This window comes from Paroedura picta, chromosome 2, assembly GCF_049243985.1.
Source record: "Paroedura picta isolate Pp20150507F chromosome 2, Ppicta_v3.0, whole genome shotgun sequence".
NCBI lineage: Eukaryota > Metazoa > Chordata > Lepidosauria > Squamata > Gekkonidae > Paroedura > Paroedura picta.
In genome coordinates this window covers 101,009,190-101,081,278 of record NC_135370.1, presented here as the reverse complement: position 1 = coordinate 101,081,278, position 72,089 = coordinate 101,009,190, and positions in this window count along the sequence as shown.

Sequence of the window (72,089 nt, the reverse complement as noted above, 5' to 3'; positions counted from 1 at the left end):
CACTGAAGCAGTTGGTACGAGCTTAAATGGACTCCGGGGAATGGTAGAGGACAGGAAGGCCTGGAGGATCATTGTCCATGGGGTCGCGATGGGTCGGCCACGACTTCGCAACTTACAATAATTTCATTACTGACTTGTTAGAAGGCCAGTTAAGAGGGGGATGGCAAAGCTTACCAGAGGCACTATAAACTCACCAGATATTTTGACCAGTTCCACCTTCTTTTTCAGGGATATATATTTGTTACTTGGGTTTTTAATAAAAGTCTGCCTATTCCTCAGCACGCACACTTAGCAAGGTGCTAGAGGGATGTTGCCTTTTAAAGTATTGAGAGTGATTTCTGAGATAGCCACAACTCGATCATCCGAATCTGAGCAAAGAACTGCTTTCCTCTGTTGTAGTATTTTTAGGAGAGCCAAATCCTTCTTTATCTGTATGGACATGTTGCCATTTGGAGCAGTGGTCCGCAAGCTTCCGCTTGCTGCGGAACGCTGCGGAGTAGTGGGTGGAGAGGGCGGCCCGGGGGCCCACGGACGCGTGGCAGCCCCAGCACAAATGCGCAGGTGCGTTTGCGCCACCGTCATGCCGGTGGCCGCAGCTTCCCCTCCCAGCCCCTCTGGGCCGCGAGCAAACCTCGGCAAGCTTCTCTTCCCTCCCCCCCCCCGAAATGAGAAGCTTGCCGGGCCACGAGCTAATCGGCCGCTTTGGCGGCCGATTTTTTCGTGGCCTGGCGAGCTTCTCGCTTCGGGGGGGGGGAGGGAAGAAGGAGCCACGGCCCGGCGCCAAGGCCTTTGTGGCCCGTGGGTTGGGGACCATTGATTTGGAGGATTCAGGGGAAACCGGATGCTTAGGGGGCTTGTTGCTTCCTTTTGTACTCAGCGGATGTCTGTTTTGTTTTTAAAACATGTGCCACAGGCCACTCGGGTGAGAAAAGTCCAGTTATTAACCTGTAAGAATCTGGTGTGGAGTTATTTAAATCCACAATCCGATATCTTTTTTTTACCTGGAGTACTGTGTGCAGTTCTGGAGGCCTCACTTCAAGAAGGACATCGATAAAATTGAAAGGGTACAGAGGAGAGCGACGAGGATGATCTGGGGCCAAGGGACCAAGCCCAATGAAGATAGGTTGAGGGACTTGGGAATGTTCAGCCTGGAGAAAAGGAGGTTGAGAGGGGACATGATAGCCCTCAGTATTTGAAAGGTTGTCATTTGGAGGAGGGCAGGATGCTGTTGCCATTGACTGCAAAGTACACGCAGTAATGGGTTTAAACTTCAAGTACAACGATATAGGCTAGATATCAGGAAAAAAAATTTCACAGTCAGAGTAGTTCAGCAGCAGAATAGGCTGCATAAGGAGGTGGTGAGCTCCCCCTCACTGGCAGTCTTCAAGCAAAGGTTGGATACACACTTTTCTTGGATGCTTTAGGATGCTTTGGGCTGATCCTGTGTTGAGCAGGGGGTTGGACTAGATGACCTGTATGGCCCCTTCGAACTCTATGATTCTATGATCTGTAAGGCTTTTGTGTGCTGTCCTCAAAAGCCTCCAGAAAGAATTGGGAGTTTCCAGGTTACATTCGGCAGGTCAATGTGGCAATCTGTAATTTGTCCCTGGGGTTTTTAAACAATACCAGACATTTGGTATTTAAGATGATGGTTCTATTGCTTTTTCCATGGAAAAAATATTCTGAGTAATAAATATAATGTTCAGATTCTGATGATGCATGTATTTACCCTCATTACTTTAAAAATCATTTGCTTGTACATATTTCCATTTATCCATTATTAATGTATCTTAAGAAATTACCTAGTGAGGCCTCTGACATTTTTTCTACCTGGATGATCAGAACGTGCTAGGCTATGGAAATGCTAATCCTTTTAAACTCTCTGGCCCCCATTGTGTAGAAAGCTGCCCCATGATTGGCCACTGTTGTCAGGTGATTTGCTGGCACAATGGAAACACCTTGCCCTCCTCACTGCATTCTGCTCCCTCCCTCCCTTCCCTCTCCAGCAATGTGTTCCAAGAGCTGCATGGCCTGCTTCTGGATGTTTTGGTAAGTGCTTTATTTTTTATTTTTAAATATCTATAACATGGGCTTATAAATTTTTTAAAAAATGTACTGTGTTTTTAAAATGGTTCCTTTATTTACAGTTTATTATTTACAGACAGTAAAAGAAGTTACAATCTCTTCTCCATGAATTACAACAATGTCACACTGTTTATTTTCCATGGTGAATTACAAAACTATTATAATGTTTATCTTCAATACAGTCTTGCACAAACTGTAACATTCTCTTATCAGACTTTTTCAAAATTCTTTCAAGAGGCTTTTGTGAGTCCACAACATCCCCAACATCCCCAACAGTACTTAGAAGGTTAAAAATCTGATCTATGTTTTCTTGTGTGAAAGCAAGGCATTTTAGACTGAAAGGCCCCTGCCCCCCCCCTCAGAATTCCACCAACATGCTCTGGACCTGTTTGTATTGTTGCATTGTTGTATTGTTTACATTATTTATACCATTACATTGTTATACGGTTACAACCATTAGTTATTATTGTAAAGTTATTCACATGTTTATAGGCGGCGGGACTTACCCGAGCTGCCCGTTGGGAAGGGCGGGCAGGGGAAGAGCGGCTCGTCCCGGTGGCTCCCGGCTCGGCTGCGCGCTGGGAGCATCGGCAGAGCATGCGGCGTGGGTGGCGTGAGGGGCGGGGCCGGCAGAACTGGGCTTGTGCACTGCCCGGCTTCCCGCCACTCGCGTCCTGGGCAGGCAAGCGACCCTCCCTCCCTGTATTTAGGTTTTGTGTTTATGTTAATTTCGTCACAGCGGGAAGGCATATGGGAATGAGCCTGTTAAGGGGAGCCGGTGTGCGATCGGCCTCCCCGAAGGGTTCGGGGCCTCAGTAAAGGGGGCGGTCAGTAGCAAGCTGGGGCCTGCCCAGCGGGGTAGGCCTTTCGTAGGTTGCAGAATGACCAGGTGGTCCTGGGGGTCACCCAAGGAGGTCCGCGCCCTTTGGGCCCCCCATCAGGGCCATCTCCCGGTGTAGCAGTCCAGCAGAAGGGTCACGTAGTCCCAGCGGGGAAATAGTTGACGGACTCTGATGCGCGTGGACTAAGGGTTGCAGTGTAGCCACTGCCAGGCCAGGCTCATCCCTTATGCTGCGCCAACCCCTTTGTTGGGAGATTGTTTAATAAACGCTGTGGCCTGTTATATGCCAATGGATGGAGTCGCGTATTTCTTACTGCCGCAATGGCCTTTTACCTGCCAATAGATTGTTTTGTGTATTGTTGTTTGTTCTTATGTAAACCGCCCTGAGCCCCCGGGGAGGGCATTATATAAATATAATACATTAATTAATAAATAAATCAGTTATAAGAACTGCAATTTGAGTACAGCATAACTCATTGCATATAAACTTAACTTTTTGATCCATAATATTTTCACACCATGTGAGACAAACATGAATTAGGCATCCTTCACAGGCTTGAAATGAAAATTCAGTGATGCAATGTTTTAAAATGCCATACACAAGGCTCTTACAAGGCTCCGCATGGTCGCTTTATGTCTCTTTGGAGGAATAAAGTCCAAAACTTCATCAATATCCATTTTTAGTACTTCTCTCATGGTGCTAATTCTCTCACTGGGCCTCATGCTCCTGGGCAATGTGGTGGTTGGAGGGTATAAATTAAGTAAACATATAGTAATTAAAGGTCAAGAATGGGAGGCAAATAAAAGAAAGACAGGATGATAAGTGGGAAGGAGAGAAAGAAGCAGAGAAAGGAAAAAATTATATGGACTATCAGGAGAAGAGAAGGATCAAATAATGTGATCCAGGCATAAATTTAAACTTACATGACTGCTTTGACTGAAAATCCTAAGATCTTGTGCTAAATAATAATAAAAACTTATTTATAACATTATAGAATGGACAAAGTGCTTCATATATATTGTCATGGTTCATAAACTGTGATATACAGTGTATGCATTATTATCCATTTAAGATGGCTTTGGTTCGCAAACCTTTAGGGCAAAATAAATTTATTAGCCTTTAAGATGCTACAAAGTTCCTTGCTTGTATCAAATGTAGTTCCATCAAATAAAATAGGGTAGATTGCCACCATATTGCTTTCGGGGAGGAGGTGGAGCTGAGCCCAAGGGTGAATAGTTTAGTAGATTCAGCTCTGAGTTGAAACTTGTGTGAGGACTTCCCAATCCCAGCAGCACAAATCTATGCAGTTGAGAAGCCTATGTTCACTGATTATTTGCAACTGGGTAATACCACATCTTTAAAAAATTACCCTTGTACCCTCCCAGAGATTATATAATTGTATCTAGTTCATTTAGTGAGCAATAAGGCATATATTATACTCATTTTACTATATAGGATGTTTTCTCATGTCAGATTAAATACCACACAAGTTCATTTTTGGACATTGGTACTCACTCTCACTTTTTCCCCAAGGCAACAAGGTTTGCCTATGAAAGATATGGTCAATGTCATTGGTACATAGGAAAAAAACTGTGGCATAAGCTTACTGTTTCTACTTTCTAGGAAACAGGGAGAGTTTTTTGGGAAGTCTACAGAAGACAAAGTTCAAAGAAAAATAGATGTGTTTGAGGATAAACAAAGTAAGGAAACCTCTCAGTGTAAAAGAATCCATACCATCAGTAAGAAAAACCTGTGAAGAATTGAAAGGCATGTAGCTAAGACCTAGAACAGTGGTTCTCAACCTTCCCCTTTAATACAGTTCCTCATGTTGCGATGACTCCCAACCATCAAATTATTCAAGTGTTCTTTCACAGAAATTAAACCGAAACTGACCAATGGCGTGAAGATCCATTGTTCATGGTTATATATAAATTGTTCCCCCCCCCCGGGGTTTCTCAGTTCAATTCTGCCTCTAGTCCCACCTTGCTGATCTCGCTCTTTTCCACTGCTCCAGACAGACGAACGCTCTATCTCAATCTACCCCGCAAGGCTGTTGTGTTGATGGGCTCCCCCTCGGCCAAGCTGCTTGCCCTGCCATGACCCCTATGAAAGGGACCTCCAAAGGAGTCCCGACCACCAGGTTGAGAACCACTGACCTAGAAGCTGTGAAACAACTAATTTGTAAAAAGAAAAGTGATTCCTCCATTCCAACAATCCATTCTTCCTTGTAAAAAACAAAAACTTTTATTACTTTCTTTGGGAAAAAAGCCTCAGTGCCATTCTGATAAAGAGTTTGTTAAGAAATGTGGCTCTATACCTTCCAGAAGCTCCCAGGGCTGAATAAAGCTAAAGAGATCAAACAGTGACTCTGTGGGTCACCTTCATTTTGGAGTGAAAATGTTCCTCACAGTGGGAAAGGGTGTAGAGTTATCCATCATACACCTGCAATCTGGTGGCAGACCTAAAGGCCATCTGGGAAATCAGCTGGCTAAGTCCTCATTCAAATTCTTATGGGACTTGTTTCAGATTTCTGCAATCCAAATTCTATTGCATTATTTATTGGATATGCAAAAAAGGAGGGGAAAAAGGCTTATTTTTGGTTTTGGTCAATTCCATCCATACCTGTTTCAGTATATCTCAAATCCCATTTTTGTTATTCAAATTTTGCTTGATTTGCACTTCAAAGCACTTAAACGGCAATTTAAATGCCCCCAGAGCCCACCTAACAGCTGTTCTACAGAGAGTCATCTCTCCGTGGATTAGCTGTTTGTCGGGCTTTGCGGAGGGGAAAGAGGGTTCAAACCATGCCCCCTAAGCAATCCAAGCTGATCTTGTGGAGAGATTTCTCTGAGTGGATCAACTGTCTGTTGGGCTGTGGGATTATGGTGGCTCAAACTGCCCTATAGCCCACCAAGCAGCTGATATGCAAAGAGAAGTCTCTCTGTAGAATCAACATTGATTCAGGGTTTTCTCTCTAAGTTTTGCTGATCAAAATACATACCCCAAGTCCTGTTGACTGCATTTCCTTTCACTGTGTAATCTGTCTTGAATCTAAGTAAGAAAGGAGGACTAAACAAGGACTAAACAAATCAATATCAGTCACAAGAATATCATAGGGCTTCTTGGATGTCAATATTGGGCTGGAAAATACTTGGGTATTTGAGGGTGGAACCTAGAAAGGGTGAGTGTGTCTGGGAAGATGCTGAAAAAGGATGTGATACAACTGAGTCTACTTTCTGAAGCTACCATTTTCTCCTACAGAATTGATCTCTGTAGTATGGAGATCAGTTGTAAAACTTCAGGACCTCCACCTCTTTGGATGAATTTATACTTCATAGCTTGTTCAAAGTTGTTGTTGTTTTCTACTCTTTTCTATGGTATAAAAATAATAAAGCATATCTTTAAACCGCCCATGGCGCCGCGGGCGCCACGGACTAAATAAATGGGTAAGCGGTTCTAAGGCGGGATGTGTCCATGATGAGGAAGGGCCGGATTGGACCCTTCCTCAGGACAGACAATTGGAGGGACCAATCGGCAGGCGCGAATCCCTCTGATTCCCAGCCCCAGCAACTGCGAGCCACACGCAGCGCGGCTCGCAGTTGCTCCCGGCCTGAGGCGGCGAGAGGCGCGAAGCGCCTCTCGCCGCATCAGGCCGCCACCCGAGGGAGCCCCCGGCACTCGCGCGGAGCGCGGCTGCCGGGGGCTCCCTGCCCGGCGGCCTGATGTGGCGAGAGGCGCAAAGCCCCCGCCGCATCAGGACACCACTGAACAAAGACCGCCGCCCGGGGCAGCCCCCCTGCCTCAGCCCGCCGCCACTGCAAGCCCGCCGCCCGGGGGAGGCCCCGCTGCCCGACGGAGCCCCCGCCGACAGCCCGCCACCACGCTGCGCCCACGACCACGTAAGTGCCTAGCGCCCGCTGTATTAATCATACAGCGGGCTTGATTACTAGTATTATAATAAAAAGGTTGCTCAGGACTTCTGTATGAGGACTATATATTATCTAGGAGTGAAGTCTCTTTAAAAAATGGAATGGAAAAAGTGACAGTTATTAATTGTCAGAACATGCATAATATAAAATTGTCACTTAGCCCTGTAGGATGTGTGTACTGCATTTTCATTGATCTTATGTAGCCTTGCATTGTGTTTTATTTTTGCTGTTGTCTACCTGGATGTTAGCAGTTCTCACTGGCAAGGATTCAGAGCCCCTCTGAAAGGTCACCCAGGAAATAAAGCCTAGGAGAATAGGCTCAGGTTTTCTTTAACTGGTTGCTGAGACATCTGAGAAAGGAGAAGGAGAACCCAATGTGATATATAACCCCCTCTGCTCCCTGTTCTGCTGTCAGTGAGGTTGTCAGCATAGGAACTGCTGGAGCATTTACCAGCCCAGGAATTTGATCCAGTAACTCCATAATTCCAGAACTTTCTGTATGATCTCTTTTCTGGGGCACACTATAGGGTTTCCAGGCCTCCCACTATGGTGGAAGATCTCCTTCCAATCATTTCTGCTGCTTTCTGCCACTTCAAGCAGTAGCAAGAGAAATTTTTTGAAAGCTACCCTCAGCCTCTGCACCAGTATGCTACTTCTGGATACAAACTGAAAGTGACAAGGTGCAGCTCTAGGAACTGCTAGAAATTGTTGAGTTGTACTCAACAATGACGTCGTGATGTCAGTTCCATTGCCAATGTCACATTCCTCCCATATTCCCATCCCACAATGTTCATGTTTTGTTTGTTTACTAGTATTTTATATACCACTCCTCCTTGCAAAGCAGGCTTGGAGCAGTTCACATACAACATTTAAATATAGAAAACCACTTTAAAATTGCATGTAATTGTTAACAATAAGATTGCTAACTCCAGGATGTGAAAGCCCTGGATGGTGTTTTTTTTTGGGGGGGTGTGCGGTGAGGAATATTGAATTTGGGAAAGGGGAAGGAGCTCAGCATGGTATAAAGCCATAAAGTCTATGCCCCAAAGCAGACTCCGTAGTCTGGATATCAGTTGTAATTCCAGGAGCTCTCCAGACCCTACCTGATGGTTGGTAATGTTAATTAACATCCTGAATTTTTGTAGCAAGATTTCCATATCAAAATATGCTTCCTTCTTTTCTTATTTCACATTTATACTTTTGCTTCCTTTGTTTTTCAGTTCATACAGTTTGAGCATACTTTTCATATCAACCTACTCCTCTGTGGCTCATAGAAACACATCTCAATTGAATACCTAGAAGTGGGCAGATAATTATTATATGTCACAACTTCTTGCCTGTGCAAATGTGCTCTATCATATTAATTGCCATGAGTACAATGAATGTAATGGCTTCCTTGTGAGCTAGCATCAACAGTCATCCTTAAAGCTTTTGTAGTATTGTATTTGTGTCATGTGATATTATAAGGTATTGTTTCCCCTTACATTTTTTATGGATCAGCACTCACTGTCTTGTCCCTTCCCACCCATTAGCATTCTAGGGTTGTCACTGGGCTGAATGAATTTAATATTCAGATTTACCACAGCAGATTCAGAAGTTCACTCTGGAAATATGAATGTTCAGAAGTTTTCCATTGTGTTTCTGAGTTGGACTCCTTTTACATAGAATCTGATTCCAAATTAAAAGAAAAACTGTTCATTCAGAGTATACTGTGTGATTTCTCTTCGCGTGTTTAAGGGGAAAACACTACATATTATGTTAGAGTTCTATGTGGAACATCAGGCATAAAATTTGGCTGTAAAAAGCAATGAGGGTGAGCTGTATCACTGGGGAAAGAGGTAGTGGCTGTTTCAGTAATCTGTTTCATCAATCAGAAATGCTTTCATAATTATAGTAGAAACTAGGGGCAAAGCCCATTGTATCCAAGAATAGAACGGGCGTTAGAGCTTGGCAGTGGGAAGAGGAAGGGGAGGAGTTGTCCAGTCTGTAGGACACGGGGTTGAATGTTTGTGTTGTGTGGGAGGTTGTGGTGGCGTGGTGGCAAATGAGGCCATGGGTATGGAGATATGGGTGCCAAGATCCTGTGGTTTGGAATGTTCGTTGAGTGTGGGAGAAGACTGACATTTGGGAAATGTAGCATAGTGGTTACAGATGAGCTTTCCAGAGCTATGTCTTCAGATATGTGAAGGAAAAATCAGACTGGAGACTCTTCTTAGGGGGAGATTACATGGCAACCAATAGCTCCCAGTTCTGTGTCATTTCCCTTCTTGTGTGAATTCGCACCTTCCAATTGGGTCCTCACCTGCCTGGCTAGTCTGTCCTCGTGAGGGCCCAATTGGAAGGTGCTTTGCACCTTCTGATTGGGCCCTCACCTGGACTGGCCCCACCCACTCTCTGCCCACTTAGCCATTTATGTTTATACAGCAACAGCTGTATAAAGATAACAACATTGAATTCCTTGGGTTTCCTCATCCCTGCCTGACCCCCCAATCAGTGTAGGGCACCTTCTGCCATTGTGCCTTCACTCAAACTAGGACTCTAGCTGTCTTCCTTCCAGGTCTGTTTTCTGGAGCTTCCTTTTATACCTCCTTCCCCCTTGATGAGCCTTACTCTCTCTCTTCCATTGGAGGCTACCACTGTCAGTCAGACCCAGGTCACCTCCATTGGCTGAGGGCTGACTCAGGGTGCCTGTTAGGCTCTCCTTTCAGCCCACCACCCCTCACCATCAAGCGTGCTCACCCCACCCATGTCCCAGCTGGTCTTGGATGGGCCAGGCTTGCCTCCATGCTGTTCTGAAGCTGCCTGGCCATTCCCCAGCCCTTTTGACTCCCCTGCTTCTCCCAGGCAATCCCAGGCACCCTCCTTTGCTCCAAAGCTTCCCAACAGGTTCCATGCCACAGTTGCTGCCTTCTCTGGCTCCTCCTCCCCCTACTGCATTAGTCTTCTCTGCCTCAGCCAGGTCTGCAGATCACTCTCAAGGAGTCCAGCCATTGGCACTGGGATTCTGGGTTTAGAGCTTGGGGAGCCTGCAGGCAGCCAGGAGAGTCTGAGCCCTCAGTCATCGCTCCATGCCTGGATACCTCATATATGGCGACCGACCTTTCTCCTTTGAGGTCCTTTGATTTCCAGGACTAAATAGCCAGGATTCAATTTTTTTCATAGTATGGACTGTTGTCAGTTGACAGTAGGATCAGAAATGGACAGTCATATAAATAACCTTTGAAAAAAGGATTAATTCACTGATGTGTTCTAATCTTCATGAACTTATCTTTCGAAATATATCATTTCCCCCTAGATATTACCAGACATAACATGAATGAAGAAATATGGAACAAATCAATTTATAAACAGTAAATATTTATATGTATCCACACATATGTCTTTCTTTGAATATATGGAAGAGTTAATGCCTTAGTTTTTGTTCCAAAAGTCTTAAGAAGAACAGAGAAAGATGCCAACAAATCTCTTCTCCTAACAATAAAGGATGGTACAAATCCAGCAGTCATCACTGAAATTACTCAGAATGTATTTGAGAACATATTGAAAAAAGAATGTTGTAGACACCATCATCAGCTCTTGGAGTGGCATTACACAGCCTTCCACAAAGAGTATTTGAAGAATGTATTTATTTTTATTCTTTATTTATTCTTTTATTTATTCTTTATTTGAAGAATGTATTTATTTATTATTTAATTTATTTCCCACCACTCCCTAAGCGGCTTGTGGCGGGTCACAATGTCTTTAAAACCCTATTAAAATTCCCATTAAAAGACTTAAAATCCATCACAACATGGCAGCAGCAAAAAAAGATCCCCTTCCTACCCCCATTGCTAAGGGGGGGGGGTGGAGAAGAAGGAGGTCAATGATGTGCAAGAAGCCTGGGGGGTTGCCATCAGTGTACCTCGCCAACCCCAGCCTCAACCATGGACCTGGTGGAAGAGCTCCATTTTGCAGGCCCTGTGGAATGCCAAAAGATCCTGCAGGGCCTGCAGCTCACCTGGGAGCTCATTCCACCAGGTGGGGGCCAGGACTGAAAGGGCCCTGACCCTGGTAAAGGCTAGGTGTGCTTCCCTAGGGCTGGGAACGACCATCAAGTTTCCGCCCACAGAATGCAAGGCCCTGTGGGGGGGCATAGGGCAATATGCGGTCCCTCAGGTATGTGGGTCCCAGCCTGCGTGAAGCCTTAAAGGTTAAGACCAAAACCTTGAACCGGATCCGGGCAGCAATAGGCAGCCAATGAAGCTGCCTAAGTACAGGCTGGATATGGGCCCTCCAAGGTGTACCAGTGAGGACCCTAGCAGCTGCATTTTGCACTAGCTGAAGTTTCCGGATCAAGGACAAGGGTAGGCCCACATAGAGCGAGTTACAGAAATCTAGTCTGAAGGTGACCGTTGCATGTATCACAGTGGCCAAGTGTTTGGGGGACAGGTAGGGCACTAGTAGTCGGGCTTGGCAAAGATGGAAAAATGCCTGGCTGGCTACTTTCCTGACCTGTGCTTCCATAGTCAGGGAGGCATCAATAGTCACACCCAAATTCCTGGCCTGGGACACGCTGGCGAGTTGCGCCCTTGCCAGGGTGGGTAAGCACGTTTCCTGGTCCTGCCTCCTACTACCCAGCCACAGGACCTCTGTCTTGGAGGGGTCGAGTATACTGACAGAGAAGGCAAATGATTTGATTAATTGTACTGAAGATAACAAAACTGAAATGTTTTAGCAAAATGGTTCTTCACAACTCAGTCCATGATAGAATGGCAAATTTGATTGGTGTTATCTAGATGTTTTCTCCCCCTTCAAGGATCGCTGCCTTGTTGTGGCAAGGGGGCTTGCGTAGTTCAGTGAAGCTATGAGCTATACCGTGCAGGGCCACCCAAGACGGACAGGTCATAGCTGAGAGCTCTGACAAAAGGTGATCCACTGGAGAAGGAAATGGCAAACCACTCCAGTATCTTTGCCATGAAAACTCTATGGACAGTTCCAATAGGCATAACGATATGACGCTGGAAGATGAGCCCCTCAGGTCGGAAGGTGTCCAATATGCTACTGGGGATGAGCAGACGGCTAGTACGAGTAGTGCCAGAATGAATGAAGCGACTGGGCCAAAGCCAAAAGGACGCTCAGTTGTGGAAGTAACTGGTGGCGAAAAGACAGTCCGATGCTGTAAAGATTTTTATTCCATAGGAACCTGGAACGTCAGATCCATGAATCAAGGTAAGCTGGACGTGGTCAAACAAGAAATGTCAAGACTGAACATCGACATTTTAGGAATCAGTGAACTAAAATGGACAGGAATGGGTGAATTTAATTCAGATGACCATCAGGTATACTACTGTGGACAAGAATCTCGCAGAAGAAATGGAGTAGCCTTCATAATCAATAAGAGAGTAGGAAAAGCAGTCTTGGGATACAATCCCCAAAATGACAGAATGATCTCAGTTCGAATCCAAGGCAAACCATTCAACATCACAGTGATCCAGGTCTATGCCCCAACCACTGCTGCTGAAGAGGATGAAGTTGATCAGTTCTATGAAGCCCTACAACACCTTCTAGAAGCAACACCAAAAAATGATGTGCTTATCATCATGGGGGATTGGAATGCTAAAGTAGGAAGCCAAAAGATAACCGGGATAACAGGCAAGTTTGGCCTTGGAGTACAAAATGAAGCAGGGCACAGGCTGGTAGAATTTTGTCAAGAGAATACAATGGTCATAGCAAACACTCTTTTCCAACAACCCAAGAGACGACTCTACACATGGACATCACCAGACGATCAACACAGAAATCAGATTGACTATGTGCTCTGCAGCCAAAGATGGAAAAGTTCTATCCAGTCAATAAAAACAAGACCAGGAGCTGATTGTGGTTCAGATCATGAGCTTCTTGTTGCAAAATTTAGGCTTAAATTGAAGAAAGTAGGGAAAAGCACTAGGCCACTCAGGTATGAACTAAATCATATCCCCGACGAATACACAGTAGAGGTGACAAATAGATTTAAGGAATTAGATCTGATAGACAGAGTGCCTGAAGAACTATGGACTGAGGTTCGCAACATTGTACAAGAGGTAGCAACTAAAACCATCCCAAAAAAAAGAAATGCAAGAAATCAAAATGGCTGTCTGAGGAAGCTTTACAAATAGCTAAGGAGAGAAGGGAAGTGAAAGGCAAGGGAGAAAGAGAAAGATACACCCAATTGAATGCAGAATTCCAGAGAAAAGCTAGAAGAGATAAGAATGCCTTCTTAAATGAACAGTGCAAACAAATAGAAGAAAACAATAGAATGGGGAGGACCAGAGATCTTTTCAAGAAAATTGGAGATATGAAGAGAACGTTTCATGCAAAGTTGGGTATGATAAGGGACCAAAATGGTAGGGACCTCACAGAAGCAGAAGAGATTAAACAAAGGTGGCAAAATTATACAGAACAACTATACAAGAGCGAGCTTAACATCCCTGATGACCACAGTGGGGTAGTTACTGACCTGGAGCCAGACATCCTGGAATGTGAAGTCAAATGGGCCTTAGGAAGTCTGAGCAACAATAAAGCTAGTGGTGGTGACAGCATTCCAGTTGAACTATTCAAAATCTTAAAAGACGATGCAGTAAAAGTGCTACACTCAATATGCCAGCAAATTTGGAAAACTCAACAATGGCCACAGGATTGGAAAAGGTCAGTTTACATTCCAATCCCAAAGAAGGGCAATGCCAAAGAATGTTCAAACTACCGCACCATTGCACTAATTTCTCATGCTAGCAAAGTTATGCTCAAAATCCTACAAGCTAGGCTCCAGCAATATGTGGACCGAGAACTTCCAGAAGTACAGGCAGGATTTCGAAGAGGCAGAGGAACTAGAGATCAAATTGCCAACATACGCTGGATCATGGAGAAAGCTAGGGAGTACCAGAAGAACGTCTACTTCTGCTTCATTGACTATGCTAAAGCCTTTGATTGTGTGGAGCACAACAAATTGTGGCAAGTTCTTAAAGAGATGGGAATACCAGAGCATCTTATTTGTCTCTTGAGAAATTTATATGCAGGTCAAGAAGCAACAGTGAGAACTGAACATGGAATCACTGACTGGTTCAAAATTGAGAAAGGAGTTCGGCAAGGCTGTATACTGTCGCCTTGCCTATTTAACTTGTATGCAGAGCACATCATGAGAAATGCGGGATTAGAGGAGTCACAAATTGGGATCAAGATTGCAGGGAGAAATATCAACAACCTCAGATATGCAGATGATACCACTCTAATGGCAGAAACTGAAGAGGAACTAAAGAGCCTGTTGATGCGGGTGAAGGAGGAGAGTGCAAAAGTTGGCTTGAAACTCAACATCAAGAAAACAAAGATCATGGCATCCGGCCCTCTCAATTCATGGCAAATAGATGGGGAAGAAATGGAGATAGTGACAGATTTTATTTTCCTGGGCTCCAAGATCACTGCAGATGGGGACTGCAGCAAAGAAATTAAAAGACGCTTGCTCCTGGGGAGGAAAGCTATGGCAAATCTAGACAGCATCCTAAAAAGCAGAGACATCACCCTGCCAACAAAAGTGCGTTTAGTCAAGGCTATGGTATTCCCAGTCGCAATGTATGGCTGCGAAAGTTGGACCATAAGGAAGGCCGAGCGTCAAAGAATTGAGGCTTTTGAACTCTGGTGCTGGAGAAGACTCTTGCGAGTCCCTTGGACTGCAAGGCGAACAAACCGGTCAGTCCTAGAGGAGATCAACCCTGACTGCTCTTTAGAAGGCCAGATCCTGAAGATGAAACTCAAATACTTTGGCCACCTCATGAGAAGGAAGGACTCCCTGGAGAAGAGCCTAATGCTGGGAGCGATCGAGGGCAAAAGAAGAAGGGGACGACAGAGAATGAGGTGGCTGGATGGAGTCACTGAAGCAGTAGGTGCAAACTTAAATGGACTCCGGGGAATGGTGGAGGACAGGAAGGCCTGGAGGATCATTGTCCATGGGGTCGCGATGGGTCGGACACGACTTCGCACATAACAACAACAACAAGATGTTTTCTAGAAAATTTAAGAATTAACCCACCCCCTTTGCTTAGGATGAATACAACAGTTATTCTAAAGAAATTATACAAATATAGTCGATCTGATAGAATTGAAGAACTATACACAAAAATACACAAAAATATTAACTTTGAATACAATTCAAAGCAGGAAAATGAATTCTATTATATGTAGTAAACAGAAATGCTTCTCCCTTCCTTTCCCTGGAATATTGTAATTTTGAGTGCTACCGTTGTAGGAATAGAGAAGTCTTCCTTCTCTCTCCTCTTTGTTGCTTGCAAAGCATTCTAGTACCAGAGAGGCTTGAGAATGTCCTTTTTCCAGGGTATGACATTTTTGTAGGCTCCAAAAATTCTACATGCCAGATGTCTTCTGATAGAAAGTAAAAAATCCAGACTCAACAGAGAAGATTTCTGTTCAGAATTGGACTTTTTTGTTAGAAATGAGTTCTATAATTGAAGGACAGCTCCAAGAACACATCTCTAGGCATAATTTCTGCTGGAAATATATAATGCACTGAAATACATTGTTAAATTGGTGCAGATATCTATGATATTTGTAGGTTCCAGTAAGATCGTAGTGTTCCCAGATGGGGTTAGTCATTTTGCCAATCTAAGTACTATTGATTTCAATGAGACCTGGATGTTGTGACTAATTTTTGCAAATTGAACAGAACAGCCAGCAGTATAACAAGTAAATTGCAGTTGACCACTATTTTGCTTCTGCCATCTCAGTCTTAATGACTGGTTTGGAATCTCATTTGTTCCAATAAATCTAAGAGCTGAGTGACTTCATAAAAGATATGGTGGTTCCAGTTTCTTCCACATGTGTAGCCTGCACAGGATAATTTTTTTTATTCACAAAGATGAGATATACAAGCTGTCCTTGCATTGGGTGATTAGGTATATCACAGCGAAACATATTTCTCTCTGTGTGTCCAAACAGCATGAGGAAATACAGATAAATAGGACTAAGTAAGCATTTGTTTCTTGTTCCCACCAAATTCTGTTGACATCCCAATAATGGTTTAAACACTTCTTTCAAAGATACAGAGGTGCTCAACTTTGAAATATCCCTCCCTCCAAATCTATAACTCCTGTTCCCGTTCGATGTTATAGAAAAGCTACATTTGGTTTAAGTGTCCAAAGGGTAATGAATAACTGGTCTATTCTTTAAAAAGATTTTTTCAGAGGCCAAATCTAGAATCCTAACTCCTGTTTCAAGTTTGCGTTTACCATTGCTGAGTCACAGGATCTTTGTATGCTTGGCAAAGTGCCTCGGATCAGGTATCTGAACTCTGTGCTTGCATTTATAGTCTTGTCTCTATCTTCTCCTTGATCAGATAAATTAATATCAGCTGTTTCAATATCTCATATAATAAATGTGCATTCCCAAGCTCCTCAATCATTTTATAACTCTCTTCTGAATCCTCTTTCTTCCTAAACTGCAAAAGATTACTCTCTTATCTTTGAAGAACAATGGCTGCTGTACTGTTTTAGGCATATGAAGAGATACTGAGCATTCCATTCTGTTTGTAGATATTTTACATGAAAAGCATGCACAAAATGATGAATTACAAATGTTTTATCTTGAAATATACTTTAGTTCAGAGTTTGAATATTAAAAATCCAATTTACTCTATTTTAATTATACATTTTAAATTAAAGGGGGGAAATGTCACTTTGCTGTTTGTACTAGGCATTTTCAGCACTGCCAAGGATTCAGATTTCCAGAAAACGGAGTGGTGAGCCTGTCTCTGTTTTCAACACTGAAGCCACATAGGTCAGTAAGGAAGAAAAATGAGGATGAAAAATTAATTTACTGATCTCAGTTAGTGACTCATTTTTTATTATTATATTATTATTATTATTTTGGCAACTAGGACTGCCAACTAGTTTTCTAGTATTATCTAGAAAGGTGTATCTGTTACGGGAGCCACAAAATAAATGGGTGGGGGAATGGAAAGACTGTGGTTTGGCAAACTCAGCCATAGTCATGCCTGAGTCAGCAATGACATGTGCTTCCCTGCAGGCCACAAAGCCCTGTCGCCACCTCATGACAGGGTTTTGGGGCCCACAGGGAAGCTACCACTGTGAGAGAGCGGGGGGGGGGTTCCAGTCTCCCTGCGGGCCGCAAAGTCATGTCGCCGCTTCAGTGGAAGCTCCCTCGCAAGGCGGCAACAGGGCTTTGTGGCCCGCAGGGAGGCTGGAACACCCCCCCTCCCAGCTCCCTCCCAGCAGGAGCATACCTGCAGGCCACAAAGCCCTGTCACCACCTGTCTCCTCGTGGACAAAAATGGAGGCCACAGCTGCACGGCTGCTAGCAGGCAAGGAGGGAGGGTGGAAGCTGGAGGGGGAGGGCTAATCAGGGTGCGGACAGCGCTATTCCATCTCGGATGGCCAGGATACTCTCTACCCCCAGGGCTGTTTCACAAATATTAAAAGGGAAGAATGGATAAAGATCGTATACAAACAACTTGGCCAATGTAGTTGGCTAAACTTCCAGAAATCATGTTTACTGGCAGAATAAAAGGAAGAACTGGGATATATCTATATTTATATTCCCCACGGAATTGCCCTCTGTGAAATCTTCAGATACATGTTCCATTAAATCCTGGGAAGTACAGCTGAGAAGTTTGAATTCCCAAACTTGCCTTCCCTTTCCTCTCGCTGGGTGACTGCTTGCCATCAATGTAGTATAATGGGATTAAGAACACATTGGCAGGGATCCCTACAACACAAAAGATATAGAGCTCCTACTGGCTGCACCAGAGTATTCTTTATGGCTTAAATATTTGAATTATTATTATGTGCTGTAAGGTTAGGATATCAGCTAAGATACTTCAGTGGCATGCCAATATAAGTGGGTTGCTGGAGAAGCAGGTTCATGTCCATCTTGCCCAGTCCTCGCTATGCCTCTTACAGTGCCAAATTTTACTCCTATACTGTTGAGTGGTACCATGTAACAATATTCCAGAATAACCAGTGTAGAGTCCCAATTATTTTCAAGAGACACCAGTGTAGGATTCCTATAATTCTAGCCAACAGAGTAGAAACACAAATGGACTACAAAGGCGATATAATAATACTAATATATAAGATACAATACTAATGAGATATAATAATAATCATTGAACACCCAAGTATTACAACACAGAATGCTGATCATATAGGAAAGGGCAGCCTCATGGAGTAGGTATTGACAGAACACAGCTACCTTATTGGAATTTGTGACATGTTATAATGAGAATGATGCTATTTTGAAGAAAATGGTTATGACAGTTTGGCATATGTTTGAAATTCCTTAATAAAAAATGGTGCAAGAACACCATTGCATATTTGAAAGTAACAACTGTCTTCCAACCATATCAATTATTTCTAGCATATTGTAATGACATTGTTATAGATCATTAGGTTGAACACACATGAAGTTGCCTTATAATAAATCAGGCCCTTAGTTCATCAAAGTCTAAATTGTCCAATCAGACTGGCAGCACCTCTCCAGGGTCTCAGGCACAGATTTTTCTCAGCATCTATTCCCAGATCCTTTTTTAACTTTAGGGATTGAATTGGGGACCTTCTGCATGATAATATGCTCTACCACTGAGCTACGGCCCTTCTGCAATGTATTCCTTGAATTAGACGTTATGTCTGGGTTTTCTAACAGTTTGTTTGTGAAGGATGTGCTACTCATAATCTTCCTGATGTGTTCAGTCACCATTTCATATGAACTGGGCACTGTGTATATTTTCAGAGTCAACATACAATGGCAGGAGACTCACAGGTAGTAATGCTCATAGTATGTATGGCTGGATATTTCCACACACATCTGAAAAAGACCAATGACATTAAAATATATATTCCTCCTTTGAGTCCTGTTAAATTATGTATGGAACCACTGAGCTAAAGCCATCTATGCTACATTCTAGATATTAAAGATAGGGTAAACAATAAGGAGTGAGTCTAACATACATTGCAAGATGCAGATAGGTTTTTAGAAAATGAAAGCGGATCTCAATATACCTCATAATGAAATATGCTTGAAAGACATCTGTCCCTGTGGCAAGGGAAGAATTTTTTTCCTCCTGGGCAAATAGAAGGGAAAATAGAAATCCTACTTCACAAGCAAAATGTTGACTGGTTACCTTGCCCTTGGGTAGGTAACTGCCAGAATTATGACTGCCAAGAATCTTTAATATAGTGGTTAGAGCATGGGTTACAAAATCCAGGCAGGAAGGTTCTGGGGATTTGGGGGTAGAACTTGAGAAAGGTGGGGTTCATGGAGGGAAGGCTATAGGGGTCACCATCTAAAGCAGCAATTTTCTCTGGGTAACTAATTTTTATAGTGTGAAGATCAGTTGTAATTCTAGGAGATCTCTAGGCCCTACAGTACGTTGGGGAACTAGATTGGCTACACAGTAGTGAAAGTTGAGAAAATCCTGTGAGAGGCAAACAGTAGGAAAGAATGTAGAGGCTGGCAACTGTGGTCAAACTAGACACAACTTTTCCCCAAGAGTCAGGCTTGTGTTCCCTTAACCTAACTCTCATACTCTCATAGTTCTAATTAGAGAGCAGCTCCAGGGAATTAAATTCCCAATTGCTGCAAGTGTTTGATTTAGATTGAGGAGGAGGGGCAACAGCAACTTAAATCTTCCCTTTGCACTCTTTTCCTGATTCAAACTGGTCCTGATAATGTTTTGTGGACCAGGGGGGAGGGGAGTGCACATCTTGTACGACTTGAGCCCTTAGTGGTCAGAAGCTGCTATCTGACTGTAAGGAATATGAGAATCATATGAAGGAATCATAATCCAGCTCAAGAGAAAACATCACATCTAATTAAGCCTGAGAAGGCACTTGTTCAAGAGTCTCTTCACCCATGAAGCAAACTCTGTATTACTGGATCAGATTCTCCCTCCCTCCCTTTACAGAGTTTTTAGGAGGCTAAAACCGAAGCATACAGAATCATGTACACTCTTATTAAAGCACAGGAGGGACCAAACTACACACAGATAAGTTGTATTTTGGAACTAATAGGTTTTGATAGCAAGAACCAATCATCGCTCATTTTGTGATACAATGAATTTTTATGTTTACATGAGTTTCTGAAGCCCAACTGTTCCTCAAACCAGAGGCAAAACTGTATCTGAACCTTTATGTTTTGAGACACAGAACTATCATCTCTCCTGCTGGGCCTGCCAGTAGTTTAGATCAGTGGTCCCCAACCTTTTTCAGGGGGGAGAGGGAGAGCAGTGCTTGCCACGCGGCGCCACTCTCCCTCTCCCCCCGGTCCCTGGGCCTCCCTCTACCCTAGGCTTGAGCCACAGGGGGGAGTCATGCCCGGTGGTGTGCTGGCACCCACGTCTCCCCCCCCATCGCAGCCTGGTACTGAGGGCTCCACGGCCCGGTACCAGGCCATTGCCTGTGGGTTGGGGAACACTGGTTTAGATCATTTGGTAGACCTGATACGAACAAATGTCAATACTTTCTTACACTGGAACTAATCCACATTCATGTTCCCCAGGGAACAGTCTGCTATGAAATTCTCTAGTATATCCCATTAAAGTGAAGAAAAGCTACACCTGCATTCTTTCATAATAATGCCTATCCATTAGGTAAAGCTGCATGGCAACAATTGCAGATTATGACCTAACCTCTTGCTTCAGAGTTTTCCCCAGCACTAGACATTCACAGTGCGATTTACAATCATCCTTTTTTTCATATACTAGATTTTATATTTCTAGTGAACAGAATCAATGAACCACAGAGATAAGCACTGCTTCTATATTTTCTCAGAATACGCCTCATTTGAGAGTCTGAATTTTTCTCTTCCACTTGCTAGTAAAATTGCAGCTTTACATCTTTTATTTAAGGAAGAAATCACCATTGTTTCTAGCTCCCAGGTTTGACATTTTAGTGATGCAGGACTGTGATTTTACTAGCAAGTGAAAGGGAAACATTCGGATATAACAGAAGAATTCACCATAAAAGAGGTTATTTATCCAGAACTTGTTGTGTACAGTAAGTAAATGTATGACAAGATGTACTAAAAATCAAGATTAAAAATTCCTTAGTAGAAAGAATGTTTTAAAAATTTTAAATAGTCAGGAAGGAAAGGAATAAAATATCACAAAAATACAAAAGACTTGGTGCAAAAAAAGTTTTAAACTATTAGAAAAATAAAGATGGCTGGGTTAAAAATATCTACTTACCTATCCCATTTGTAGCCCTTTAAAAGCACTATTTTTTAAATGGCCACTGACACATCATGACTCCTAAGAGTAAGAGCAATAAGTTGTATCCCAGACTTAACAGAGGCAGCCTTCATGACCCCAGAGCTGGGGGTGAGTGAGGGCAGATCAGCTCCGGGACTCCAAGCAGGTAGTGAGAACCTTTGATTATGGGAAGCCCTGTAGTATACCAAACTGGCCCCTGTCTGGCCACTCTTTTTTTCCAGTTTGGCTGTGAGGGAGGGGGTGGACTTCTAGACAGTCCTAGAGTTCATAGACTTTACCATGACCTGCCCTCCTTCTCTATATTACCAAGTATATTGGCTTAAGTCCTTAGGTGGAGAGTAGGGGGGAGCCAAGTTCAGTGCTTGTTTGGACACCAAGAAGCCCCACCCAGACTGCTCTTTATTTACAACAATTATAAGGATCCCATGCAAGGTCAGGGAATGTATTCTGAATCGTACTATGTGTGTTTCCGTAGTCACTAAAAACTTTGCGGCAGCACTCACAAATCTCTATGGAATTTCATTACTTTCACACTAAAATCTTACACTTCAGGGACAACATCGAATACACTCCCTGCTTATGATGCATTTTGTGAATCCTGAGAAAACACAATTTCCCCTCTTCCCCTGGGATGCAGTTCACACTAACTTAAAGTAGAAACTCAAAAGTCAAATTGGATTCCTCTACTGTTTCCTGCCTCAAAATGATGATGTTTGAGATCCGATCAATTCTGTGTCTCTATCTACCCTCCTCCCTTCCCTGCTGTTTTTTTTAAATGAACATGATTGCATTACATTGTGGTTCCAAAGTAGCACAAGCACAACACACCACCTCCCCGTCTCCCCCTCTAGCAAGATTGAACATTCAACAAAACATTCTTTGTCAATTTCATGCAGGGAAATGGAGCACTGGTCAATTTCAACTAGGGAGGCTTGGAACAGTGTTAATTTTATTGAGTTGTATCCCCTGGCTTTCTCGAAGTACAAAAAGGAAAGAAATGTGTGCTTTTTTTTTTACAATGTAGGAACACCCTAATGTAATCACTGAGGGTTCTATTACTGGTGAGCCCAATTCAGCCTCCACAGTGTGTGGATTCTAGTATATTTAGGGAACTATCCTTTCTTTAGTTTTTTTTTTTCTGTTCTGGAGGCAGTGTTCATATCATGAATATTTTTGGGGGTCAGCCATTTTGGTAGCCAGAAAAATTATAAAAATATAACTGGCTGAAATAATACCCAAGCAGATCATTTTTACCCAATGTCCTTACAAAAATTCAACACAACACCAAACCAGGAATGATGAACACATCCCATTTCACCAGAGAACTCTTTTCTACAGGAATCAGAACAGAAGGTAATGGGAAAGGATTGTTTGAAGCAGTGTGCTGGCCACTGAATGTTGCCAGGAGGCCAGAGGCCAGGCATTTCTCAGATGTCTCACTAGCAATTTCTCAGGATATGGAGGGGAAACCTTAGTAAAGGTGTTAATTGAGGATGCAATTATTTGGGATCACTGTGTCTTGTTGTCTCGATAAAGGGCCAGAAATCCTCTGGGAACCCACTTTTTCCAGAGGCTCCACTGAAGAAACAGGAGATGAAGGCAGACAGTGGACCCTTAAATGTGGTTTCTCCACCCCACTCCTCATGCTGCACACTAAGGATTGCCCAGTTTGCTTGGCCTAGGATTGTCAGCTCTAGGTTGAGAAATTCCTGGAAATTTGAGGGTGGAGCCTAGGAAAGGTGGTGGTTGGGGAGGGACCTTAGCAAGATAATGCCAAAGTCTACCTTCCAAATTGGCCCTTTTCTCCAAGGGAAATGATCGCTACTGTCTGGAGATCAGTGATAATTCTGAGAGCTTCCCAGAGCCTACCTGGAGGCTGATAATTTCAGGGTGGTCAATTGTCCCTTTCCAAAGACTGCAACAAACCCAGCCCCTCCCCCCTTACCTCTGTGGAGGAGTGGGTCCAAAATGGCCTCGTTCTTCATGCAGAAAATTGTTTTATCAGCTGCGGCTGGTAACATTAGTTGATTAAGTTGGTTAGTTAAGGTCAATAGTGGAATATTCAGTATTACAGTTAATGTTCTAATGCATTCATAGCCTAGGGGGCTTTGAGTGTTTTAATTGTAATGTACCACTGAATAGAAAAAAGCAGCTCTGCCTGTCTGAATGTTTGCATCAGTTTATTTTTGAGCATGATTTTCCAAAGTGAGCATGGTTTTAGAATGTTTTCATCAAGCCTTTGGATATACTTTTTATCTTAATGTGTGAATTTGCATTTGCATTTTCAAAACCAGTTTTGAAATAACAGCAGTTAAAGGCTCCTCTTAAACCTGTCTGTGTTACTGTATCAAATAACATTTAGGGAAGCTTCTTGATATCATTCTAATAACTGGCTATCAAATGTATGTTCATTTTAATGTGACAATCTGCAAAGCTTTCTTTAATAGAACTTCTGGTGTCAAGTTATTAAAAAGAATACATAATCATTTTTGCCTCAGCCCAGCAATTTCATGCATAAGCAGAAACTCTTATGTCTGGATCGACTTCTTGATCAGGCTATTTACACCTCAAAGAAGACTCCCCAACAGAAACCTCCTGCAAGGCTTTTATGGATATTTAAATGCACAGGCTTGGCATTGTCTGTTCTGGCATTACTGGTGCCCTGTTTAGAGGTAGAAGGGACTGATTCCTGTATGTCCCTTTTTCCTAACAGATGACAACCCCAATCAATGATTTGGCTGGGAGAAGGTGGTACGTCACAACATATGTGCAATCTGTCACTGCACAAGAGCTCTCCTAGACTATGGCTTTTGCAGGTATTTCCAGATCATCAACCCCAAAACGATTACTCTGTTGTGAATCAGCCAGCTGCCTCATTGTCCAAGGATGAGGAGATGGAGGAATCAGGAGCTGCATCTGTGGAATGCCTGTCTGAGCAGCTGGATTTAGAGTCAGAACCAGCAAAAGAATCCTCAGGGGATGTGGGCTGCTCCTCATAGAATAAAAGCATCGGGCACTGGCCTGAATGCGACAGCTGATTTATTATCATTGCCTGTTTGCATTCCAAAGACTATATGGCAAATACTGGGCATACAAAGATTATTTCCAAAAATATTGAAATTATATTATATCTAAATAAATATAAAGATGACATAAATAATTGAAACCCATCTGTTCCACTTATTTCTGGTAAGGCCTTGGAGGAAGAGCGTGTCTCATGTCTTAAGTGCCACTCAGAACTTAACACCCATTCAGAGTGGCTGTCATGCCCCTGAGTGCCTCCTCCTCCTCCTCCTCCAACCGGCTTGCCTGTCTGTCCAGTGGCCAGCCAATCACCTTCCATCCCCCACCCCAGACCACCCCTCCTCTTTCCACTTCCCTCCCAGGCTCAGAGGCTGCAGATCTCTGCCACATGAGAGCTGCCCCGACCAGTGAGTTCCCTAAGGCTGCCTGGAGCCTTTCCAGGTCCTGGGGGGAGGGGGAGGCCATCTGCAGAGTTCTTTTACTCCACCCCCCTAATCTAGTACCTATTGTATTCCTGAATGCAATGGGCTTGGCCCCTCGTACAAACAGAAAAACACAAAAAATTAAACCTTAGAAACAAAGATTATCCTGCAAAAAGTAAGGGGAGGGGCAACCAAGATGTCATACTACTGTGAACAAATCATAAATAAAGAAAAATTAAACTCAACAATTAAGCAAATAACAACAAGGTATTCTCTTGCAGTATGAAGGCCTGATGACCAAAACAACCACCAAGGCAACCCAATGCAGCTGGCTCATAATTTTGCTAGGTGCTTTCTAAAGGTGCCAAAATCTTCCATCTTAATCCAGTGTGAGAGAGACATTTTACTATCAGACTCAGTGATGTTATAAAGCTTTCAAAACCCACAAATTAAGAGAATATTTATCCATCCATGCCTAAGAAATTCAAGCAGGAAAATCTCCAGAAAAAAAGTTCCTAAGCAAAAAACATGTCAAGGCATATCCTTGCATATAACAGTGACTTTCCACATAGAGGAACTGATGCATTGTTTCCTTGTTGTCCATGCGAATCCCAACAAAGTACTACAGCAATGGCTTCCCAATACATGGGAAGTTGAACCGGACTGTTTTCCTGTGTTTGTTTCTGCCGCCTTACATATGGCCCCAAATTAATGCTTCTTTCCCCCATAATTAGGAGTGTGGACTTCTAATCTGGCAAACCGGATTTGATTCCGCGCTCCCCCACATGCAGCCAGCGGAGTGACCTTGGGCTCACCACAGCACTGATAAAGCTGTTCTGACTGAGCAGTGATATCAGGGCTCTCTCAGCCTCACCTACCTTCGGGTAGAGGAAAGCGGCATGTAGAACCAACTCTTCTTCTTCTAATTTTTTAAAAGAATGATATGTGCTATCAGTCCTGTCCCTTACCATGCCCACCAGATGGAGAACTCTCTTGGTATGGTGGTGGCTACTGCCCAACTTGCTCAGAAAGTAGCCAATGTGTGAATGGCTCAGCCCTCAACTGATGCGGCTTCCTATATGCACAGGTTTTCTCTCCCTGGCCTTGATCATGTGCGTGGTTACTCAGAAGTAAGTTTATTGAGTTCAATGGGTTTATTCTGTAGTAAGCCTGCATAGATGCACAAAAGCTTGGCACACACTCTCCTTTTCCTCACACACTCTTCTTTTTCATTGATAGGGAATGCAGATCTTTGCTCCCCCCCCCCCAGCCGCTTACATTAGAAATGTTTGGAGGGGCTACTGCAGTGTGCAGAACTGCTGAGCAGGCAAGGGAGAGCGGAATGAAGGCTGTTACTTTGGGGAAGCTTTTGCCTTAGTGGTTAGTTTGCTCTGAGACATTTTTGTGTGTGCCTGTGAGGGAGATCTTCCTCACTTTGTGCTATAATCTTTCTATATCTCTGATGGAGTCCCAGAAGAAAAGATGGGAAGGCCTCATCCGTACAATGCTGAGAGGGCATCTCACAGCCCTTCCATTGCTGGAAAAGCCTTTCATCTCGGCTAAGCAAAGCAGTCCTTTGAGCAGAGGAACAGCCTGATTCATTCTCCTGGCTGCTCATGTTCCTGTTCTTCAGGGGAAATGGGTGCTTTTGCTAGCTATATCCCCATTGTTCTGGCAAACGAGCTACTTCTTTTGATGACTCCCTCCCATGACTGCTGTTTACTCTTGAGCTTTTGTTCTGCCAGAGCCCTTTGCCAGTCAAAGTGCTACTCAAAAGAAATATGAAAGGCACCCTAGGCAACCCTTTTAAATGACCACACCTGGCATGCTGTTAGTATGTTTGCCAACCTCCAGGTGGGAGATGGAGATTTTACAGAAAATGATTGCTTTGGAAGGTGATCTCTGTGGCATTACAACTTGTTGAGGTTCTTCCCCTTTCCGAACCCAACTCTCCACAGGCGCACCCTATAAATGTCCATATATTTTCCAAGTGGGAGCTGGCAACCTGAATTGTAAGTGATATATTGCCATGATTCATTTTTAAAATGTTTTCTGCTGGCCTTGGTAGCCGTGCTGGTCTGTAGTGTGCATGATTCTATAAAATATGAAGAATATCCTATTTAGAACAGGAGCATCCTGGTATTTGAAACAATAACCATTCTCCAGTGTCCTAGTGGGCTCAATTGAAGACTTCCTGCTCCTTTAAGCATACTTCTTCCCTGCTTACCTCCAGAACAGACAGAATGAATCACAGAACCATAGAATCATAGAGTTGATTGTATTGATAGGCATTCTACTTACTAACAAATGTGTGTAAGATTGATTGTGTGTAAGATTGAGGGAGATTTCTAAAAAGGGAAATGCATGGATTCTAGCAAGCTGCTCCTTTGCCTTGGAGAAGGAGCACATGGAATCTGTTTCAGCTTCCTCCATGTGTCAGATACAACATGCAGACCAAATCTAAGAAAGGCTCTTTTTATTAAACTTTAATTGGAGTGCCCTGAGGATTAATTACACAAGCATTTAAATATGGATAATCCTTCTGCATAAGGGATTTTGCTCTGGAGGTGTGTTAATATGAGTTTTTAATTTTAGCATAGTAGGAATTGATGTGCCCTGCTTCAGATTAATAACAAGGAACATGCATAGAATTATCACTTTATCTCCTAGGTAAATTTCTCAAGAAAAAATGACCATGAGCATTTTGAAGAAGATAATCTTTATCATTATTACATATTATTATTTGCATTTTATTCATACCCCAAACAGTGACATATTTAAAGCTTCTTTGGCCCACCCTATAAGGTAGTGTGCTGCAGTAATCACAGTAGTGTGGATATTAAGGGAAATGATTGATGAGGGCTGAAGGACAAAGATGAGGAAAGGAGCTCACAGAGTGCCTTTAGAACATAGTTTGAGTCCAGTGGCACCATTAAGACCAACACAATTTTATTCAAGGAATAAGCTTTCATGTGCAAGCACACTTCTTCAGATAAGCTGGTCAAAGGAGAATATGAGCACAGAAGCAATGTCAGAAGAAAATCAGCTTGCGTTTTATAGATTACAGCAAAGCTTTTCACTGTGTGGATCATGAAAAGCTGGGGAATTGTTGTGCCACAATATCTGATTGTTTTGATACGCAGCCTGTACTCTAGATACTAGGACTCTTGGGACAGAATATGAAGAAACAGAATGGCTTCCAGGTGGGAAAGGATGTATTCTCTCTCTCTCTCCAACCCATATGCAATACGTATCATAATGGATGAGATTTAGATGGTAGAGTGAAAATTGGTGGAACATTAATAATTTGAAATATGCATATAACATCATACTACTGGTGGAAAATAGTGAAGACTTTCAAATATTGCTGATAAAGGTTAAAGTAGAACTGTGGAAGAAGGAATACCACTGAACATTACGAAGACAAAAGTAATGACTACTATTTACACAAGTTTAGTGTTGATGATGAAGAAACTGAAACAATACAAGATTTTTTTTTAAATCCCTTGGCACTATCATCAACTAAAAAGAAGACTGCAACCAAGAAACCAGAAGGAGAGTAAGAAGGGGAAGAGCAGCCATGAAGCAAATAGAAAATACCCTTAAGTGCAAGGATGTGTCACTGGTGACCAAGATCAAGATAATTCATACCATAGCATTCCCCATCACTATGTATGGGTGTAAAAGTTGGACAGTGATAGGAAGATAGTTGATTCATCTGCAATGTGGTGTTCAGAGAGAATTTTACAGCTACTGTGGATTACCAAAAAGACAAATGCGTAGATTCCAGATCAAATCATGCCTGAATTCTGGCTAGAAGCTAAACTAAGGCTATTGTACTTTGGTCACATGATTATGAGATAAGAGTCACCAGAAAAGGCAATTATACTAGGAAAAGCTGAAGGCAGAAGGAAAAGAGTAAGAACCACCGTGAGATGGATTAATTCAGACTGTTTCCACATGGAAATATAAAACACATGCTACCTCCTGCTTGTTAAACTGAGATCGCAAACTGTGCATTTGGCTGCTTCCTGATGGAAGACATCACCTGCGTTATCCTGCCACCTTGTTGTGGCTTTTCTTTTCCCAACAAGGTGGCAGAGAAACAGGAAGCATGGACAACTCACATTTTCCGCACAACTCCTTGGGTTTTCAATCAATGGAAGCCACCAATCCCCTCTCAGAAAGAGTTTAGCAGACTCAAATGCCCCCCCCCAGTCCTGAAAATAAATTTTTTAAAGGAACCTTCTGCATTGCTATGGGGACATGCCACAACAATAAAAATTTTGTCTTGATTTCTTTCCGGGATTCTTTTAATAATAGTCTAGTTTTATGCTTGGGTAGATTTCTGATGGGTTCAAGACTTATGCTGACACCGGTGATTGTACCCTGAGGATCACATAGTTGCATTCTTTTTGCCTGCCAATGTTTTTCCCCTCCACAGAGCATGCAGCGGCTGCCATTTTAAATTACCAAAGCAATGCATCCACGTAGCCATTGAAGTAAACAAACATGTCTTGTGTATTCACAGTACACAATAAAAACACAGAACACAGATAACATGCTAATGGGGTCTATTTCATGACATGCCCCCCCCTTTCCCTGTTCATAACCTCCCACCAGAGGGTGGGCAAACTGCTACCGAGATGGTCTTGCATTTCTTCTTTCATGTACACCATGAAAAGAAAGATGCTTTCCATGATAATGGGGCAAAAAGGACAAAAATTCATGCCAACCCCTGCACAGCTGCAGATTGTTGCCGACAACATGATGAAGCAGCAATAAAACTCAAGAGCAATAAGAGGCTGCGCTGTGGCAAATTCCTTGTGTGGAAATGGTCTCAATCAAGAAAGTTGTGACTCTCAGTTTGTAGGACATAAACAAGGCAGCTAATAATAGGACATTTTGGAGGTCACTGATTCATAGGGTCACCATAAGTCAGACTTGCCGCACATATGAGCATAGACCAAAGCTAGGGAGCTATACTGAAACTTAATTATAATTGCCATAGGACTGAATCTCTGGCAATGAGTGTAGTGGGCAGGAGACACATTTTCTTTGGTTAAAATATTTGTATAGTGATTTTGTATCATGCACTCAAAGTGGGTCCTCAGTGAATATGGTTGGTGCAGAACTCTGTTAAGGCTTATGTTGTTTGGTACACTATTATTTCTAGTAGAAAAATGGAAGAAATATGGTGAGGGGAGACAAAAGGAATGGGAAGCCACACTCCAAGGAACTCAAGCCTATGGCCTGACCAGTGTTACATTTTGATGCATAGCTCCTATCATTGTTGCTGTTCCAAATGAGAGGACCCAAGGTGAAGGTTAATTAAGAAGAGATTATCTTGGAGTTTCTGAGACAATTCTGTATTAAAGAATCTGCCTGTGTGCCCAGACAGGGAAAGGCAAAAATACAAAATTAGGCATTGTCAGCTTATAATGGAAAAATGCTATTGTAAACTGCAGCACAAAAGTCAGATTCAAAGAGCTATCTTGATTATAATTTACTCAAAAGGTTGCTTAGAGAAGTTATAAAGCTTCCAGCTCTTGAATGTTGTGCCTTTCCTTGGGGGAGCATGGTAAAATTCAGAAAGGTAAGCCTTTTCTTTTCCACTGGGGTTACATGCTGTTTGGTTTTTTGGTGAAGAATATAGAAAGAGACAACACAGTTATTTTAATAAAACATATTATTTCTGCTGGTGCTCTCATGCCATCCCTTCTATATCAAATTTCAAAGAAGATACAAAGACTGAGAATGGCCAGTAAGAAAAATGGCAAATTACATCTGTATACATAGTTTTGTAGCCAAAGTTTAAAGACAGAAATTGCAAAAATGATGTTTTGTGTTCTGTCTGACATGGTAATTAATTCTATTCTGTGTTTCAGGATTTCCATTAAGGATTTCTGGGCAATGTTTCAATGTAGCCTGAAATTGGTAGCCTGAAGTTGTTGAGAAAATTGTTCTGAAGGCAAGCATACCAGGTGATAGAGCTACTATAAGCATTTTTTGCTACCACTGGTTTTAGGGAGAGAATTAAGCAAGTGCATGGAACTTATCATGCCTAAAATGGACTGGACCATATCCATCTTTTAGTAATTGATGTCCTCACTTTTGAAAGACATCCAAAGGCAGTGAGGGCTGCATCAGTAAACACTCATGAACTGACCCTGTGGGATGAAATAGCATCTTACAATTTACTTACTTATACAAGCATTTAGAAATGCTCCAGTGCCAGTCTTCTGCACAGATAATTAACTGTAAGGCCAGCACTGAAAAACTGCAGTGCACAGGAAATCCTTCCAAACCTAGGGAAACATTTACTTATTTACTTCATTTATCCTTCACCTCTCTCACCAATGAGAACCCAACACAGCTTCACAACAGCCCTATGTGGTAGATTAGGATGAGAGCTTGCGATTATCCAGGAAACTTTCCTGGTAGAGTGGGGATTTGAACCTGCGTCTCCCCCAGATCCCAATCTGATGTTCCAACCACTATGCCACATTGGTTCTTTTTATTTTATTTATACATGTAAACATTTACAGCAATGTATAAATGGTAAAAAAGTCCTGGAGACTGACGGTACAAATTATGTTACTGTCTCTCAGTTCTGTCCTTTCTCCATTCTGTCCATATCCTTTTTGAAGTGATAACTCCAGAATTACACATAGTACTCAAGTTGTGTATAGCAGAAGCATGACATCTTGTGATTTGGTAGGTATGCATCTGTTGATACACCCCAAAACTGCATTAGCCATTGCTATTGGATTACAGTCCAAGATCTCGTTCATGCACACTGGTATCCTGAAGTGTATCTTCCATCCAGTATGAATACTTGCCATTTTTGTTACTGGTATGTAAAACCCGTATGCACTTATCCTGATTGAATTTCAACTTATTCACATATGTCCACTTTTCTCATTGAATTGTATTGTTATCTTCTGGGGTGTTCACTACTCTTCCCAATTTGGTGTCATCTACAAATGTAACTACCCCCTCATCCAGATCATTTATAAAAACATCAAAAAGGACTTGGCTCAGTACCAAGCCTTGTTGCACCCCCCCCCCTCCAAATGCTGCCCTCCAATCAGATGAAATGCCACTGACAACTACTCTTTGGGTGAGGTTCTCCAGCCAGTTCCTCATCCACCTTATTACCCTAATGTTACTGTATACAAAGAGAGTATCTGGCAAGAAATCTTAGACAGAGGCAAACTTTAGAAATTAATTTAAATTTTTTATTTAAAATAAAACAAAATGGTCCATAACAACATTCGGACAGTTTAATCTAGTGCATACATTCAGAAGAAAATACAGAGATTATCAAGTTTTGATAGAAGAAATAATGGGCCAATTAAAACTGTATGCTACCATCTGATGTATCATGAAAGAAGAGGAAGAAGCAGCAGCCTGCCTGCAAGCTGAGTTTCACTCAGAGGGATAGCCAAATATGAGAGACAAGAATGAATCATAGAATCATAAACTTGGAAGGGACCACCAAGGTCATCTAGTCCAACCCACTACAGAATGCAGGAAATCCACCTTTCTATTTTCTCTCTCTCCTCTGTCAGAGTTTCTCCATTTTCACCCAACAGTTTGCCTATCACCTCTTGTACTTTGTGTTTGCTTTTTGCAGCAAATTTCCATGACCAACCTCAGCTCACACTGAGCTTTGGCCTTTCAGATGACTGACCTGTAATACTTGCTGTTACGCGCAAAGTCGTGTCTGACCCATCGCGACCCCATGGACAATGATCCTCCAGGCCTTCCTGTCCTCTACCATTCCTCGAAGTTTGCACCAACTGCTTCAGTGACATCATCCAGCCACTTTGTTCTCTGTTGTCCCCTTCTTCTTTTGCCCTCAATCGCTCCTTGTAATACTTAGCAACCCTCAATTACCCTAAGAATCACAGAATAATGATTATTTAGAAGTAGGGTTGTGCGATTCGGCCGCTTTGGTGGCTGTTCCCTCCGGGCGCAGCCAGCGCCGCGCCTTGGGGGGGAGGGCGGTGCCAGCAGCGGCGTGACAGCGGGCGCAACCACGCAGGAGCAGAATTCCGTGCCTGCGTGGTTGCGCCCGCTGTCACGCCACTGCCGGCACGGCCCTCCCCCCCCCCCCCACGGCACGCCGCTGCCTGCACCTGGAGGGAACGGCTGCCGAAGCGGCCGAATCGCACAACCCTATTTAGAAGTATGTCTTTTCCTCCATCTCTTGATCATTTCCTTTTTCTTTCTGAGCTCATTATGGAGTTCTCTGTTCATCTATATTGTCTTCTTGGACCCCTACCATGTTTCTGTCCTGTTGGAATAGTATAACAGGGAACAGGATGTAGAAGGGTGGATTGTTGTTATGTCGTATTGAAGCTTGTATAATGTTATAGATCGGTGGTCCCCAACCACCGGGCTGTGGCCCGGTGCTGGGCTGCGAAGGCCCTGGCACTGGGCCGCGGCTCCCTCTCCTCGCCCCCCCCTGCAGTAAGAAACTTCCCAGGCTGCAAGCTAGCGGCCCGGCAAGCTTCTTACTGTGGGAGGGGGTGAGAAAGAAGCAGGGTCGCACATGCGCAATGCGCATGCAAGGCCGAAAATGTGCATGTGCGGCACTTTCATGCATGCGCAGAAGAAAAGCAAGAACAGTGCAATTTGGCCATATGTGTGGAGTTCTTTCATCTAACATTAGTCTATATATCCATAAAAAGGACACATATCCAGTCTTCAACAATATGGAGAGATTGTACATCCCAAGTAATATTGTGAGCTAGGCCCAAACAATAATATATATTGTAGGATTTCTGAGGTCTTTTAGCACATGCAGAGAATTACGAGGAGAATTGAATGATTTATGGAAATACAACTGGTTTTGTTATGCAGTGTAAATATAGCCTTTGGTTGGAGAACCAGGTTGGGTTCTCACTGGCTGCATGATTTACAGATCATACACAAGTAAGAGGTAGAATACCATTGAGGATGGCTTAATAGGTTTCCCTCTTTTTCTTTATATGGCTCTGTGGTTTAAACAGCTGCATGATAGCAGGAGAAATTCAGCAGGTGCTTGACTTCCCATTACTGCATCTCCATGCTGCAAAAAGCTTCTTGTTCTTTTCTGCCTCTCAGTTCAGGTGGCTTCCTCTAAAGAGAGGATGACCTTTTTCATTTGTGAAAAGATCACTGTCACAAATTTAAAATCCCTCTGAAAAACAACAGGGACAAAAAACATATTTCACTGAAGACAATTCCAGCCCTCCAATGTGAGATTGGCCTTCAAAGGTAAACAACACAAGTCACTTTTGTGGGTTAGAAAATACACTTTTGCATTATCCACCCTAGAGTATCTAACTTCCACTTGATTTGTGTAGTGTTGTTTCTTTTCAGAAATTTATATTATTTTCCATTACATGGAGTATGTCTTTTTTCCCCCCAGCTGATGTCCTATGCTATAATAACCTTGTTTGCTGGTCCTTGGTTATATTACATATCATCAAATTATAAATTATTTTCCATTTGAAAGGAACAATATGAATTGGTCCTTTTAATAGTTCTCATTAAAAAAAACTAGAATCATGAAAGTATTTATCAGGTTTTGCTGCCTAATCAGCAACCAGTTGCAAGGGAAGAAATAAATGAGTTTTCCCGTTATTAAGAAACTATATCAGACTCATAAACTGTGATTTTAATTGGGACTGAAATACATTCATGTTTAATATTCCTTAGATGTTTAATAGTCCTTAGAGTGGTAGCTGCATGTATCGTTCAGTGACTTCTCATGGAACACTGCAAAATATTATGAAGTCGTTTTGATGGAAACAATACAGTGTAAGCATTATTGTTAGCATCACAGGAAATCATTTATAATTCAGCCAATAATTTATCTTACAACCCTTGGTATAATCAGCACTGTATCATTGCTAGCTCTGGAAGGACATGAAATTCTAGTACATTCTGAAAACATCATACCATCAGGAGAAAACAAAACAAATAAACAAATAAACACTGCTTAATTAAAGGAACAATTCTGATTTATGTAGTCTGTCTGCTTCTCGTCTTTAACTCAAATGCTCCCTTGGTGCATATTTTCTCTTGGAAATGGACTACATCTCTGAAGAAAAAGTATATCTTTAAAAGATTTTTTTCCAGTATTGTAGAAGGGCATGCAAGATGAAATCCTCATGGGTCCACATGACAGCTTTTAGATAATTGGTTTAAAAGAAAGATTTCCTTGCTGGTGTTATATGGTTGTATTGATCTATATTGTGCTTTTCTTTGTGAAGTCATTCTTTAAAATGGATCTTTACCCTATAGATATAAGGTACTAGAAGAGGGAATTCTTTAAATATAAGGAATATAGTTGGTTTCAGTCCTTAACACAGCCAAAAAAAAAAAAACTGAAGGAAAAAGCTAGAAGACTAGGTGCACCAATTTTTAAGCAAATCATAATCTATAGGGGGATCTTGTTCCTGTAATAGAAATGTGACTAGGTTTAACTGGAACTTGAAATACATGGCTCACCCCTTCCCCAGTTTTATCTTCACAAGAATCCCTTAAAGTAAGTTAATCTGAGTGACTGATTCTGCATGGGTGAAAATGGCTAAGAGGGCAGACATATACAAGTGGGGCAAATTCCAGGTTCCACATGATGCAGCCACTGGGCAGGCCCCCTCCCAGGCCTACTGTGTTAGTAATCAGAGATACCCAAGTTGTGCAGCCCTATCCTATGTTAAGTTAGCCACTTACTGACCTTCAAAACCAAAAACAGGAGCTGTCCATTCTGTCCACCCAGGCAATTTACTGTAAGTATGGAGTAGCTAGGTAGTGATAGTTTTATGGAATTCTCAGTTCGTCAGCCTTGCAAGATAATTTCAAAAATTAAAAGAAGAATAATAAGAAGAGTTGGTTCTTATTTGCTGCTTTTCTCTACCCGAAGGAGGATCAAAATGGCTTACAGTCACCTTCCCTTTCCTCTCCCCACAACAGACACCCTGTGAAGTGGGTGAGGCTGAGAGAGTCACTGCTCGGTCAGAACAGCTTTATCAGTGCCGTGTCAAGCCCAAGGTCATCCAGCTGGCTGCATGTGGGGGAGTGCAGATTCAAACCCGGCTTGCCAGATTAGAAATCTGCACTCCTAACCACTACACCAAACTGGCTCTCTCAAGTAGAAGGAATGTGCATAAAAATGCTATTTCAGTTCAACTAATTTTTTCATGAATATTTTTGTTTGAATCTTCAATGTCATATTCATCAATTCAATGTCAAAACAATTTAGTGGTTATTTTCTTCAGTTTCAATGGGATGACATTTTTAAAGAAGTATAGCCCTCACATCAAGTTACAAAGATGCAATCCCCCCACCATCACTTTATAGGCCATTAAAATTCTGCCCTGGAAACTCAGTATGTAGACATATATGGATCAAGAGGGATTTTCCCCAATCAGGACATTCCTGCTGCCAGGAATAGTAGGGGCTTGTTTTTAAATAGAGATTGTGAGGATAATAAGCCCTTTGTGTTAGCGTTATTCATTTCACCATTTTCCTTCCAGCTCTGAGTTTGCTTTTCTGTTCTCCACCCCACTCCCTTCCCAAATCACCTTGTTGGCTTCTTTGTTTCTTATACATATTAATAACTGAAATTAACCCAATTAATAAAAATCAAACTTAAAAAACTTCCCTGCATTCCACTCTCCCACTTACTGAAACACCTAAACAGTCATAGAACCAGATCTCCCTGTTGGAAAAGGGGGGGGGGGAGAGAGAGAGGTGGTACAGTTTGACATGTTTTGTAATAATATCTTTTAATAGCCATATGGGCAGCAGGTCAGGGTTTATTGCTTGGTGTACAAGTTTGATCTTTCTGCATGGGTGGTCATATGCACAGCAATGGAAAGTGACTCCTTATGCTTGTTATCAGAGCTGAAAAAGTAACAGTAATACATGTGCATTACTACTGCATATCCTCCCGTGTTTGCCCTTGCACAGCTTTCCTGGCTTACTGACATATGTATGTACCTAGATTATTATAAGTAAACATGTACAGATAAACAAGCATTACTTCTAGCACAGCAAATACTTGATCATGTGCGTGGTTACTCAGAAGTAAGTTTATTGAGTTCAATGGGTTTATTCTGTAGTAAGCCTGCATAGATGCACAAAAGCTTGGCACACACTCTCCTTTTCCTCACACACTCTTCTTTTTCATTGATAGGGAATGCAGATCTTTGCTCCCCCCCCCCCAGCCGCTTACATTAGAAATGTTTGGAGGGGCTACTGCAGTGTGCAGAACTGCTGAGCAGGCAAGGGAGAGCGGAATGAAGGCTGTTACTTTGGGGAAGCTTTTGCCTTAGTGGTTAGTTTGCTCTGAGACATTTTTGTGTGTGCCTGTGAGGGAGATCTTCCTCACTTTGTGCTATAATCTTTCTATATCTCTGATGGAGTCCCAGAAGAAAAGATGGGAAGGCCTCATCCGTACAATGCTGAGAGGGCATCTCACAGCCCTTCCATTGCTGGAAAAGCCTTTCATCTCGGCTAAGCAAAGCAGTCCTTTGAGCAGAGGAACAGCCTGATTCATTCTCCTGGCTGCTCATGTTCCTGTTCTTCAGGGGAAATGGGTGCTTTTGCTAGCTATATCCCCATTGTTCTGGCAAACGAGCTACTTCTTTTGATGACTCCCTCCCATGACTGCTGTTTACTCTTGAGCTTTTGTTCTGCCAGAGCCCTTTGCCAGTCAAAGTGCTACTCAAAAGAAATATGAAAGGCACCCTAGGCAACCCTTTTAAATGACCACACCTGGCATGCTGTTAGTATGTTTGCCAACCTCCAGGTGGGAGATGGAGATTTTACAGAAAATGATTGCTTTGGAAGGTGATCTCTGTGGCATTACAACTTGTTGAGGTTCTTCCCCTTTCCGAACCCAACTCTCCACAGGCGCACCCTATAAATGTCCATATATTTTCCAAGTGGGAGCTGGCAACCTGAATTGTAAGTGATATATTGCCATGATTCATTTTTAAAATGTTTTCTGCTGGCCTTGGTAGCCGTGCTGGTCTGTAGTGTGCATGATTCTATAAAATATGAAGAATATCCTATTTAGAACAGGAGCATCCTGGTATTTGAAACAATAACCATTCTCCAGTGTCCTAGTGGGCTCAATTGAAGACTTCCTGCTCCTTTAAGCATACTTCTTCCCTGCTTACCTCCAGAACAGACAGAATGAATCACAGAACCATAGAATCATAGAGTTGATTGTATTGATAGGCATTCTACTTACTAACAAATGTGTGTAAGATTGATTGTGTGTAAGATTGAGGGAGATTTCTAAAAAGGGAAATGCATGGATTCTAGCAAGCTGCTCCTTTGCCTTGGAGAAGGAGCACATGGAATCTGTTTCAGCTTCCTCCATGTGTCAGATACAACATGCAGACCAAATCTAAGAAAGGCTCTTTTTATTAAACTTTAATTGGAGTGCCCTGAGGATTAATTACACAAGCATTTAAATATGGATAATCCTTCTGCATAAGGGATTTTGCTCTGGAGGTGTGTTAATATGAGTTTTTAATTTTAGCATAGTAGGAATTGATGTGCCCTGCTTCAGATTAATAACAAGGAACATGCATAGAATTATCACTTTATCTCCTAGGTAAATTTCTCAAGAAAAAATGACCATGAGCATTTTGAAGAAGATAATCTTTATCATTATTACATATTATTATTTGCATTTTATTCATACCCCAAACAGTGACATATTTAAAGCTTCTTTGGCCCACCCTATAAGGTAGTGTGCTGCAGTAATCACAGTAGTGTGGATATTAAGGGAAATGATTGATGAGGGCTGAAGGACAAAGATGAGGAAAGGAGCTCACAGAGTGCCTTTAGAACATAGTTTGAGTCCAGTGGCACCATTAAGACCAACACAATTTTATTCAAGGAATAAGCTTTCATGTGCAAGCACACTTCTTCAGATAAGCTGGTCAAAGGAGAATATGAGCACAGAAGCAATGTCAGAAGAAAATCAGCTTGCGTTTTATAGATTACAGCAAAGCTTTTCACTGTGTGGATCATGAAAAGCTGGGGAATTGTTGTGCCACAATATCTGATTGTTTTGATACGCAGCCTGTACTCTAGATACTAGGACTCTTGGGACAGAATATGAAGAAACAGAATGGCTTCCAGGTGGGAAAGGATGTATTCTCTCTCTCTCTCCAACCCATATGCAATACGTATCATAATGGATGAGATTTAGATGGTAGAGTGAAAATTGGTGGAACATTAATAATTTGAAATATGCATATAACATCATACTACTGGTGGAAAATAGTGAAGACTTTCAAATATTGCTGATAAAGGTTAAAGTAGAACTGTGGAAGAAGGAATACCACTGAACATTACGAAGACAAAAGTAATGACTACTATTTACACAAGTTTAGTGTTGATGATGAAGAAACTGAAACAATACAAGATTTTTTTTTAAATCCCTTGGCACTATCATCAACTAAAAAGAAGACTGCAACCAAGAAACCAGAAGGAGAGTAAGAAGGGGAAGAGCAGCCATGAAGCAAATAGAAAATACCCTTAAGTGCAAGGATGTGTCACTGGTGACCAAGATCAAGATAATTCATACCATAGCATTCCCCATCACTATGTATGGGTGTAAAAGTTGGACAGTGATAGGAAGATAGTTGATTCATCTGCAATGTGGTGTTCAGAGAGAATTTTACAGCTACTGTGGATTACCAAAAAGACAAATGCGTAGATTCCAGATCAAATCATGCCTGAATTCTGGCTAGAAGCTAAACTAAGGCTATTGTACTTTGGTCACATGATTATGAGATAAGAGTCACCAGAAAAGGCAATTATACTAGGAAAAGCTGAAGGCAGAAGGAAAAGAGTAAGAACCACCGTGAGATGGATTAATTCAGACTGTTTCCACATGGAAATATAAAACACATGCTACCTCCTGCTTGTTAAACTGAGATCGCAAACTGTGCATTTGGCTGCTTCCTGATGGAAGACATCACCTGCGTTATCCTGCCACCTTGTTGTGGCTTTTCTTTTCCCAACAAGGTGGCAGAGAAACAGGAAGCATGGACAACTCACATTTTCCGCACAACTCCTTGGGTTTTCAATCAATGGAAGCCACCAATCCCCTCTCAGAAAGAGTTTAGCAGACTCAAATGCCCCCCCCCAGTCCTGAAAATAAATTTTTTAAAGGAACCTTCTGCATTGCTATGGGGACATGCCACAACAATAAAAATTTTGTCTTGATTTCTTTCCGGGATTCTTTTAATAATAGTCTAGTTTTATGCTTGGGTAGATTTCTGATGGGTTCAAGACTTATGCTGACACCGGTGATTGTACCCTGAGGATCACATAGTTGCATTCTTTTTGCCTGCCAATGTTTTTCCCCTCCACAGAGCATGCAGCGGCTGCCATTTTAAATTACCAAAGCAATGCATCCACGTAGCCATTGAAGTAAACAAACATGTCTTGTGTATTCACAGTACACAATAAAAACACAGAACACAGATAACATGCTAATGGGGTCTATTTCATGACATGCCCCCCCCTTTCCCTGTTCATAACCTCCCACCAGAGGGTGGGCAAACTGCTACCGAGATGGTCTTGCATTTCTTCTTTCATGTACACCATGAAAAGAAAGATGCTTTCCATGATAATGGGGCAAAAAGGACAAAAATTCATGCCAACCCCTGCACAGCTGCAGATTGTTGCCGACAACATGATGAAGCAGCAATAAAACTCAAGAGCAATAAGAGGCTGCGCTGTGGCAAATTCCTTGTGTGGAAATGGTCTCAATCAAGAAAGTTGTGACTCTCAGTTTGTAGGACATAAACAAGGCAGCTAATAATAGGACATTTTGGAGGTCACTGATTCATAGGGTCACCATAAGTCAGACTTGCCGCACATATGAGCATAGACCAAAGCTAGGGAGCTATACTGAAACTTAATTATAATTGCCATAGGACTGAATCTCTGGCAATGAGTGTAGTGGGCAGGAGACACATTTTCTTTGGTTAAAATATTTGTATAGTGATTTTGTATCATGCACTCAAAGTGGGTCCTCAGTGAATATGGTTGGTGCAGAACTCTGTTAAGGCTTATGTTGTTTGGTACACTATTATTTCTAGTAGAAAAATGGAAGAAATATGGTGAGGGGAGACAAAAGGAATGGGAAGCCACACTCCAAGGAACTCAAGCCTATGGCCTGACCAGTGTTACATTTTGATGCATAGCTCCTATCATTGTTGCTGTTCCAAATGAGAGGACCCAAGGTGAAGGTTAATTAAGAAGAGATTATCTTGGAGTTTCTGAGACAATTCTGTATTAAAGAATCTGCCTGTGTGCCCAGACAGGGAAAGGCAAAAATACAAAATTAGGCATTGTCAGCTTATAATGGAAAAATGCTATTGTAAACTGCAGCACAAAAGTCAGATTCAAAGAGCTATCTTGATTATAATTTACTCAAAAGGTTGCTTAGAGAAGTTATAAAGCTTCCAGCTCTTGAATGTTGTGCCTTTCCTTGGGGGAGCATGGTAAAATTCAGAAAGGTAAGCCTTTTCTTTTCCACTGGGGTTACATGCTGTTTGGTTTTTTGGTGAAGAATATAGAAAGAGACAACACAGTTATTTTAATAAAACATATTATTTCTGCTGGTGCTCTCATGCCATCCCTTCTATATCAAATTTCAAAGAAGATACAAAGACTGAGAATGGCCAGTAAGAAAAATGGCAAATTACATCTGTATACATAGTTTTGTAGCCAAAGTTTAAAGACAGAAATTGCAAAAATGATGTTTTGTGTTCTGTCTGACATGGTAATTAATTCTATTCTGTGTTTCAGGATTTCCATTAAGGATTTCTGGGCAATGTTTCAATGTAGCCTGAAATTGGTAGCCTGAAGTTGTTGAGAAAATTGTTCTGAAGGCAAGCATACCAGGTGATAGAGCTACTATAAGCATTTTTTGCTACCACTGGTTTTAGGGAGAGAATTAAGCAAGTGCATGGAACTTATCATGCCTAAAATGGACTGGACCATATCCATCTTTTAGTAATTGATGTCCTCACTTTTGAAAGACATCCAAAGGCAGTGAGGGCTGCATCAGTAAACACTCATGAACTGACCCTGTGGGATGAAATAGCATCTTACAATTTACTTACTTATACAAGCATTTAGAAATGCTCCAGTGCCAGTCTTCTGCACAGATAATTAACTGTAAGGCCAGCACTGAAAAACTGCAGTGCACAGGAAATCCTTCCAAACCTAGGGAAACATTTACTTATTTACTTCATTTATCCTTCACCTCTCTCACCAATGAGAACCCAACACAGCTTCACAACAGCCCTATGTGGTAGATTAGGATGAGAGCTTGCGATTATCCAGGAAACTTTCCTGGTAGAGTGGGGATTTGAACCTGCGTCTCCCCCAGATCCCAATCTGATGTTCCAACCACTATGCCACATTGGTTCTTTTTATTTTATTTATACATGTAAACATTTACAGCAATGTATAAATGGTAAAAAAGTCCTGGAGACTGACGGTACAAATTATGTTACTGACAACAGGAACTGTTCCCCACTCTCTTCTAAATGACAGCATTTCAAATATTTAAAGAGAGTAATCTTGTCCTGTACCCCCCCCCTCATAGCCTCTTCTTCTCCAGACTGCATATTCCCAAGTCCCTCAGCCTTTCCCAGTAGGGCTTGGTCTCCAGGCCTCTGATCATGTTTGTCTCTCAGTTCTGTCCTTTCTCCATTCTGTCCATATCCTTTTTGAAGTGATAACTCCAGAATTACACATAGTACTCAAGTTGTGTATAGCAGAAGCATGACATCTTGTGATTTGGTAGGTATGCATCTGTTGATACACCCCAAAACTGCATTAGCCATTGCTATTGGATTACAGTCCAAGATCTCGTTCATGCACACTGGTATCCTGAAGTGTATCTTCCATCCAGTATGAATACTTGCCATTTTTGTTACTGGTATGTAAAACCCGTATGCACTTATCCTGATTGAATTTCAACTTATTCACATATGTCCACTTTTCTCATTGAATTGTATTGTTATCTTCTGGGGTGTTCACTACTCTTCCCAATTTGGTGTCATCTACAAATGTAACTACCCCCTCATCCAGATCATTTATAAAAACATCAAAAAGGACTTGGCTCAGTACCAAGCCTTGTTGCACCCCCCCCCCTCCAAATGCTGCCCTCCAATCAGATGAAATGCCACTGACAACTACTCTTTGGGTGAGGTTCTCCAGCCAGTTCCTCATCCACCTTATTACCCTAATGTTACTGTATACAAAGAGAGTATCTGGCAAGAAATCTTAGACAGAGGCAAACTTTAGAAATTAATTTAAATTTTTTATTTAAAATAAAACAAAATGGTCCATAACAACATTCGGACAGTTTAATCTAGTGCATACATTCAGAAGAAAATACAGAGATTATCAAGTTTTGATAGAAGAAATAATGGGCCAATTAAAACTGTATGCTACCATCTGATGTATCATGAAAGAAGAGGAAGAAGCAGCAGCCTGCCTGCAAGCTGAGTTTCACTCAGAGGGATAGCCAAATATGAGAGACAAGAATGAATCATAGAATCATAAACTTGGAAGGGACCACCAAGGTCATCTAGTCCAACCCACTACAGAATGCAGGAAATCCACCTTTCTATTTTCTCTCTCTCCTCTGTCAGAGTTTCTCCATTTTCACCCAACAGTTTGCCTATCACCTCTTGTACTTTGTGTTTGCTTTTTGCAGCAAATTTCCATGACCAACCTCAGCTCACACTGAGCTTTGGCCTTTCAGATGACTGACCTGTAATACTTGCTGTTACGCGCAAAGTCGTGTCTGACCCATCGCGACCCCATGGACAATGATCCTCCAGGCCTTCCTGTCCTCTACCATTCCTCGAAGTTTGCACCAACTGCTTCAGTGACATCATCCAGCCACTTTGTTCTCTGTTGTCCCCTTCTTCTTTTGCCCTCAATCGCTCCTTGTAATACTTAGCAACCCTCAATTACCCTAAGAATCACAGAATAATGATTATTTAGAAGTAGGGTTGTGCGATTCGGCCGCTTTGGTGGCTGTTCCCTCCGGGCGCAGCCAGCGCCGCGCCTTGGGGGGGAGGGCGGTGCCAGCAGCGGCGTGACAGCGGGCGCAACCACGCAGGAGCAGAATTCCGTGCCTGCGTGGTTGCGCCCGCTGTCACGCCACTGCCGGCACGGCCCTCCCCCCCCCCCCACGGCACGCCGCTGCCTGCACCTGGAGGGAACGGCTGCCGAAGCGGCCGAATCGCACAACCCTATTTAGAAGTATGTCTTTTCCTCCATCTCTTGATCATTTCCTTTTTCTTTCTGAGCTCATTATGGAGTTCTCTGTTCATCTATATTGTCTTCTTGGACCCCTACCATGTTTCTGTCCTGTTGGAATAGTATAACAGGGAACAGGATGTAGAAGGGTGGATTGTTGTTATGTCGTATTGAAGCTTGTATAATGTTATAGATCGGTGGTCCCCAACCACCGGGCTGTGGCCCGGTGCTGGGCTGCGAAGGCCCTGGCACTGGGCCGCGGCTCCCTCTCCTCGCCCCCCCCTGCAGTAAGAAACTTCCCAGGCTGCAAGCTAGCGGCCCGGCAAGCTTCTTACTGTGGGAGGGGGTGAGAAAGAAGCAGGGTCGCACATGCGCAATGCGCATGCAAGGCCGAAAATGTGCATGTGCGGCACTTTCATGCATGCGCAGAAGAAAAGCAAGAACAGTGCAATTTGGCCATATGTGTGGAGTTCTTTCATCTAACATTAGTCTATATATCCATAAAAAGGACACATATCCAGTCTTCAACAATATGGAGAGATTGTACATCCCAAGTAATATTGTGAGCTAGGCCCAAACAATAATATATATTGTAGGATTTCTGAGGTCTTTTAGCACATGCAGAGAATTACGAGGAGAATTGAATGATTTATGGAAATACAACTGGTTTTGTTATGCAGTGTAAATATAGCCTTTGGTTGGAGAACCAGGTTGGGTTCTCACTGGCTGCATGATTTACAGATCATACACAAGTAAGAGGTAGAATACCATTGAGGATGGCTTAATAGGTTTCCCTCTTTTTCTTTATATGGCTCTGTGGTTTAAACAGCTGCATGATAGCAGGAGAAATTCAGCAGGTGCTTGACTTCCCATTACTGCATCTCCATGCTGCAAAAAGCTTCTTGTTCTTTTCTGCCTCTCAGTTCAGGTGGCTTCCTCTAAAGAGAGGATGACCTTTTTCATTTGTGAAAAGATCACTGTCACAAATTTAAAATCCCTCTGAAAAACAACAGGGACAAAAAACATATTTCACTGAAGACAATTCCAGCCCTCCAATGTGAGATTGGCCTTCAAAGGTAAACAACACAAGTCACTTTTGTGGGTTAGAAAATACACTTTTGCATTATCCACCCTAGAGTATCTAACTTCCACTTGATTTGTGTAGTGTTGTTTCTTTTCAGAAATTTATATTATTTTCCATTACATGGAGTATGTCTTTTTTCCCCCCAGCTGATGTCCTATGCTATAATAACCTTGTTTGCTGGTCCTTGGTTATATTACATATCATCAAATTATAAATTATTTTCCATTTGAAAGGAACAATATGAATTGGTCCTTTTAATAGTTCTCATTAAAAAAAACTAGAATCATGAAAGTATTTATCAGGTTTTGCTGCCTAATCAGCAACCAGTTGCAAGGGAAGAAATAAATGAGTTTTCCCGTTATTAAGAAACTATATCAGACTCATAAACTGTGATTTTAATTGGGACTGAAATACATTCATGTTTAATATTCCTTAGATGTTTAATAGTCCTTAGAGTGGTAGCTGCATGTATCGTTCAGTGACTTCTCATGGAACACTGCAAAATATTATGAAGTCGTTTTGATGGAAACAATACAGTGTAAGCATTATTGTTAGCATCACAGGAAATCATTTATAATTCAGCCAATAATTTATCTTACAACCCTTGGTATAATCAGCACTGTATCATTGCTAGCTCTGGAAGGACATGAAATTCTAGTACATTCTGAAAACATCATACCATCAGGAGAAAACAAAACAAATAAACAAATAAACACTGCTTAATTAAAGGAACAATTCTGATTTATGTAGTCTGTCTGCTTCTCGTCTTTAACTCAAATGCTCCCTTGGTGCATATTTTCTCTTGGAAATGGACTACATCTCTGAAGAAAAAGTATATCTTTAAAAGATTTTTTTCCAGTATTGTAGAAGGGCATGCAAGATGAAATCCTCATGGGTCCACATGACAGCTTTTAGATAATTGGTTTAAAAGAAAGATTTCCTTGCTGGTGTTATATGGTTGTATTGATCTATATTGTGCTTTTCTTTGTGAAGTCATTCTTTAAAATGGATCTTTACCCTATAGATATAAGGTACTAGAAGAGGGAATTCTTTAAATATAAGGAATATAGTTGGTTTCAGTCCTTAACACAGCCAAAAAAAAAAAAACTGAAGGAAAAAGCTAGAAGACTAGGTGCACCAATTTTTAAGCAAATCATAATCTATAGGGGGATCTTGTTCCTGTAATAGAAATGTGACTAGGTTTAACTGGAACTTGAAATACATGGCTCACCCCTTCCCCAGTTTTATCTTCACAAGAATCCCTTAAAGTAAGTTAATCTGAGTGACTGATTCTGCATGGGTGAAAATGGCTAAGAGGGCAGACATATACAAGTGGGGCAAATTCCAGGTTCCACATGATGCAGCCACTGGGCAGGCCCCCTCCCAGGCCTACTGTGTTAGTAATCAGAGATACCCAAGTTGTGCAGCCCTATCCTATGTTAAGTTAGCCACTTACTGACCTTCAAAACCAAAAACAGGAGCTGTCCATTCTGTCCACCCAGGCAATTTACTGTAAGTATGGAGTAGCTAGGTAGTGATAGTTTTATGGAATTCTCAGTTCGTCAGCCTTGCAAGATAATTTCAAAAATTAAAAGAAGAATAATAAGAAGAGTTGGTTCTTATTTGCTGCTTTTCTCTACCCGAAGGAGGATCAAAATGGCTTACAGTCACCTTCCCTTTCCTCTCCCCACAACAGACACCCTGTGAAGTGGGTGAGGCTGAGAGAGTCACTGCTCGGTCAGAACAGCTTTATCAGTGCCGTGTCAAGCCCAAGGTCATCCAGCTGGCTGCATGTGGGGGAGTGCAGATTCAAACCCGGCTTGCCAGATTAGAAATCTGCACTCCTAACCACTACACCAAACTGGCTCTCTCAAGTAGAAGGAATGTGCATAAAAATGCTATTTCAGTTCAACTAATTTTTTCATGAATATTTTTGTTTGAATCTTCAATGTCATATTCATCAATTCAATGTCAAAACAATTTAGTGGTTATTTTCTTCAGTTTCAATGGGATGACATTTTTAAAGAAGTATAGCCCTCACATCAAGTTACAAAGATGCAATCCCCCCACCATCACTTTATAGGCCATTAAAATTCTGCCCTGGAAACTCAGTATGTAGACATATATGGATCAAGAGGGATTTTCCCCAATCAGGACATTCCTGCTGCCAGGAATAGTAGGGGCTTGTTTTTAAATAGAGATTGTGAGGATAATAAGCCCTTTGTGTTAGCGTTATTCATTTCACCATTTTCCTTCCAGCTCTGAGTTTGCTTTTCTGTTCTCCACCCCACTCCCTTCCCAAATCACCTTGTTGGCTTCTTTGTTTCTTATACATATTAATAACTGAAATTAACCCAATTAATAAAAATCAAACTTAAAAAACTTCCCTGCATTCCACTCTCCCACTTACTGAAACACCTAAACAGTCATAGAACCAGATCTCCCTGTTGGAAAAGGGGGGGGGGGGAGAGAGAGAGGTGGTACAGTTTGACATGTTTTGTAATAATATCTTTTAATAGCCATATGGGCAGCAGGTCAGGGTTTATTGCTTGGTGTACAAGTTTGATCTTTCTGCATGGGTGGTCATATGCACAGCAATGGAAAGTGACTCCTTATGCTTGTTATCAGAGCTGAAAAAGTAACAGTAATACATGTGCATTACTACTGCATATCCTCCCGTGTTTGCCCTTGCACAGCTTTCCTGGCTACCGAGAAAGGAAAGAGCTGAAAAGCTGTCTTTGATTCTAACTTTGAACAAAAGATGCACCCTTAGATGGTCTCAGGGAGTTTAGGCAATGTTAAAACAAGAGACATGAACTTTTGTAATTAAGCAAGATTTTTTTTAGCAATTCTGGGGAGATAAACCAATGCCACACATGCATTCTGTGATGTTTAGTGCAACAATAGGATTGCAAGATGCAGTAACTATTGGCATTCCATCAACAGAGTGACTTTCAGGATATAAGAACTCACAAGCCGACAGAAAGGAAAACAAAAGCAGTATTTAATAAGCTCTGAACAGCAGAAAGCATAAATACCTGTAGAGTTGGCATGTACTAAGCTCACCCTGCATATTATGGAACATTAATCAAAGTGCTCCTATGTTGCCACCTCTCCAATGAAATTCACTTCAGATCATGTTGAGGATGATAATCTGATCTACTCTACTCTGCCTGACCATTTACGCCAGGGGTAGTCAAACTGTGGTCCTCCAGATGTCCATGGATTACAATTCCCATGAGCCCCTGCCAGAGAATGCTGGCAGGGGCTCATGGGAATTGTAATCCATGGACATCTGGAGGGCCGCAGTTTGACTACCCCTGATTTACACACTGGAGGTTTTATGCCAGACTGCAGGCTGTAGTTTTAGTTGTGGCAGTTTGCCCCACCTGTTCCTGCACCCACACGGGTGAGCATTTGCTCTGGGGCGGGGGGGGGGGGGAGGGCTCATCTGCCCCCAATTTGTGCTCCTGCATGGGAACTGGAGCAGTGAAGTTCCCAGTGCATAATGGTCCCTGAGAGCCAGTTTGGTGTAGTGGATAGGAGCACAGATGTCTAATCTGGCAAGCCGGGTTTGATTCCGCGCTCCCCCACTTGCAACAAGCAGTAGTGCAAAGGGAGCACTATTCTTGGCTTACAAGGATGCCAATCAAGATAAATGGGTATCACTGGAGTAGCCACAGAAACCAAAAGACAACCCTCCCAAACCCTGTCTATGCTGGAAGATAGATTTTTGCACACTTCACACATTCACATTCATGTGTCGAGGGAGAAAACTCTGTCCCCCAAAAGCCTGTGAACATGCCCCCCCAACCCCCACATATGTGGTCACGTGTAGCTGTTGGGGGCTTGGCCATACAAGCTCCAGTTCATGACCTATGAACTACTCCATTTTGTGGGTTTGTGGAGACCCGTGGACTGGCTCATGCCCATCTCTAATTAATTCATCTCATCAAATATATGATGCAAGCATTTCTGAGCTTAAAATTGACTTTCCTATACCAGTGTTGCAAACCAGAGATCTATTCCTTCCTCATATTGCAAAATTTATTTCTGTGCAAACATGCAATGATTCACAATTATCTTTCCAGGGATGTAACACTAAGAACTTTTCAGAAATGAAAAAAAAAAATTTTTTCAGACCAGCTTTGTTCAACAACCATTGACAATCAGGGTCTGCAACACCAGGTCCTGCTTACACATCTTACCACCCTTATATTTTGTAACTGTGGGACTACTTCTTCTAGTGCTACATCTGGCTTTGTGTTTAAAAGTACCTAAGCAATGTCTGATCATACCCAATTCATAGTGCTATCATTTCAAGTATCCTCTAATTACTAGTGGTTTACATGGCAATTAGAAACATTGAGGGGACTTGTTGCAGTTAAGTTTAATTTCCTTAACCCTTTTTTGCCTGCTAGAGGTCATACCTTTATCCATACAAAACATCATAATCTTCCATAATATTTTTAATTGCCTATATGTGAACTCTATGGGCCATTCCGCACAAGGACCAATGTTGCCAATTGTTCACAGAATGCAGAAACACTATATTAAATGGTGGAATTTCATCATTCCACATACCTTTTTTTTAGTGGAATATAGAATTCCCAGTAGCGTTTCATTCATTCCCCACAGGTTTCCGGTTTCGAATTGCAACAAAGGAAGCAATTTTTTTCTGCGCTTCTTCCCACCCCTGGCTATCAATCAAACGGAACAGCAAAAGGGTTGTTGTGTTCATGCTCCCGAAAAGCCCCTTTCCCTTTAAGAAGTGTTTTTTAAAAACCAAACAAACCTGTTGTAACGAATCTGTGTTCAATTGTTACATCGGAAAGACCTTTTTGCTGGCGTAGGAGCTGGTGATTAATCATTTACACGCTCCTCAAGTAGAAAAAAAAATCCCCCCCCCCACGGGCACGATTTGTGGCCGAAATTATGGGCAGTGCCGAACAGGGGGTTGTGTTGTGCTTGGGAACTTAGGGCACTTTGTTTTACTTTAAATCACTTCTGTGGAGGGACTTTAGCCAGAGAAGCCTTGCTCGTTTGTTGCTTTCGCAGGTCTAAGGGAAAAAAATGGTGATCGCTTCTCCGAAAGTTCGGGGCAGGAGTGGGGGAGGGATTTTCTTTCTACTGCTACATTGAGAACGCACATGTCTTTTGCTGGTTTGTTGCAGTTTGTGTGCAGAAGTGTAGCGGTTTTTTCAGAGGGAATCCACTTTTCCAGATTCCCCGAAAAGTGCTACAACAAAGCACTTTTTGCGGGAGTGTTGCAGATTGTGTGCGACGTCATGCAGAACCTTGAATTTGTAGTGTTTACCAAAGGTAAGACTTCCGCTATATTTAAGTCGTGTGGGATGGACCTATATATCCCTATCTTTCTGCATTTGCTGCAAAGTATCTTGTCAATTGCACAAAGTATTACAATTTTGGCTCTATCTAATAGGATGGCCTTTCTGTTTGTGTCAGCCTCTATGTTAGTACATGAGTTCCTAACATAATAATGTGACTCCTCTCTTCTCACCATCTACCTTACATGGACAAGAAAGAGAAATGAGCTGACAAAAAACACATGTTATAATGAGGCCTATAGTCATGCTGGGGATGGAGACTGGGTTATCCTAGGTTCACTAAGAGGATAAGAAGAGAATAATAAAAATTTTGCTTGCACATACATCTTTGAGTGTGTGAGGAGAAGATACAAATTAATTCACTGAATACCCTCATGTGTTCAGGGTTCATATGACTCTTATAAAGGAACTAGGGGCAAAGCCCATTGTATCCAGGAATACAACAGGTGCTAGAGTGTGAAGGTGGTAAAAGTCAGGAGTTGTTTATTCTGGAAAGACATGTGGATGCCTGGCTGTGTTGTTTGGGTTGGGCATGAGGGTGTGTGATTGCAGAGGGTTGTGGCACAGACAGGCAATCAGGAGGCTTAGTAGGTTTTAGAAGAGGACTGACCTGTGGGAAGCGTGGTGTGGCTGTTGTGTGCGTTGTTGAGAGGAAGATTTCACAGTACACAACATTCTTTGTCACAATGTGTTCAGATTGCAGGAGGAGCATGCCTTGTTCTGGCCCAGGGGCAAAATGGACCCATAGGTCTGCACAACGTCTGACTCTTGACATGGTCACATATAGTTGGCTGTGACTGAAGACTGGTTCTTCAAGATGGAGGTTGACTTTCTCCAGGGTTTGGCCATGAGATTTGTTGATTGTCATTGCAAATGCTAGCTTGAGTGGGAACTGGAGGCATCAGGGGGTGAATGGGAGGTTGGGATCTTTTGGGGCCATCTCAATGTGAGGAATGAAGATAGTGTCACTGTCAACAGAGCTGGTTGCCACACAGTGCAGTGATCAAGTTTGGCTTTAGTTCTGTGACAGGAACTCAAAAGTTGAGCTATAAAACAATATAAAATTTAAACAATTATTTATTAAAGTGCACCAATATTAGGTTAAAAAAAAGTAAAAACTATATTAAAAAACTATACAGATCTAACTGCACACAAACAGACCAAATGCGTTTTGATCCTACTGGGTCTTCCTCAGTGGTCAATATTACTGAATAATGCACTCTTATCTAAAACCAATTATGAAGTATTGCTGTGAGGTGGAGGGTATCTGTTAGGTGTAGCCCCAACAAATCCTAGTATAATGTTTCTTTTTGGACCCCCATTTTCTAAGATGTTTCTAAGATTTTCTAAGATTTCTAAGATTTGCCACATTTTCTTGTGGTGCAAAGAGCCTCTTGTGGTGCAGAGTGGTAAGGCAGCCATCTGAAAGCTTTGCCCATGAGGCTGGGAGTTCAATCCCAGCAGCCGGCTCAAGGTTGACTCAGCCTTCCATCCTTCTGAGGTCGGTAAAATGAGTACCCAGATTGCTGCTGGGGGGTAAACGGTAATGACTGGGGAAGGCACTGGCAAACCACCCCGTATTGAGTCTGCCATGAAAATGCTAGAGGGTGTCACCCCAAGGGTCAGACATGACTTGGTGCTTGCACAGGGGATACCTGTACCTTTTCTAAGATATGTAATATCTAGGAACATCACTCTCAGCTACTGTTTGCACAGAGAGTGCATCTCATGTTTTTTCTGACACACTCCTTTTGAGTATTTGGTTAACAGTCAACAGGAGTGTTTGTGGTTTGAACTGTTTTTTGAGTACCAACAGGAGGTGTACATGGGGAAGACCTCTTTTCTGGAACTTAACCATGGGGACCAGAACCACAGGGGTGCCAAAAATATGTTGTCTCATCAAGTCATCCAGGAAGGCTGTCAATTTGAGCTTAAAGACATAGGCCACAATGTCTGGCCTCAGCTGTCTGGCCGGCTAGGTTTTCTTGAATCTCTGGCCACTGTGGGTTACAGGCCATGGTGATGAATAGGCCGGCCTTGCTGCATTCTCAGACAATCGCCATAGCATCCTGGTAGTTATGCATCATATTTCTGCGGCTTCCCTGAAATGATGATAGAAAGATGAGGGCAGTTCCTGGCATAGGCAATTTCCCAGTGGTGTTTTGTGATGTGGTCCATGAGGCCTTGGTAGTTCTAGACTCTGAGGCTGGACTGGTTGTTTCTTAGGAAGCTGAGATGATTGGCCTCGGTATTAACATAGGAATCCACAACGTACTGCTGGGTCAACTTTCCCACTACCAAGATGTGTTGAACTCATCATGGATGGAGAGTCGGTATTAGTAGAATTGCATCTCGGTATCCCTGGCTCGTGGTCATGCAGCCTCCATGTGGGCGCGTAATGCAGATGGCCATTTTTCTTGATGAGGGATGTCAGTGCCTCAGCTCTGATCACCAAAGGGAAAGAGGAGGGGGTATCCCAGTGGTTCAAGGTTGGGATCCAGGATGCTGATGAACTCCGTTCTAGCAGGCTGGCCAGTCACATTACATCGACAGATCCTGCTTAGCTTCCAAAATCTGATTAGATCAGACTGGGCTGTGCTATCTAGAGGAGGACAATACACACATACAAACCATCATACATGGTGACAGATTTTTCTATCAACAGGGTATACAATCTCTTGTGACTCTGGAAAATCAGATTTGTTTAAAATTGTAAACCTTCCCCTCAGTTACCAAATGCTCTTAAGATAGCACAGATAAAGGCTTAGGATTTGTTGCAGTGAGGTAAATTTTGCGGTTTGCCAGGAGAATAAAGAGATCGCTTGAGGCAGGATTCGTCTATAAATAATGAAGATTAATTTATTTATAGGGTGGTTTCAAAGAGCAGATCAGCGACACTGGTCTCCAGGTAGTCAAAGGAGAAACTGAGCTGAGGCACACACATTTAAGCTAGTTATGGATTTAGAGCATGGTTTGGATTTTCTTTAATGTTTACAAGTACACAGGTTTTACATGAGGTTGGATCCTCTCACACTCAAGATTCCACATCAGCCTGACCTATCCCAAGAGTCAAACTAAATGACAAAGCTCATTACCATGGTCAGGCCTAACAATCAGATGCATATATAAATTCATCAATTAAAAACTCATCAATGTTTATAAAGAGGCAAGTTATGGTATGCCAGATAAAAGAGCAGGGAGGAGAAAAAACATGAAGGCAAATCCCTGCAAAGTCCATAGTAGGTCTTCCCTACCTCCTCTCTTGTTCTCCTTCAAAGCTAACATCACTATAAGCACTCTATTTACAAGGCTATGAAATCAGAAGGTGTGGCACAGAAGCCTGGAGGCATGGAAGTAGCTAGCAGCAGAACAGAATAAGGGAAAACAACGGGAAGCTCCAAGGCAAATCTGCAAGCTTAGAAACCAAATAAGACAGCAGAGCACAGGAAGCAGTAGGCAGGAAGCAGACACACAAGTGCAGCAGGGCTTTTCCCTTAATGCAGCCTCTATTGCTCCCCTTCCATACTGACTGGGAGTCTTTAGGATTTGCGAGCCCCACATTCAGTTACGCGACACCATTTGGGATTGCGACCCACCGTTTAAGAAGCTTTGGCTTAGATAACTGAAAAAAGCAATCCAAAGCAATCCAAATCATTACTTCCCATTAAAAAAATAAATCAAAACTGATCTGAAGAAAAATATCTCTTCCCTGAGGTGGTAAGTGTGAGCTGACCCCTGTGTAGTGTACATAGGGCATTGTTAGAGATTACAATTTACGTTAATCAGCATTTTTTTCCTATGCATAGTAATCCCTGATGCCTTCAAGGGACAAAGTTGGAAATATGCTGTAAAGCCAAAACATTAAGTGGTCTTCCTTCTCTCCCAAACAGCATACACAATTACTTCATTTCATTCCCATTAAAACCCTGTGGGGTAGTTTAGCATGACAACAGATAGCGACTGGCCTGTCATCATCCAGTTAGCTTGCTGGCTGAGCAGGTCTCGTTGGGTCCAGCTCACTATCGACCAAACAACACATTTCCTGTTAATTAAATGAAAGTTGATCAAAACATCCTTAACTATGCCATGTGCTTCATCTGGAGTGATGATTACCTTTCCAAATGCAACATTTGTTCAGCATTTATTTGAAGGGAATATGTATCTAGAGCATATGTATGTACCTAGATTATTATAAGTAAACATGTACAGATAAACAAGCATTACTTCTAGCACAGCAAATACTTGCATCTGTCATCACTGTTAGTTTACTCTACCATCCCCATACAAAATGTTGGTCTCTTTCCTTTTGGCCCTCATTCACCAAACAAACAAACCAAATTAGGGCAACTAGTTTCCTCTCAGATTTTCTCCATGAGATGACTTCCATAGAAAAGACTCTAGCATGAGTGTTTCAAAATATTTCATTGTCTTCCTGGGTTTTATCCTTTCTGTATAGCAATATATTATTTCTTTTCTTTAAAAAAATGAGCTCTATGTTTGGGAAAAGAAATGAACTCTTTACAATCTTGGATAAGAAAGCAACAGATGTTTCATTCTCCTGGCTCATCAGTGACCTAACTCCTACTGCCCCTCCATCACCTGTTCTCTAAGATCTTGTGTTGCTATGTCAATGCTTAGATAATAGACTGCCCAGCTGTGTCACACAGAATACACAGTGTTTTCTTCTGAAGGTGAATGATTACAAAAGCTCTGAAAGTAGAGTCTTTCAGCTTGGAAATAAGGCTCAAGTGGTGTTTTTTTTTTAATAAAAAAATCTCTCCCTGACCAGAACGGTACTGGTCAAAAAAGGAAAAATCCCAACTTGACAAAGCCAATAACAAATAACAAAGAGTTGATGTGTTCTTCTCAGTGGACAGAACACTACAACTAATAGTTCTTTGGCTTGGGAAACAAAGAATGAGTTAGGAAGGTCTATTCAATATCCTCTGAAGTATCCATTAGAAGTGCCCTTAGCGAAACAGGGTTTTCAGTAAAATAGATAATCAAGCTATTTATTCTCCGAAACTCAATCCAGTCTTTTACTGTTTCTCACCCAGGCTCATTTGTTACACATGGATTTTCAATAATGAAAAGGCATTCTCAGAGAATCAGGCTTGTTTATAGAGATTTGTCCTGGGATGAAATGTACCTTTTACAAAATGTAAGTTTTTCTTTCCTTTGTGAAGTTACTGTTCTATGGTTTGCTTCTATTTTTAAATTTCTTCCCAAAAGGCTTGACTCAGATGCCTTGGTCAGAGGGAAATTACCTAAATTCTCCTTGCCAAATTGTTGTCATTATTGGAAGTTACTGGATTCTGACATGGAAAGATGTGATGTCATTATGATTCCATGGACTTCAGAGCTTTATATATTACCAAAATCACATGAGAATGAACCACATGAAGAACATATTTCTGGTAATCTCTTTTACATAAAAATCAGACCAAAGATTTCCCTGTATTATAGGAATGGCACTCATTTTGGTGATAATCCAAGTCTGTAGACTGGAATCTAAGTTGACCATATGATATATCTGTAACTTGATTGCAGTTTAGGTACATTGAAAATGTCACAGTGCATCACCTCAGTGAAAACCTGAAAAAGACATCACTTCATATAGTGATGCTCTAGGAATTTCTCCAGCCTTTATAGTGAATATGCTATATAGTGAATATACTATAAAGACAGGGGGAATTCCTAGGCTGTCTCCCTCTTTATTTTTGTTCTTGTTGTTGCATGTAGTAGCAGTGGGGGGCAGGAGCACGGCAGCAGGAGGTTGTCCACCATAGCAGGCAACCTGGCAGCCCCCTGTGAAGGTGAAGAGTTTAGGTAAGGCAACTTCAGCTGACAATGACTGGGTAATCTTGGGCAAGACACTCTCAGCCTTATCTATTTTGCCAATTTATTATGAGAACCCTTGAAACATAACAAAAAAGAGGAAAATAAATTGTCCAGCTGGCCATATTGGACCACACTGCATTAGAAAGAGCATATAAACTTCATTAAAGAGAAACTCCTGGCTGTAAATTAACCTTCAATTTTAAATGCAGACAAAAATGCCCATTAATGAAAGTACAGACTCCAAGAAATGGTTACCTTGGAAAATGCCCACTGAAGATTACAGACAATATTTGTGGAGAAAGAATTGAAAACAATTCTTAACTATTCTTAAACCGGCCAGAGCTATAAAGAATGGGCGGTATAAGAATCCAAACAAACAAACAAACAAACAAACAAATAAATGTGGCTAGGAGCTTGAAAACAAGCATGTTTTATATAACCATTAATCCTGCTGCCTGAAAGGTTGTCAGTTTTGTTACTTCCTGTAGTGCATACTTAGAAGAATCTTCCACATTCTGTCTAAAAATTAAACAATTATCTCAAAGGAGAGCACTTCAGAAGCCTGAAATCAGATGAGCAAAACCTATCATTTTCCATGGGGTTGTCTCTTTAACCCTGCTTATCTATAACTATCTATTGTTTCAGAGAGGTTTACAATTAATGACATAATTTTGCAGAAAAGAAAAGGTATAAAAGCTGGCCATGACCACCAATTGCTGCACTACAGGTATCAGAGCACAATTTTTTTCAGACTGGAGGCAGCTCCTACCTGATCATTACTCCCCCCCCCCCCACAATACCCAAGGAAGATTCCAAATACTTACTTTTATGGCCTATTCCCCCCTCTTTTTGTGAAAACCCTAAGAGTGAGTAAAAAGTATTTAATCTCTGTTGATGCCTCAGCTATCCCAATTTATAGGGGTGCTAAGGTTTGGTTTTTGTTTTGCAAATCTGCTGCAGTCAGTACAGTCACAGAGTTAGTCCTGCTGCCTGGGTAACTATTTACACAGGCTAACTCACATTTTAGTTCATACCCATATACCATAGTTTCTTACCTATACACCTTAAAAAGGAATGCATGAATGAGACAAAAATGTCATTGACAGGTTTATCATACATACAGACCAATTATGCATGGGGCAGGTAATCCGGGGTGGTGGCAGCTGGGCAGCACCAATTGCACACGACGCTGCTGCCATTCCAGCCCTGGCCTGGCACAGCACCCCAGAAGGCCCGCAGTAAGGCCGGGGCAGTCCGCATATGCCAGGGGATTCCCTCCGCCGTGCATACGCAGGAAGCGCTGGGGCATGCTGTCCTGACACAATGCCTGGCAGCAGCCTGGCATAGCTGCTGCCATGCATAATGGGTCACAGAGAACTATGAATTGCTGTCTAAGTTTGCTGCCATAATATGTACAGAAAGGTCTTTGGTATGTAATCTTTGACGACTCTTTAGTAGGCCCTGTAGGGAAGGATTGGAGACAGCAGAGGAGGGGGAAACTGAACTGCTATGTCAAGTTTTTATCTGCATGAAAGCTTAATGTGTAAGTATCCACCAAATTCAACTAACGGCCACTTACTCTATACAGGATACATTGTAGGACTGACAGACCAGAGAGCAGCGTACCAACCCAACAAACAGACAAAATACTAAAAACAAATTCCCCCCCCCCTAAATTACAACTCATACCAAGGGGTGACTTCCTCACCAGGGGACATCAAGATGCCAGCATCATACACACACACAAGGTGGGTGAAAGAGTTCAAGCGCATCCCCCCTCGGAAAGTCAGATAATGCTGGAGATGGGAGGGATGAGTGGAAACATGAAGCTATTTCAAAATACCACTACATCAAAACACCCATTCTAAGCAATGATCGCAGCTTTACCTCCCCCCAAAACACACATATTCACAAAGGCCCATTTACATACACGGTTTCAAAGAGTCCCATTTGGCAACAGCAATGGAATGGGAGAAGGAAGGTTGCTACATCCATCTTCACAAGCCAAGAAAGATTCTACTCTCATACATGGAAAACACAACAACCTCACTGCCTATGCCACAAAGGCCACTGTTAAAACAGCATCCATTTCCTCATGGGGAGCTGTTCTCTGTCCTCATCAGACGAAATCCCACTATTGGCAACCCCCAAGTGCTATATGGACACTGGCATTGGTATCCACCAACCAGCATTAAAAGACCAACTAACAAAAAATGGCCCACATTACATCTCACACATATATCCACACAGCTGTTTATAGTGTGCGGCTGAAATATTTGGTTCACTATAAAGAGTAGCATTTTTTTTCCGTAATAAATTTAATGTAATTTCCAACATTAAAGGTAAAGGTAAAGGTATCCCCTGTGCAAGCACCGAGTCATGTCTGACCCTTGGGGTGACGCCCTCTAGCGTTTTCTTGGCAGACTCAATACGGGGTGGTTTGCCAGTGCCTTCCCCAGTCATGACCGTTTACCCCCCAGCAAGCTGGGTACTCATTTTACCGACCTCGGAAGGATGGAAGGCTGAGTCAACCTCGAGCCGGCTGCTGGGATTTGAACTCCCAACCTCATGGGCAGACAGATTCAGACAGCATATCGCTGCCTTACCACTCTGCGCCACAAGAGGCTCTTTAATTTCCAACATTACTATTGTACTAATATAGTCCACAGAAGAAAACATCATATTCTCTCTGCTGGAAACCATGAAGCTGAAAAATGGTGATACTGTTGAAAGCAGTTTTAAATAGAAAGGCATTTTAAGGAATTGCTGAGCTATAGAGAGATCTAACACATCTCCCATGTATTTGAACATGAATACAGGTTTTGAAGGAGTTTAAGATTGTGTCATTTTTGTCTGCTAAACATGTCAAAGGAAAGAGATTGCTACAGGTGATACTTTGATCTCCTTAAGAGTTGGGTAACAACAGACATGAGTGCAGAAAACAGGTCCTGATGAATAAGATGAATTCAGCAGATTGCTAGTTATATTTTATGAGCAGTCTGCCATGTGCTTGTATTAATAGAAAGAAGTGCCTCTTATTGTGGCTCTGAAGTAAAAAGAAACAAGAGAAAAAGGCTGGAACTGAAAGCCGTGTTAGAATCATTACTGCTTTCCTTGAGCTTCTGTTGTCATATAAGTACGTGAAATGGTCAATAGCTTCACCCTTTCCGACTCCCAATGACTGATAATATCCTACTTGTATGTTCTTATCCATCCCAGTTCCCTATGCCATTGTATAAGCCCCCCAAAAGAAGGAAAAGGTCAAGTATCACCACCTGCTTTGAAATGAGTGTACGGTGGATGGAAGTGTACTGCACAAAACAGAAAAATTACAGTGTAATTGTGAACAGAACACTGACTTCAATGAACTTAGGAGGGTGTTCTGTTTAGATTCGCACTGCTAGTGTGCATTGGTTTCCTCCACACACCCGTTTCTCTCTTTGTTATTTTTTCATATTACCTTTCAGCAGAACTCTGGGCAGATTGGGAAAAAAAACATGTAAAACCATTTCTTGGTTACCTACTTTTGACTGTAATACTATCTTTAAAATCACCATAATGCTATCTTTAAAATCATCATCTTGCTCTCTCCATTTGCTAGAAGTCTTATCATATAGGACAATGTATTTCCTTTGTAGAACTGGAGTCCAAATTTCCATCATGGGCTAGTTCGATTATTCTCAATTTGCAATCTTAAATTTGAGATTTTGTAAGAAGACATTTATTTATTTATTTATTGTCTGTTGCTATTGCACAGTGTTTTGCAGTGGGTCACAATAAAAATGTTTAAAACACCAATTACATATGATACCAAGAACCAGTGACAAGCCAATTAATCAATAAAAACCCATGTCCCACCCTGCCGATTCCCCTCCTTCCCTCAGCGCCTCAGGGGGCCAAAACTTTCAGAGGTGCCAACAATCCTAATACAGGTTGATGTTCAGTTTAATATCTTTCTGATTACCATGGAAAAGATCTTGTTATATTGCAAAAAGTTTGTTTTCAAAGTTTTATTTTAAAGCAATAATTTTTTGGAAAAAGTTAAATTAGTATTGTTAAATCAATGGGTTGTGATGTTTGGACAAGAGACTGACAAAACTGGAGAAGCATCTTTGTTACAAGTCCAGCTAAAGCAATACTTATTGATATGTCTGAGAACTTTTATGATACCTGTATGTGATAGCTCACTTAAGCATTAAATAAGTGTTCTGAAATAAATGTTGAAAATGCAGGCTTAGTTTGTCCAGCTATTTACACAAGTATTCGTCTATTAAAGCTTTCTGGAAGAAAATTATCTTTGAAATTAACCAAATGTTATATTTTCAATTACTAATGAATCCCTAAAATAGGTTGTTGGATATGCAATCTGCTTACTCTTGAGGAGTCTGTATGATTATGGTTTTCGACTCACTTCTATCAGCTAAGATGATGATTGAAAAAAAATGGAGGTCAAAGAAAGTTCTAAGTTCATAACCAGTTCTCCAAATTAGAGGTCGCTGCTGTACACCAACCACATTGGCTCTCATGTGATCTGGCTGAAAAATGGCAGACAGGAAAAGTCTCCTTCTTTAAAACTTCAAAGCCCTTTCTAACTTTTTGGCAGCAACAAGTATATCTGGATATGTATATATTTAATTTGTTTATTGTATTATTGAAATAAAGATAAAGATGGGGTCCTCTTGAACAGTGGTCCCTAACCTTTCTGAGGCTGGGGACCGGCAGGGCAACTGCCCCGCCCGTGCATCGCAGATTTTGGCCCCACCGATTTCGGCCGCGCATGGCACATGCGTGCATGCGTGGCCCGGCCGCGCATGCGCAGTGCGCAGCATGGCCCTGATTCCCTCTCCCCGCCCTCCCGCAGTAAGAAGCTTCCCAGGCTGCAAGCTTGCGGCCTGGGAAGTTTTTTACTGTGGGGGGGGGGGCGGGGAGAGGGGACCACTGCTCTTGAAAAGCAGGAGAGTATGCTTAAGCATTTTGGTTATTTGGTAAGGTATGCTGTTGGTGTAAATATGTTTAAAATTTCAATATTTTTTAAATTATTGTATGTAGTGACTGTAGACATTGTGTTTTACAATATGTAAACACTTAGAACCTCAAAACATACTTGCAGGTGAGGCAGAAAATAATTGCATGAATAATACATTAAAAATTACAGGTTTTGTTGTGTCTGGAGAACTTTTCTGACTCAAGGACATTTCTCTCTATGGCGAGGTGTATGTTCTCGAGATTATCAGGAGAGGTCATCATTAATCAAGAGGTGTATATCTCTCTAGAGCACTTTGGAATGCCTCCATGGAGCAGGGTTTTCTGGGGGAGGGAACTCACAGTGTGCTTTTTTTTTTTACCCCAAGTACATTTAATGTACTGGGCTTTTAAAAAAGCACTTCCAAATGTCTATTTCACTATATGGATGAGGCTGTTTTGTAGCTCAAGGTCTTGTTTTGTTTGTGGTTGTTTTTTTGTAAATGTACAGAAATGAAACCATAAATGGTAACTGGCTGTACTTTGGTGACATTGTTTACCAATGTGTGGGTGACAATGTCTCCAGGGAAAAGATGGATATTCATTTCTGAATTCTGCCCCAAAAGTGTAGTTAGGTAGGAATTTACTCTAGAAGACTATGGTGCTTTGAAATTGAGTCATATTGTAAACTATTCAAGAATCTTGCATGTGGGACTTTTTTACACTTTGGGTGCTTTACAGTTTCATATAGTTAACTGGTAGAATATTCAATTGAATATTAACTGTGAGGCATTTACAAGCTTCTTTGCAAATAAAACCTCAATGTGCTGCCAGGACCTCCCTCGAACTACTGATATAGTAAGGGAACTTGTAGAGACACTTCAACTGCATCTGCAGGGAGTATTTGATGGCTTCAGGCAACTCACACTGATTGAGGTACCCTGTCCTGAACTGACATGCTGGAATTTGGTGATCCAAGGAAGTCAGCATGGTTTTGTCTCCAACAGGTCCTGTCAGACCAACCTGGTTTCCTTTTTTGACCAAGTAACAGGTTTGCTGGATTGTGGAAATTCGATTGATGTGGTTTACTTGGATTTTAGTAAAGCTTTTGATAAGGTTCCCCATGATGTTCTGATGGATACATTGAAGGACTGCAATCTGTATTTTCAGATAGTTAGGTGGATAGGGAATTGGTTAGAGCAGCGGTCCCCAACCACCGGGCTGCGGTCCGATGCTGGGCTGTGAAGGCCCTGGCACCGGGCCGCAGCTCCCTCTCCCCGCCCCCCCTACAGTGAAAAACTTCTGGGTGGGGGGGAGGGCGATCCGGCAGCCGCACATGCTGCATGTGCTGCGCATTCACATTTGTGCCATGCACAGCTGCAAATGTGGATACACGGCAGTTTTGCGCATGTGCATTTGCGGTCGCGCATGGCGCAAACACACAAATGTGCATGCGCAGGCATGCGCGGGCATGCACGGCCACAGGATTGCCCTCCCCCCCACTGGTCCGTAGCCTTAGAATGCTTGTGGACCACTGGGTTAGAGTAATGGGTTTAAACTACAAGTACAACGATATAGGCTAGATATCAGGGGGGGAAATTTCACAGTCAGAGTAGTTCAGCAGTGGAATAGGCTGCCTAAGGAAGTGGTGAGCTCCCCCTCACTGGCAGTCTTCAAGGAAAGTTTGTATACACACTTTTCTTGGATGCTTTAGGATTCTTAGGGCTGATCCTGCGTTGAGCAGGGGGTTGGACTAGATGGCCTGTATGGCCTCTTCCAACTCTATGATTCTATGATTCTATGATTCTATGATTCTTATTATTGTTTCAGTTCATTCAGAAGGAGTTCTAAAAGATTGTCTGGCAGGATTCTTCCATTCATGGTACTTAACAAAATCCCTTTGATGCTGACAATAATATTTGACTAGATCAGGGGTCCCCAGTGTGGTTCCCATGGGTGCTGTGGTGCCCACTGACAGCTTTCTTAGTGGCCACTGAGTGTTTTTAGAGAGTGAGTGGGGCCAGATGGAGCTTTTGACCAGCAGGGCTTATGATTGACCCCTGGAAACCTGATAGGCTGTGCAGATTTTTTAAAACATTTCTTTAGGACCAGCTGCCACCAAGGCACAAGGGTATTCATTGTATGACTGAAGGTAAACTGTGTATATATGTACAAGAAAAACTTATATAACAGTACATCCACTTTAAAAGGCATCCTGTTAAACAGAGTTTCTGCCAGAAATGTTGAAGGGTTGTTATGAGAATTATACATAACCTAACTCTTTGACATTTTGCAGTTGGCCTCCACCTCCTGTGAGGGCCATTTTATGGCTGCACCCACTAACCTGTGTTAGAATCCCAAAGGTGCCTTCAAGATCAAAAAGATTGGGGATGCCTAGACTAGAGCAACAGGGTAGCATGAAGATGTACAAATCCATTGAACTATTAGGGAAAGTCTGGAGTTCTACTTCAATTCCAATTTGATAAGGAATTAGAGTTTTCATTCAAGAAAAGCATTTACAGAGCAGAACAAGGCTCTGTTGCTTTCTGGCAAGACTGCAGGCTATTCTGGGAATATACAAGAAAAGGGCAATGCTGGCAAGGTCATCTCTGTGTATACTGACCTGCCAGGTGATAAAAGCTCCCAGCATGCCAAAGGGATAGTAATATTATCTGCATTCACTATGTTACTTCTTTGTGCTTTTTATATGGTGTGAAATACCATTATATTATGTTATTGTTAGGAACCTAGGAGATACTGGGCCTCCACTCATTCAATTTCAGATTTTGTTGAATGTCCAGCCAGGGATGTATTGAGTTTTAAAGCAAAAGCCTTAGCAGTCTATTATAATGAATGGCCACTCCCCCTTCAGGGCTACCCCAACCCCGGATTTGCCCATTGCAAAACAAGCAGAAGCTGCCAGCAATGGCCCACTGACTCCTGAGAGATGTCTCCTTGGCATAATGATCCTAAATCTTTTTGTTAATGCCTTGATAATTAGCATTTGAAACGGCACAATGCACTCTAGAATTTTAATGCAATATAGCCACCATATTATATTTGCACAAGATGATGATGCACAATAATAGACATAGGCACCAAGCTGTGCAACACTGCCACTAAAAACTCTTTGCAAACACACAATGTCAATTAGTTACTTTCAGGTGGAACAAGAGAACAAGCTATGCTGCTGATTGCCAGGCAACGTCTCAGTTTTAGCTTGGAGGGATCATTTTTTTCCTGACCTAATTTAATGGTACCTTAACTGCCTGAGGTGGTAAATGAAACTCACCTGCCAAGCTTCAAGGGAAGCTTTATACCTCATCTCCCATCCAGCCCACTCAATATCCCATCGACACGGGGCTTTCAAAGCCAGGGGAAACTCAATTTTAAAGAAAATGGCAATTCTTTCCTTCTTGGTCTCCCCAATGTCAATATTTGAATAGCCAGATTAAAATACTTTATACAATGACTCTCCAAAGCTACAATTGAATGTGCTTGAAATTTTCTTCCATTCTCTTGTTTAATATTGCTAGTGTAGATATGAGGGATCTTTTCTATCTCAAAAGAAATATGTTCTGTAGCTTTGTGCTGGCTATTTTATGATTTCTGAACAGTGGTGATGCCTATACTATTATTGGTGTCAGCTAGAACTATTTTTCTAAGCAAAGGATAAAGAAAACAGAAGCATACCATCTAGTTAAATGTTAGTGATTTCTCTGAAATCACTATGATCAACAGAGAATTACTTTACAAAATCAAAGTGTATCAAGCTTATAACAAGAGAGCACAAGAAAAATAGGTGTGCATTTGGATCTACCAAAGCCAAAAAATATACCTGAAAAATACCCAATTGGTATTTTCAGGTATATTTCATCTTCCCAAATAGAAAATGGAAAAAAATGGGCAGGGGAAAATCCAGAGAAATTCCTGGATATATTCGGGAAGTATCAGAAGATCCAGAAATTACCAGTATATCCTAAAACAGCAGAGAGGTGGGAGCAAACCGGTCCTGCCTCTCAGCTGTTTGTCAGGCTTCTACTGAAGTCATTTTAAAGTTTACAGAGACTGCAGAAAACAGTCTAGGGCTGAATGCACTTTCAATGTGCTTCTGCAGCTGGACTTTCCTGTGCAGAACAGGATAATCTACTTCTAAAGTGCATTGAAAGCACATTATCTAAAGTGTGCGGAATGGGCCTAGGAAGAATAGACTGATTTAACTGGCTCAGCTTATGGCTAGCTTCTTGTAAACTGTACTGAAGGAGAAGCCATCCCAGCCAAGTCTGCATGTAGCAGAGAGAGACCTCCTCGCTGCCTGCAGCTCCTGAAGCCAGCTTCTCCTGCTGTGCAGTTTAAACCAAGTTACAAGTCAAGTCAGTTCCAGGATTGGGATGGCTTTTTAAAAACTTCTTGATGTACTGGAGCTGGAAAACATTGGGATTTCTGAAAACTCCTGGCTCTTGGTATTGGTATTTGGACTGGGTTTGTTAGTTTGTTTTGGAAATGCAAGTTTTTCCTGGGTAAAATAATAGACCTGAACCAAAAATATACCAGTATAAAAAATTGCACACCCAATACTGACTCTACAGCAATGTTATCTAGCTATAAAAGACATGTAGTATATAAATGCTACCAATTTTATCCACAGAAGAAGCACAGACACCAACATTTTTTCAGTGTTACTGGCGTACAGCAACTGGCATTCAGAAGAACCAGTGCCTCTGAACATAACAGTACCATTAAATCACTGGAGGTAATATGTATTGATGGATTTATTTTCCATTTGTGTATTTAATCCCATTGTAAAGTCATCTAAACTAATGGCTTTTACTCTTCTCCCAATGAGTTTCACAATCCACCAAGAAAGGCTGGCCTCACAGCTTGGGAGGTGGAGGAGAGTTGGAAAAGTTGGAAGATTGCTCCAGTCAAATCCCCCCCCGGGGGGGCCTGGGTATTTTAGCTTTGAAGCATTAGTAATAATGTAAAGTTTTAAAATTTTAATCTTTGTATGTTATTTATTATTATTATTATTATTATTATTATTATTATTATTATTATTATTATTATTATTATTATTATTATTATTATTATTATTATTATTATATTTATAGCCCGCCACTCCCTTGCGGCTCGTGGCGGGTAACAATATCGCAATTCCCCATTAAAACCCCATAAAACAATAATAACATTGCCAATATTGCGGGCATGGCAAGAATGGCAGCTCAACTCCCCCCCCCTCCCTCCCACTACTAGCGGGTGGAGAGGAGGTCCTGATGATGTTTTGCTTCGGGTCCAGAACCCGAGTCCCTGGGGGAGGCATAGATCTATTATCAGCCCCGGCCTCAACCATAAACCTGGCGGAAGAGCTCCGTCTTGCAGGCCCTGCGGAATGTTGAAAGATCCCGCAGGGCCCGCAGCTCTCCCGGGAGCTCATTCCACCAGGTCGGGGCCAGGACCGAAAAGGCCCTGGCCCTGGTCGAGGCCAGGCGTGCTTCCCTAGGGCCGGGAACACCATTTTAATGGTGTTACCCACCCTGAGTGATATGAAAGGACAGGATAAAAAATAAAAACATACATTATTATTATGTGTTGCATGATGAAATATTTTCTTTTGTTTGTACTACTGTCCAGCAGCTTGATTGGGTATAACAGAATTCCACTTACCTGTAACTGCTTATTTGTTTATTTATTTATTCGATTTTCATACCTGCCTCAGAATCACAGAATCATAGAGTTGGAAGGGGCCATACAGGCCATCTAGTCCAACCCCCTGCTCAACGCAGGATCAGCCCAAAGTATCCTAAAGCATCCAAGAATAGTGTGTATCCAACCTTTGCTTGAAGACTGCCAGTGAGGGGGAGCTCACCACCTCTTTGGGAAGCTCATTCCACTGCTGAACTACTCTGACTGTGAATTTTTTTGGCCTGATATCTAGCCTATATTGTTGTATTTGTAGTTTAAACGCATTACTGCACACTCTTTCCTCTGCAACCAATGGAAACAGCATCCTGCCCTCCTCCAAGTGACAACCTTTCGAATACTTAAAGAGGGCTATCATGTCCCCTCTCAACCTCCTTTTCTCCAGGCTGAACATTCCCAAGTCCCTCAACCTATCTTCATAGGGCTTGGTCCCTTGGCCCCAGATCATCTTCGTCGCTCTCCTCTGTACCCTTTCAATTTTATCTACGTCCTTCTTGAAGTGAGGCCTCCAGAATTGCACACAGTACTCCAGGTGTGGTCTGACCAGTGCCGTATACAATGGGACTATGACATCTTGTGATTTTGATGTGATGCCTCTGTTGATACAGCCCAAAATGGCATTTGCCTTTTTTACCGCTGCATCACACTGCCTACTCATGTTTAGTTTACAATCCACAAGTACCCCAAGGTCTCGTTCACACACAGTGTTATCGAGAAGCTTATCCCCCATCCAGTAGGCATGCTTTTCATTTTTCTGACCCAGATGCAGAACTTTACACTTATTTTTATTAAATTGCATCTTGTTCTCATTTGCCCATTTTTCCATTGTGTTCAGATCTCGTTGAACTCTGTCTCTATCTTCTGGAATATTTGCCAGTCCTGCCAATTTAGTGTCATCTGCAAACTTGATGAGTAGTCCCTCCACCCCCTCATCTAGATCATTAATAAATATGTTAAAAAGTACCGGGCCAAGCACCGAGCCCCGATGTACCCCACTAGTCACCTCCCTCCAGACTGATGAAACACCACTGACAAAAACTCTTTGAGTGCGGTTCTCTAACCAATTCCCTATCCACCTAACTATCTGAAAATCCAGATTGCAGTCCTTCAATTTATCCATCAGAACATCATGGGGACCTTATCAAAAGCTTTACTAAAATCCAAGAAAACGACATCAACTGAATTTCCACGATCCAGCAAACCTGTTACTTGGTCAAAAAAGGAAACCAGGTTGGTCTGACAGGACCTGTTGGAGACAAAACCATGCTGACTTCCTTGGATCACCACATTGTCCTCCAGATGTTTGCAGATTGCTCCCTTTAATATCTGCTCCATTATCTTCCCCACAACAGAGGTCAAACTCACTGGTCTGTAGTTTCCTGGGTCATCCTTCCTCCCTTTTTTGAAGATTGGAATAATGTTTGCTCTCTTCCAGTCCTCCGGGACATCTCCAGTCATTAAAGAGGTTCCAAAGATGATAGGCAAGGGCTGTGCAAGTTCTCTGGAAAGTTCTTTGAGCACTCTCGGGTGCATTTCATCTGGATCAGGGTATTTGAACTCATCCAGTGCAGCTAAATGCCTCTCGACAACCTCTCTGTCCATGTCAACCTGCCACCCAGACACTATCTCTTGGCTACTGCCATCTCTAGATGTGCCTAAACCCTTTGACCTGTGGGAAAAAAACAGATGTAAAATAGGCACTAAAATAGGTTATGTTTGCTCCTCATATAACTGAAAAATCTTTTCTTGTTACAATGGGCTTCCCTGGCCAATCTAAGCTCATTCTCAGCTTTGGCCTAAGGTTGTTGCCCATCTACTCTGCTGGGTAGAAGTGTGGCAAGAATTCACTCATGTCAAATGCAGTCAATGAACAGTTGGGCAAGGATGTGGGCTGCTTTTATTTGTTGGCATCCTGGTATTTTTAACCAGTAAAGAAAAAATTCAAATGTCTTTTGCAAGAGACAGATGCTTGCCTGTTGCTTTGGCTTTTGAAAAAAAGAGCTCCTCTTTGAAGCATACATTTAAAAACCCTTAGCACAGGTTTGGCTGATTTTGTGCTACATAAATCAAAAGCTTACAAAGGAATGAGACATATACAAACCCAGAAAAATTGTTAGAATTAGAAACACAGCTGTTACATTATAATCTAGCATTGCCTTGATAATAAATGAGAAATGAACCATCTCCATATGTTGTCACCCACTATAATTGTAGTTTTAATTTGGGATGGCTATGATATAATCCATCAAGGAGTTTGGAATGCTAATATTTTGTAAACCTCTGACTCCAGGGCCTTGAGTTTCATTAGAAGGTATATAGAGCATCAGTCCCAGGGCTTCCTGCTTGAGTCCAATCAATAGCTAATGGGGAAGGTGGTCAGGTGAATGCCTCTATATTACCACTACCAGAAATGTTGCAGGCCTTTGATTTTGCTAAAAACAGACTTTCACATTGTAGCCCAAACCACATTGGATTTTGGACTGCCATGTGAAGGAAGCATTCAGCTTTCCCCCCTTTACCATATCCCTATCATCAGAATTCCAGGATGACAAAATTCTTGAAATTTGGGGGTAGAAATTGGAAGAATGGGATTTAGAGAACAGAAGAACTCTGGCAGGTTATAATGCTATAGAGTCTATATTCCAAAGGAGCCATTTTCCCTTTGGAAACTGATTTCTGGTATCTGGCTATGAGGTGTAATTCTCTTGGCCCCACTCAGATGTTGGCAAACCTACACCAGACAGTCTTGTGAGGCTGCATATCCTACTGAAGCAAATATACAGGCCATCTACAAAGCCTTGTATGTTTATCACCGGGTTGTGGGACTACTTCAGATAAAGAAAATGGTATGTAAGAAAAAGTTAAATTCTTATCTGCAGCATCATGGTCATGATCTGAATAGATCACCTGAACCCGCTGTAATGTCTTGGAGTCCAGAACATATCTTGTCTGGTTTCATGCTAAAATTAAATTAATAGTAATTACACAATAGTAATAGTAATTACATAACGTATTTAGTGAAAGCTTATTTAAAACTAAAACAAAAATATTTTGTAATACACCCCTGTTATGGGATAAATAAATAAAACAATATTATGCCACCTACTAGTCAATGGGATGGCTGTGGATTATAGGCAAGTTTTGGCATTCATAGTCTAGTAGATATCAGTGTGTTTGCAATCTCATGCAGAGTTTCCAGTGTCTTCCTGTAGAACTGATATGGCATATTAGGAAATCCAGGCAGGGAATAGATGTCTACATACCCTATGCAAATTGTACAGGCTTGGATTTGTACTTTCAAGACATGAATCCTAACAATTTCTTGGTACTATGCATACCAATTCTTTAATGGATTAAAAAAAATATATTGGAATACTACAAGTCAAACTCCCATGTGGAGTTCCGCAGGGGACGGTTCTCTCTCCAACTTTATTTAACAACTTTGTGCCCTCTTGTGCAGCTGATACAGAGGTTTGGGCTTGATTGTCATCAATATGCAGATAACACCCAGCTCTTCCTCCTGATGGATGGCCACCTGGATTCACCCCCAGAGTCCTTTTCCTGATATGTGGAAGCAGTGAGGGATGACTCAAGCAGAGTCAATCAGATGGAGTTCTTGTGGCTGGAATTACAATTGCCCTGCCTGGATTGGGTGCAACTGTCAGTAGCACACTCTGCCAGGAATCTGGGTGTTATCCTTGATATCTCCTTTTGCCAAGCTAAGCTACTAGCACCTGACCTGGCCCCGGAACACTCAGCCACAGTGATCCATGTGATGGTCACCTCTAGATCGCACTTCTGTAACTCACTTTACATAGGCCTATGCTTATCCCTGCTCCAGAAACTACAACTGGTACAGAGTACAGCAGCCAGGGTCCTCACAGGAACAACTTGGAGGGCCTATATTCGTCCTGTGCTCCAACAACTGCATTAGTTACCAGTGGAATCCTGGATGAGGTTTAAGATTTTGATAATTATCTTTAAGGCAATATGTGATCTGGGCCCAGCATGCCTGAAGAACTGCCTCTTTGCCTATGCCCCCTGATGAGCATTATGCTCAGCAAACTCCAACTGCCTGGTGATCTATGGCCCTAAGGAAGCATGTCTGGGTGCAACCAGGTACAGGACATTCTCTGTCCTGGCCTGCACTTGGTGGAATGAGTTCTTGGAGGAGATCTGGGTCCTGCCAGAATTAGCAGAGTTCCGCAAGACCTGTCTAATGGAGCTCTTCTGACAGGCTTTTGGTTGTGACCAGTTAGCTGATGATATCTGCTGCCCTTCAGATCCCCTTCCATCTGAAATGACCACTGGACACATCATGAGGCAATATATAGTCCAGCCAATATGTTAAGTTATAACTAAACATTTTAAATAGTTTAATGGTTTAAATGTTCAATAATATTGATGCAATTTATTGAGACTAATTTTGGAGTCCATTGTATTTTATATAATATCAGAGCATATATATTGGACTATGCTGTGAACCATCTTGGGCCGCAAGAGAGAGCAGTATAAAAATGAAATGAAATTAATGAAATACTTATAAATGCCTAGAGGAATGGCTAGCATGCGAGTAATTTGCATTAGCATCCTTTTTGTGTGTGTGTGCTTTTGGTATCTAGAATATCTACCTTAGCTGATGCTATTTTGGTCACCTGGAATTGTAGATAATAGTCTGAGATAAAAAGTGCCCACTTAGCTTTTCTCTGCAGTTCCAGAGCACAACAGTAATTCATGTAGGAAACATTTTTAGTTCTACTGTAAAAAATATTCATTTCTGGTGAAGCTGACACTGTTTACTCCCATGCAAAAGAAACCTACTGAAAAAAATAAGTACTATTTCCCCACTTTATAAATTAAAGAAACACAAACTTATGAAAACTGGTGCCTGTGGGAAGAATGTCTGTCATTCTTGTTTTTATCTTGTATTCTCAATGAACATGTGTGCTTGGGGAGACACTTTGTTCAGTATTGGAAGGGAATAAACGGGCTGGCTTGGCTTGCTGAGAGAATGTTTAAATTTGGAAGACAACCAAATCTCTAACTCCAGTTCAGAAAACCTTTATTTGAGGTTTCCATGGAAGTGAAGACAAGCAAGTAAGACTCTTGCACAAACAACCTTGAGGGTCATTGAAATTATAGATGATGGGAGTCTCTTGGTTCTTATCCTCTCACAGGATGCAGTTTTCCAAGGGGCTGAACCCTCTATACCTCATGGCACACTGAATACCTCTCAGCTCACAGGACTGAAATGAATTTCCAGTGGGTTTCAGTGCTTTGCAGA